General features: G+C 44.2%; 1 protein-coding gene across 1 annotated transcript; it reads left to right on the top strand.

The window, feature by feature from the left end:
- Window positions 1-31,749: 31,749 nt before the first annotated feature.
- Window positions 31,750-57,147, top strand: EXT1 (exostosin glycosyltransferase 1). Its single transcript, XM_009701635.1, has 11 exons — window positions 31,750-31,811; window positions 32,362-32,455; window positions 35,158-35,265; window positions 38,992-39,111; window positions 44,136-44,268; window positions 45,608-45,726; window positions 46,461-46,556; window positions 49,305-49,394; window positions 53,102-53,262; window positions 54,256-54,427; window positions 56,939-57,147. The coding sequence occupies exons 1-11, from the start codon at window positions 31,750-31,752 to the stop codon at window positions 57,122-57,124; spliced, it is 1,341 nt and encodes a 446-aa protein (XP_009699937.1). The 3' UTR covers window positions 57,125-57,147.
- The last annotated feature ends 1 nt before the right edge of the window (window position 57,148 follows it).

Genomic DNA, 57,148 nt, shown 5'->3' with positions numbered 1-57,148 from the left:
CAGGAAAGAGGAAAAGCAAAGCAGTTTGACACATGAGAACAAGAACATTTCTTATTGCCTAGGCTGCTCCCCGAGACTTTGAAATGCCCCTCTTTGTCGAGGAAGCATGCAAATGTTCTCATTATTTTCTGTAATTTGCATTATTAAAGAAAAGTTATTACCCAGGCTCAAACTTTCTTAGCGCACTGAGTCAAAGATACTGTTTTACTTGCTGACACTGCATCCTCAAATGGACCTAATGGCATACTGTTCAGGAGTATTTTATCTTTAAGGACCCTTAATTGCTTTAACATGCCATGCTGTAAACAGACTGAATCACGGATAAACAGCAGTCCTTTCCAGCTCTCTCATTAGGTAGGGTTAAAGGCGCTGGCTCAAATTAAGAGTTAATCCTTATTCTTAAATCAAGGGAACTAAGTCCTTACAAGGAAAAGAAAAAAGCCCCTTTAGTAGTTCCTAATCCTGATTTTTAGCCTGGGTACTTCCAGAGCAATCCCATCTCTGATTCTGGAAGCCTGTTTCTGGGTGTTTCTTTCTGTTGCCCTGATCTGTCCCTCTCTGTGTTAATCATGGACCCGTGTTGCTGCTTTGAGGCTTGCCATGCCTTTGCCTTTTTCTGACAGTCCATCCTTGCGCAGACCCGGCGTCTTTCTCTCTTTGAAGGGCTGGGGATGCCCTGATGGAGCAAGGCTGTCCTCTCCTCCAGCAGTGCTGGAAAACATGCTCTGCCTGAAGGAGCTGGAGCAACCGGGATGCTCTCCATGAAGAAGTGATGCTCTCGGTCACAGCGGGAGCACTGTGGCTGCTGAGGGCAAGGGGTGGGAGGCAATGGGGATCTGTGAGACTGATTCCCAAAACTGGCAGCAGTGCCTCAGATTTTAAAAACAAATCACTGTGAAATAACTGAAGGGTTTTCCATTGTGGTTTTCTTACCCAGGCTAAGGACAGTTAAAACGACGTGGGTTCAGGGTGAAAGGAAGCGGTGGCAGCGGGCATCCCACAGTGCTGCTCTGGCTGGCGGCCGGGGAGCCCCGCTGCGGGAAACGCGCCAGAGTGGCCCCGCTGCTCCTTTTTATTCCCGATAAGGAAGAGAAGGAATGAGTTGTTGATGTCTGAGAAAGGCAAAGGGCAGGGGAAAAAGCAATAAAGTGCTTGTCTGGGACACAGGCTGTAGCAGCGGGGAGGGAAGCTGTGGGAGATGGAAGGCTGGCACTGATTCCAGCCTTTTCTCCTGCACCAAGCTGCATTGAGGAGCACGTTTGACAGCAGAAGTACAGATGCTGATCCACCCTGGAGGTCAGTTTGCTTATGCATCTCTCATCACTGGCTTTCCATTTACACCAGTGAGCAGTTCAGCTCTCTGAAAGACTTTGCTAATATGAGGCGTTGCTCAGGTGCCCATGTGGCCATATCACATTGGCTTATCTTGCCCCAGGGTTTTGTCTCTGAGGATTTGAGTGCTGGTGAGGATGTTTCCTGTGGTCTAGCTCTCCTGCGTGTATACACACACATCGTAGGAGGCCTGCATGTGAGCTTTGACTACAGCCATAGGATGGCCACACAACGGGTTGGAGTGCTGTGATAACAAAAAGACAATTTGTCTAATCCAGATTGGCCTCTGCTCTGCTTGGAAAATGCCTTGCTTGCTTTTAGCCCCTCAAATACTCTCTGTAAAAAGCACTGAAGAGTGGATCCTCCTAATCTGCCTCAGTCATCAATACACCATGTCCTAGCTCACCAGCACCATTTTCACACAGCGATGATCCGCTTGCTGAAATCAGTATGAGGTTGCTCCTTGGTAGCCCTTGAGTGGGACAGCATAGCTGCTGGTGCCCCGGTTCCAAAGTCAGGTGAAGGTGGCCTCCAGGGGGTAAAAGGGCATTTCCCCAGGTTGTGGCAGAGCCGGGCTTCACAAGCTCGGGGTCTCTCGCTGAGCTCTTTGGCCCAAGAGGGTGCTTCTTTTGTGGCTTCACAGGCTTGCGCAGTGAAGGGCGGGGAGGGGATGCTGGGGGTTAGCTGGAATAAGGGCATTGCTTGGACATTTGACATCCTGCAGGACAGGCCAGGGTGGCATCACTAAGGGCATTGCTTGGACATTTGACACCCTGCAGGACAGGCCAGGGTGGCATCACATTTTACACCGAGTAATCCAGGAGTCTGGATGAGCATTTAAATATGTTGACTCAAGGGAGATGGCTGTGATCAGGCCACTTTGTCTTCTTGACTTGGAGTATTTTCTCCTCAAGGGCATTTAAAACAACGGAGTCGAGCCTTCAGATTCGTAGCTGCCACCTTATTATCCTATTAGTCAATTATGGCTGCTGAGGAGCAGGAGTAAGTGACAGTATGGCAGATTACAGCAATTTATTTGCAGTTCTCATAGTCTGGTACCGCATATCATCAGGCTGTTTAAATTTAATGATAGGGGTTTTGCATGTATTTTAGTGCAGTTAAAGTTGTAATCAAAATGTTTAGGAAAACCCCCACTGACCTGCATAAATACTCCCATCTTCAGCACTACTTTCATGCCCTGTTGTAATCTTTATTAGCAGAGCTGACTCACTAATTAGGGGAAGCAACCTGCCTTGGAAATAATAGATTTTTCTTTTTTTACCACTTTACAAAGCTTTGAGAATAGAAGTTGCCGGTGACTCTGTGTCTTGGCTCTGCTTCTGAGCTGTTCTCTCACCACCCACCTGATTGAAATTAAAACCTAGAAACAGGTACATGTTAGCCTGTTTTCCGTAAGCCTGGCATGGTATCTTCCACGTGGGGGAAAATAGTCGCCCACTGGGCTTTAGGCATCAGGCAGTGGTGGTGTTCTTGAGGAGGTGTCTGTGGTCAAACAGCACAGCCTCCAGCATGGTCCCAGCTCCCATCACATTTGGTCTTCAGATATCACTGTTGTAGAAGAATGGAGAAAGTACCAAGATTGTGTTTCATGGGTTTGTAGCTGATGAGGTGACAACTGTGAGGCCTCAAAGCAGGCTGAGGGATCCTCAGCAGCATCCACAGCCTTTCAGTGAAGGCTTTATAGGGCTTACGAGCTGGCTGCCAGTGACCACCTGCTCCCTCAGGACCCTCAGCTTGTGGTGGGATGTGGACCGAGATGCTTGGCTGCTGTTGGCTCAATGTGCAGCCGTTCAGTGGAGCATCCAAAAGCTCAGCAACTCTCCTGGCCAGGTTGCATAAAGACCTGGCTTCTGAAAAATTTAAGAGATTTTTCTCAAGGATTTGAGGTCTAACTGGGATATTCAGTCACTTCATCCTGCACTAAAGTAAAGGTGTAGTCGTCAAATCCATGAGCATGTTCAGCTGGCGTGCTCAGAGCCCAGGTGGGGGAGATGGATGAGGCTGCAGCTGCCTGCCACTGCGTGCTTTGATGCAAAGCAGCAAGCTAAGTGAAATAGGGATATGCAGGATGAAATGTAGGGATAAAGTGTTTCATGACATATGGGGAGCTCTACAAATAGCTGCTAAGCACTGAGTCCATAAACCATGTTGCTTACACAGAGCAGAATGGGTGGCCGGGAGACAAATGGCTCTGGGAAAAATACGTGAAGAACGTGCTTCTGGTATAGTGCCCTGAAACGGAGTGGAGGATGATGAGAAGGTTTGGGCTGAGGTTGTAGCCACAAGTGGACACACCTTTCTCCTCTTCTGCCCTTGAGGGGGGCTGGCCAGGCAGGATCTTCTTCACTTTTGTTTATCTCCTCTGCAGCTCAGGTTTTCGATTGAATTGGGGCAAGATTTTTTACTTGCCTTTCCATTCATCACCTGTATTTATTTTGTTACTATGTGTGAGATGCCTGGGTCCCACTGCAGCCCTTCAGCAGCAACACTTTGGGTTTTCTGCCCTGTTTTACCAAACCGCCATCAACTGCCCCCAAAGGGTGAACCTCACCAACCCCCTCCCACCTGCCTCTCTGCCCCGCATTCCAGCTTTCCCAGCGGGAAACCAGCCAAGACCCCACGACTCCCATTCATGGGAGCCTGATGCATGTCGGTCAGCAATCCCGGGGCTGTCGGCACAGGGGACCGCAAAGGGACTGCCTTCCCCGGGGACTTCTCTGAGTGGAGGAGTGGCGTCAGACTGGGATTTAGAAGTCGCTAATTAGTGAGTAATGGTATGTGAAACTGAGCTGGACTTCCAGAAATACACCAGTCCTGTGTACGAGTTAGGGAATGCTTTACAGGTGATGGGTGTTACTTTCTGTAAGGGCAGGAACAATTAAATAGATTTTCTTTGAGCTGTTAACCAACAGGCATGATACCATTTATTATATCCATATTGAGGATATGTCATGTAAAAATATAATTGATGAAAGTATTATCTTGCTTAATTGGGAAATCGAAAAAGCCACTTTCCTTTTGTTTACAGATTGTTAGCAGCAGTATCTCCTGTTTGGTCCATGATGATTTGCACATAAGTCACAGGCTTTGTGCATTATATTCAGCGTATAATTCTCTTAGAGGACTCTGGCTCCACAGTTTCAGAAATGACAACTTCTAGGGACATGCAATTGAAGCCTCACAGTATTTCATAAAGGCCCAGTACAACCAATGTCTAGGATAACTGAAAGATTAGGAGGAAAAGTAGCAAAAATATTTTTTCTATTTTATTAAGTAGATTAATTCCCTAAATCTTGTGTTGGACATCTTCATGGGAAGCAGTTTCACTTTGACTCTGTGTGACAGTGCCTTGCATAGTCAGGATAATTATTTTTCCAGTAGTCTTTGGCAGTAAGTTGCTCTCTTGTGATTTTGAGGATGTTCTTCCAGTAACAAGAAACTTATTTTTAATGGGAAAATATGGTTATGAAATCATGAAAAATATGGGAAGAGTCTGAGGCAGAGATAAAATTCAAACGGAAGAAAACAGGAAATGAAAGAAGGAGAATTAGCCCCATTTGGATTTTAAGCTCTTGCTTTTCTTTTAAACGTCAACTTGTTTTAAATCAAAAGCCTTTTTAAACAGAAATCCAGACTTTTTCCACCACTTAAAATATTAAAACCAAATATAATGACAATTTGATTTTCCATCAAAAAATGTTAAATCAAGTGTTTTCTCTAAAAACGTTGATTTCAGTGAGTGGGCAGTGCCTGCTGAAAAAAAATTAATTAGTGAAGGATTTTTTTTTTCCATAATCATCTTTATTGAAGACATTCTCCTCAGTTTAAAGCACTTTTTGTTTTGACTACGGAACACTTTTTTTAGTGAATGTAGGATGGATTTCCTTCTCATCAGCCCAGGGACGTTCATCTCTGTAACCACATCCAGAGCACGGCGGGAGAAGGTGAGTGGCCATGCCAGGCGTGGGCAGCGAGGATGGGACAGGGCACTGGGAGCTCTGGTGTCCTTCTGCCGGGCACAGCGCCACGGTAGAAATGCGCCCACTGCCCCGAGGGGTTCACCCAAAGTGAACCTGCACACATGGTTGGGTTTGGGTGCTTGTTTGGTGTGTTGAGAGGTGTTGCCATGGGCAGGGAGGGGAGTTGAAAAACAGTTGGTTTCATTTTGTCAGTGTGAAAACAGATTTTAAAGAAACTTCCAAGCAGAAGCTCACTGTCTGAAACATATGGACATTTTTCAAGCAGAGTAATTTATTAACCTCTATTCGAGTAAGCAGAAGCCTACTGAGATGCTGTTTTCAGGCTTGATACAAAATGAGGGAAAAGCGTATTTCTGAAAGAAAAATGAATCCTTTGCTGCTCCCTGTTGCACGTTTTTGCCCTGCCATGCTGAGTGGTTCAGGTGCCGCCATCGCAGAAGTGACGGGAAGAAGAGCCGTTCAGGCAGTGAGCCAAAACCTGCCCACGTGAAACCTGGGGATGTTTCTGGGCTGCGCCCCATCCCTTACAGCTGGTCAAAAGCACTTGGTTGACTTGAGGCTATGGTTGACTTGTGTCTCTGGTTGATGCACAGTCCCTAAAGGGACATGTCATTACATCTCCCTCGTGTTCGATCTCTGCTCCCTGCAGTGCAAGAACCAAATCCTGCTGTGTCGCCCTGATGCTTTGAGTGAGCACTCGTGGTTCAGCTGTTTTACAGGGGGACAGTGCTGTGCAGCGTGAGTCGTTGGCTAACGGGGTGCCAAACCAGGTAGATATTCATCCAGCCCCTAACAGGGCTTAGCTGAGGAGCGAGGCTTCCATTTGCACAACCTTCCGTCTCCCTTGCTTTCTATTTTCCAGCGACCTGCTTGAAATACAATTTTATTTTCTGGCAATACTTGAAAATCCATAGCATTATGAATGGTAATAGGCGATGGCTTAAAGCACAGGAAGTTCAAAAGTGGAGTTCATCAGCACGGTAGAATAAAGCCCAGGACTCTGAATACACAGAAAAACGTGCCAAATAACCCTTCAGAAATTGTCTGGTTTCAAAACTAGCCTGGGCTAGGATTTGCTTTGGTCCATCAGACACTTGTTACTTCTGCTCTTGAGTTGCCCGATGTCCTCATCTTTATAGAGAAAACTGCTCAAATCATTGGGAACAGCTTCAAATGATTGGTGACATGACAGAACTTCTTATTTACTCCTAGAATAACCATAAGCATTGCACGAATGCAATGACATGCCTCGTGTCTGCTGCTGGCTTTGCCTGGAGCCTGGAGCCAGACAGTTGGCTGGGTGCTTGTGAGGCGGCTTCCTGGGGTCGCAGTGGGACTGGTCTTCAGAGAATGCTGCTGGCGTGCAGCAGTGACTGCATGCTCCTATGTTAATCTGGAAGCTCTGGAGCCTAAATAATTAGCAACACTCAATCTGAAATTGGACAAGATGCGATGTCCTAGCTAGATGATGTCAGAAATTTATTACTGGTATCTGTTTGTTGTAAGGGTGATGTTAAATTCTTATTTAAAGGGTTTCAGGCTTTGTGTTTCCTTTCTGAGATGCAAGGGCAGTGTGGAAGCTCTGGCCGGGTTAGTGCCATGTCCTTCTCCAGCACTGCACTGGGACAAAGGGCTGCAGGAGATGCGTGGACCACGTGTCACCCGGGCAGACTTGTCCAAAAGATCTCCCTGCACCAGCTCAAGGTGACAATTTTGGCTGTTGTCTGTCCCATCTACCCCCCTAGTGACATGAAATGGCCATGGATGGGGGCACACAAGACTCCTGCTCGTGTGGGACTGCCCCATACCACTGCTCGTGGCTGTCGCAAGATTCCATGGTCTAGTTGACATGATGGTGTTAGGGCAAAGGTTGGACTCGGTGATCCCAGAGGTCTCTTCCAACCTAATCGATTCTGTGATTCTGTGATTCTATTGCAAGTGGTTCTCAGGATTAGGCCTTTAAATCCCATTGTGTTAAGCAAATTGGTGAATATCAGATGATATTCTGGTGTTCCCCGGCTGGGTGCGTGGAAGCAAGTCCCTCACACCTGGATTTGCATGGCGTTGGGAGGCATTGCACCTCAGTAATTATCACGGGAGCTCATCACCTCCCGACCTGGACCAAGGGCTGTTGCATCGTTCAACGCTCCTGCCTGCTGCTCAGCATCTTGCCAAGGAGGAAGAGACCTCAGACAGTCTTTCCATCACTAAAATTCTCCTTCCTGATATTCTTAGTTCTTTTTAATTGGTGCCAAGCAAAAAGGCAAGAAGTTGTTGTTCAGCCTTTTTCAGGCAATTTTTTTCTCTCCAACAGCATAAAATGTCACATGTGTCTCCAAAGAACCAGTCACAAGCAAAGCACAGTCGGCCGGGCACTGAAGAGCAACTCTTCGAGGGGGGAATTTTCTGCCTGTTGCTGTGTGGGAACGTGCAGGATGTGAATCTGAAGGGTTAAAGACGTGGTTTTGGGTGTGTTGGAAGGAATTAGGATGAGATTTTTCCCTCTGTGTGAAAGGGGCAACATGTGGCGGATGATGCAGAAGCTGCTTCTGGTGCAGACAGATAATTTCCTCCCAAAGATACGTACAGTGGATGTGCAAGGCCGGACTCAGGGGGATTCACAAAACATGCTTGCAAGAAACAAAAACCTCAGAGTTTCAGGCATCGGCCTGAGAACTGAAGCCAGGGCGCCGAGGCTCTGCTGGAACGTGACCTTGCAGTCTGTTCAAAAGCGATGTGAAAAAAAAAAAACAAACCCAAACAAAATCAAGCATCTGCTACCAAGGGACTGACGCAGAAAATCCTTCCGCTAGCTTCACAAAGCAGTGGAGCGGCTCCTGCCTTGTTTTTAATCTCAAAGACAAAAAAAGCCCTCCTCATCCCTTTCTCCACTCAAACCTCTGCAGCCTTGTCTTCCTCTGCTCTCCCCTTCTTGCAGTGCCAGAGGGACACGAGCATCCTCTCCTGTGTCCGGGGATGTCCGCAGCCCTGCTGTGGACTTTGGCTTGAAAGTATGATGCTTGTCTCAATGAAGCCAGCTCAAAAGAATTGGTGCTGGGACTTACTCTGTGTGAATGAAACTAACTGATAAGCAGTACATTGGGTAGTTTATTGTCCCAAAAGACATGAAATTATTCTGAGAGTAATCATAAGGCGCAAATGAGCTGTGGCTAATGAGGGTGCACCCTGACTGCTGGAGCGACCGAGCTGAGTGTGCCCCTCACCACCCCTGCACTGGCTTCAGCCATACATTTGTATTTCCAGGGACAACGGTCTTCATCCATTCCCCACTTCTGTCACCGTTACCCTGGTTCCAAGTATCATTACTGTAAAAACTTCCCACTGAGAAATTGAAACATGAAGACTTTCTAATCTCTTTAATATAAAATACCTAAAAATAGATGACGTGGGAACAGTTTTCCACTTGAAGAGCAAAATCCTGCAAAAATATTTTAATGCAAATTTGGGACCTAACTGTTTTTTCTCACTCACAGCCATGGTTTTGCCACAGTGTGAACAGCAAGTCTGTAACACTCGGGCTTCATCCACTTAGAACCTGGCATTTTCCTTCCCCTCCTTAGGGCTTTACTGAGAGAGCAGAGAATCAAACTAATGAATGCCATCCCAAAAGTCCCAGAGTTGATCCTCCCATTAATTCTACACCCTTCATTTCACCAGGAAATGTCAGCTGGTTCAGCTGGATGGCCCCAGGTTAGTACAATGAGTCAGAGTATCTATACTGGGCCAAGGTAAAGTGTCCTTAAATGAAAAAATGGCAGGAGAAATGCTATAGTTAAAATATGGTGTTTCAAAGTACTTGTTAGATCGGCATTCAAGAGTGTCCAGTATATGATCAAATTGTTTCAGAGTTGGCTAAAGGACACAGCAGTGTACCAATAGTGTTGTCAAAGGCCTTTTAAGCTTGTTGTTAGTGGCAGGGACTTACCCAGGCTATTCTGCCTAAACCACGGTGTCACTCCCATCTTCTTGTACATCTTCATGTACTCTGCACTGGTGAGGCTGCACCTCGAGTGCTGTGTTCAGTTTTGGGCCCCTCACGACAAGAAAGACATTGAGGTGCTGGACCGTGTCCAGAGAAGGGCAACAAAGGTGATGAAGGGTCTGGAGCACAAGTCTGATGGGGAGCAGCTGAGGGAGCTGTGGTTGTTTAGTCTGGAGAAGAGGAGGCTGAGGGGAGACCTGATCGCTCTCTACAACTACCTGAAAGGAGGTTGTAGCGAGGTGGGGGTCGGTCTCTTCTCCCAAGTAACAAGGGATAGGACAAGAGGAAATGGCCTCAAGTTGTGCCAGGGGAGGTTTAGATTGGATGTTAGGGAAAAATTCTTCACCAAAAGGGTTGTCAGGTACCAGAACAGGCTGCCCAGGGAAGTGGTGGAGTCACCATCCCCTGATGATGCTCACTAAGATGTGGTGCTTAGGGACATGGTTTAGTGGTGGGCTTGGCAGTGCTAGGTTAGCGGTTGGACTTGGTGATCTTAAAGGTCCTTTCCAACCTAAACAATTCTATGATTCTAAGATTCTTTCCTAGCAAATGGTGCAGTGCATCTGCTGTGCTTGGAGAGGATGAGGCTCCTCAGCCACGAATGGACCCAAGACCAGTTTGAGTTGGAGGGAGTAGGTTCGATCTGAGTGTGTGAGGGGGTTTGTGTATATGTATGTTGGTTCTCCCTACCTACCACTCTAGTTGGTACAAGGGGAGATCTTGTCCCTCCTAACACCTGCATGCTGTTAGCTTACTGGTAGGGCAAACAGGGCAGATAACGGGGTATCCTTAAAAGCCCATGCTTAAAAGCAAAGCATGCAAAAGCCATTCCAGTAGATTTGCAGAAGCATTTCTGTATGTCTGCAGTTTTGCATATAAGTATTGTAGAAATATCCAAAGTATCAGGCTGCTTGCTTGCTGGGAAAAATGTGTGGTAACCATTGTGTTTCTTCTATTCTGTGATTCCTGAGAAGCAGAGACTTTAGCTAGAAGGGGCTGATGATTAACACATTGTGGTGGTGCAGATTAACACTGTGCTAGCCCTTCAGTGTTAAATGTGTTGGTGGTCTCAGACCTTTATTTCCTGTTTTTCCATGGACAGATGTCCAAATTGTTCTTGATAGCCCTGATGGAGAGGCTGGGGTCATGGCTGGAGCATCAGCTCCCTGCAGCAAAGGTGTTAGCAGTCCTTTGCTTCTGCCACGTGCATTCGTTCATCCCCTTGGGTTTGGAGGTGGTGGCAAGCAGGGCTGTAGTACTGGGAGCCTGGACTGGTGTGAATGCCGCAGCGTTGTGCAGCCCTGCACTAGGATAGCGGGATGGGTTCCTCTGGATGCTTTATCGCGACTATTTGTTTTCAATCTGTCGATACTTCTAAGTGTGCTAAAGAGGAAGCTGTGCCTGCTTCCAAAAGGCCATCTCAAATCCCACACAGGACAGGCCCAGGAGAAAAGGAGGATATAGAGGCGAGGGCTTGGGAAATGCCTCTGCACTCTCAGCCTGGTGAAGCCCTCGTCTAGAGAGACTTAAGCAGTTTTCTGCGAGGAATTGCATACTCTTCTCAGGTGGGAAGTCCCATGCCGACGGGCACATCTTCCCCTCTGCTCGACATGGCGATGTTTTGCTGCTGCTCCACTGAAGCTGATGTAAAAGCCATGACATGCGTAGGGGGTTCCTCAATACCAGGGGTACCTGGAGCACCAGGGCCCCCCTCCTTCTTTTCCTATGAATAAGTAAAGACCTGCACTCTTTTGACCCCCCCTCAGTATGTCTGAATTCACTAAATAAACTGTAGGCAGCCCCAGACAATTCAATTATAGACTGTCACTTGGCTTTAAATCACGGCCGCATGATTATAGGCAATGCCCTTTGGTGGTGTGACAATTTCAGACTTTTCCCCACCTTATTTTCTTCTCTCAACAGCTAAAATGAAAATATTGAGCGAGTCTTAAATAAGCTAAAGCTTGTCGGGAAGATCTGAGAGCATATACTGCCATTTCAGAGGCGAGCCAAAAGCAGCATGCATATGAAATGATTTGTCAGTGGTAGACCCTGCTCGAGCAAGGTAAAAAGTGTCATCTGCTTTATATGAAAAATGTACAAGAAATTGTGCTCTGCTCCTGCCATCCTCTGTATTGGGACAGTAATTTACTGTGGTTGACATTAAAGCAGATGATACTGAGTATATTTTAATAGTTTAAACTGTCGCTAAAACAAGAGCTAGTTTTGATCAACCTTTTTCATGTTTCACAACCGTTACATCTTTGGTCAGTGGTGGATGCATCTGTACTTTGTTAATAACTAAACCAGAGAAGTGGTGTCTGATTGCACGATTTTGAAGTGGTACATTATTGCCAAGTATGTAAATATGTACAGCTTCTAGGACAAGAAAACTTCAAAGTGGGGGAAGTGAGGGGGAAGTTGTTATTCAAGTGTTTGAAGGTCTTTGACCACAGGCTGAGGATGGAAGAAGGGTCAGGAGCAGCATGAGTCAGAAGGATTCTCAGGTATTTAATCAAATCAATTAAATCAATTAATGAATTTAGTCTGATCGATTTTCCATAAAGGAACAAGATTGCACCCATATACATTGACAGCCACATTGACCCGCAAGGCAACCAACATGAACCCGATGCTCCCCCCACTCATCGAGCCACGGGTGTGTGACAGTCTGCACTCCATAGTTCGGTCAGCAGGAGCGCGATCGAGCAGGTTTTCAAGTCAAAGGCTAGAAATAATTGAGAGCGTTTATGAGGAGATTTTTGTGGTTTATTTGTGAAGTCGCAAGAGCTTCATTTTCAGACCTCAGTGGTTGTAGGTAGCTCTGTCAGTGACCACTGCAGGAAGCAAATAAATAGCTGCACTGCTTAATTCTTTGGTTTGGATATAAGCAAAAATAGATGAATTTGAAACCTTTTTAAAGGAGTAATCAGCCACATCAAGCCATGCGGATGGGTCCTCCTGACATAATAGGCTGTGATAGGAAACTCAAACAGTTCACCTCACTGCCAAAGCCGCCCCTTGTGCTCCTGGCCCTGTACCTGGGCGTTTGCTTTCTGCACACTTCACCTACAGCTGTAAAGGAAACAAATACAAAAAGGAGTTAAAACTGGTTTCAGATCCTGTCTCTGCTCCTTAGTCCCCCACAACTTCTTTTCTGTCCGTTCTCCTCCGTATCCCTCCTTCTCTGGCAGGCATGGGAGAGAGTCCCTCTGCTTCTCCCGCAGCTGTTCTCAGAGAGGGCTGTTCCCTTGCCAGCTGCTGTCTGTGGGCAGGTTCCTCTGGCCTCTGGCTGGGGTCCATACTGGTGCGTGAGGAAGATGTCACAGTCCCTAAGGGATGGTCATAAAATAGCTCTCCCAAGGTTTGGCTTCTCCCTCACCTCCGGTCCAAGGTACACCACGGACATGCAGAGTTGAAGCATCCCTCACTCATTTTATGTGGAATATAACGTAGCCGTGATAGTCACATTATCTATTGCTCATCCTTTCTCTGGTCTCCCAGAAGTTCCTGGCCTCAATTATATTTAGAGACAATTAGTTCCACATCTTAATTATAAACTGTGGCTTAAAAAAATTAAAATTTTGTAGCACTTTAAATCCATCTTCTTTTTATTGTGGATGTTCTTATTGTACTGCTAAAAACAAATAGGAGTGCCAAGTCTCCCTGCTTTGTATTGCTCGTTTTGCATTCCCCATCGGACTGGCTCTGGTCTCCTCCCTGAACTTAAACACTTGCTTTCTTTTGGGGAACTGTTTCTGCTCCCTCTCATTAGCCGTCTTTGGACTTGGACCAGATTCTCTTGTGGGAGCATTCGAGGCTGCCTGAGCAGTGCCATTCATATCCTGCCACTGAGCTCTAATGGTCCTTTCCTCCTCCTTCATCGCATTGCTTTCAAAATTTTTGTGCCCTTCTGACAGTTGCTCTACATCTAGCTATATACCTAGTCACCTGCAGAGTTGGTCACTTTGCAGGTCTTCCCCTCTTCCAGGTCAGTGCAGGCTCAAAGTAAACCCTTTAAAAATTAAATATAAGGAGGTGCTACCTCCTTAAGTACTTGCCTTAAATATTGCTGCTAAAAATAAGTTGAGACAAACATGAAAAGTGTAATTTTAAAATTGATTGTGCACCTAGAGAGGTAGGGGTTTCACTCTCCCCCAGCTTTACTGGTCTTCCCCCAGAATAGCTGGCTGGTCCTACTCCTTTTCTTCAATTCAGAAGAGTGCTGCCAGCACTCTCGATTCCCGCTGAGACCATCCCACTAGGCTGTCAAACCCCATGGGAGGTGCCGTGGCCCCCAGCCCCTCTCCCGGGGGCTCGGCGCTGCCGCTGATGGGTTCGGGCTGCTCGGGAGCCCGCGGCGGTGAGCAGCGCTGGAGTTACGGGGCCTGCTGCGAGCAGGTAGCCCTGGTGGCATGGAAACAGGCTTGGGTGCATTTCGACAGCCCGGGGTTTGCAGTGCCAAGAGATCTGGCTGCCGTTCCTAGCTCAGCCACGGCTCCGTTGTGTGACGTGAGGGAAGTCCCTTGTTTTTTAATGCATTACAGATATAGTGGGAGTGCCTTCCAGTATGGGAGCAGTCCCTGCTGCATACATACATCTAGAAGAACTGTAACTTGGTCTTAAATGACCATGGTGCAACTGGAATGTAATGAACCATAATAAAAATACTCAGTTGCTTGTCCAGCAAAGAAAACAGCTGTTTGGTATTAATGTCTTCAAGAAGTAATTCTGTGCCCAGTGTATACAGACAATTATTTTTGTTTGTGCTAACACTGTATAATAAAATAGTTGGAGAGTTAGTAACTAGGGAAGGGATTTTTTTGTGTTTGTTGTTGTTGGGTGGTTTTTACTGAGCACAACAGCGCATCTCCTCTGCTTCCGAGAAGGTCGAGTGGAGCTGCGACTGATCCCACACGATGTGAATGATGCAGTTTCTCCAGTAGCTGGCAGAATTGAAACCAGCTGTTGTATTTTGTACCCATACATGAGTTGGGGGGGAAAAAGCAAGCAGTTCAATGCAACAATCAAGAACAAGGCATCAGCCTTTTCCTTTAGACTCACTTTGCACAAGTGCCGTCAAATAGAACTTGCGATTTCCCAGCCAAGGGTGCTGCCTGCGGAGGGAGGTGGGAGGAGTGGAGCTGGCCAGGGACACGGATGTAATTCTCAGTAACAAATGAGCTCTGGCATCACTTGGGCTGAGAGAAGAGTTTTACCAGCACTGATGGTGGATTATTGAGTATTTAAATTCTGTTGCAAGTTAAACGGATGTGGAAACCTCTCAGGATACTCCTGTTTCCACACTAGGTGTAGTAGTTTGGTGTTGCAAGTGTATTAACCGCAGATTTACACCAAACATGCAAAACCAAATTAGAAACAGGGAAACACAAACACATTTTGTCATTAGGGGATATAAGTATGTGCTGACTGTAGTACAAATATAATTTTTATTCCATTTGTGTAACCTTTGGTATTTTAATGAAGTCCTGTTCCTGTGTACAGCGTATGGTTCACTGTCAGATAATTTAACACTAAGAAAATCTGTCTTGAATAAATTAGAATATATTTGCAAATTAATTGGTTAATTAGATTTTAGACATCTCTTGAGGACAGGAGAGAAACAGATGTGTGCAAAAGCCACACAGATAGTTTGGGGATGAGTATTTCTTGCAGGGTTTTATCACTCCGTTTTGTGAGAAACAGCCTTTCATGGGTGCCAAAGATTAAAAAACCCTCGGCTTTAAATGCAGAACATTAAACTCCAATTTCTGTGGTGCTGTTGATTTCGTTTTCTGGGGCATGGGCAGAGCCATTTGGACTGGTTAGCTGAATGACTACACTCAGAATAGGCGAGGTACCTCTTGAGCTGCTCTTTTTTCTGACAACTAAAAGTATCCGTGAAGCTGTCTGGAAGTCCTCTAAGCTAAACACTGGCAGATCAGCAGAGGGATGCCAGCTGGCATCGTGGTGAAGTCAGGCAACTCGTAAGAAGAAACAGATCTGAGATGGAGCCCAAGATTTAGAAGAATGGTCACCGAAGAAGGAAAACTGACAGGGCAGGTTTTTTTCTCAGCTACATCGGTGTAAATCCAGAGCAACTCCACTGAGATTCACACCAGAGTAACTGAGAGCAGAATCTGGCCAACATCATCCACCTGACCTCAGGAGGGGGCTCGGATGGGGAAAAGCTTGCTTACGTTCCTCTTACAAGCCTTTCGCACCTAATTTTCAGAGAGGCATGAATTCAATTTTGCTCAATTTGGGGACATGGTACAATCGTACAGTAATGATCAATTTGCTTTTACTGATTGGTAAAAGTAATTAGAGATTCTGCTACTAAAACCTGCACTTGTGTATTCGTTATTAACTTAGACTCCTTTAGAAACCAGATCCAATTAGATCTCGTTTGGAAATTGAGGGAATTCAAATTTTAAGGACTAGAGTTGCTCCAGAAGCTGAGTGAGAAAGGATTTTCAGCTTAAAAGCAGTGCAGCAGCTCCTTGCAATCCGGACTGATACTAAGAACAGCAGAGGTGATGTTACTTGCATTTGTTTTTCACCTCCGCCAAAACAGTCCCGCAGGCTAAGCCCAAGTCAGAAGATATTGATCAGTCCCTCTTGGAAGACAGCCAGTGATCACATTACTTTGCCTTTGCAGTTTTATCTCCGGGATCCCATTTTGGGTGTGAACCATTTGGCAAAAATCTCATCGTTAAAAGCAGTATTTGCAGTGTACAGTAAGACAAACAAGCGCCCATTTGTGTGCGTCATTGATCATTTTACAAACAGTCCTGGGGCTAAGCACAGAACTCACCCGGTACTAGCTGTTCGGGGTCATGATACCGACGTCAGAGGCAGAAGTGTTTTTCCTACTGGCGTAACCTCTGTTAGGCACCAAGACCCTCATGCTGCTGAGAAGAGCCTTCAAGTCATGTTCTTTCTTTGACCTTGATGTGTTTTTCTAAGCAGCGGACAGAGCAAAGTAAAAGCCTTGTTGCTGTCAATGTGTGAAAACTACAGCCAGATTTTTCAGACCCCGGAGGCTGAAGCTCAGGGGCTGAGGTTACAGAGGACGCCTGCCTCCCACTGCCCCATGTCCCCAGGCAGAAGGCACCAACACAGCCCACGGGGCCGCCTGGGCACAGGCACCGTGTGTCCTTGGCCTGAGACTGCTGACAGCAGACGCATCCCTTTGGGAAGAGAGCACAGCTTTTAGCGGGGCTGTTGCAGACCGGGATGTGCAAAAACCTGGCTGTGGTGACCTCGATGCACTAATTTCTGAGAGCATCTGGACTGACCCCCGAGGGCAGCGTGGCTCAGCAGTATGTGGGTGAGAACCTGGCGTGGCAGGATCCTGCCTGCAGGCTGTCGTCCTGTCCTTTGGGGACCCAGCCACCACCGGGTCCCAGCCAGCCCGCAGGGGTGTCTCTGCTGGGTACTTGGCCTTTCGGTCCCGGTTAACCCCCGAGCTCGGCTCTGCCTTCGCAGGCAGGGAGCTCCTGTTCCCACGCAGCATCTGGCTGTCTCCTGAGCCTGCTCCCTTCTGACCTCGACACTTCCTTCCTCTCCTATGCAGCAGGGGTTACCTCTGCTGCTTGGAAATTAAATTGGATGAGACAGGTACCAGCTTTTAGTGGGATCTGGTTTGTATTACTGGGGAAGCAGCAATGCACCCACCATTGCACCTGGGACCCTGTGGAGCAGCATATCCTCCTGTCCAGCCGAAATTGCCCTTCCCTCCATGTGTAGCATGTGCGGATTAGTTATGTTCCTGCAAATGAGCAAAAGCATAGGTGCATTAAGACCCAAGTCTAAGAGACTGCTGGTGTGCAGCTGTGATGAATGTAAAGAGCTACAAAGGATGTACACGGATTTCCCTGCAGCGTTCGTCTAAACACACAGTGATTTAGTAACCGTGTGCTGATGTCCTTGGGCAAAATGAATTTGGACATTTGTCAGGAGTTTAGGGGTTGAGGAGAGACCCAAAAATTACCAGCTACGGTAAAATTCACAGAGTAATGGGTTAACATCATCTACCATAACTTCTCTATGGAGCTTTTGTCAAATCTCTCATTCAGGCAGTGTTTGCTGAGGCTTTTGACATTTGTGGCAGCGCTGGGACAGACAGTAAGGTCATGTGTCACTTTAAAGGCTTAATTTTTTCCAAATTCCTTACAAAACTGGAGCTGAAGGCGCTCTCATGAATTTCTTGGGGAATCTGCTGAGGCAGCAATTACGTTATCCTTCAAAACTCCACGGAAAAGGTCACCGCAGAACCACACCGAACCTGTCAGGCCGAAAAGGGAGAAGGGGGCAAGAGATGCTGTGAGCCAGGCAGGGTCCGAGGCTGCTCATGGTGCCGGCTGAGCAGAGCTGGGAGACACTGGTGGGAACCGCAGCCAGCTCGAGATGCCAAGGTGTGGGCAAGGCACAAACCACACATCTCCTGGCCTGGTCGCGTTTCTGCTGAAGATGTGTTTACTCAGCAGAGCGAGAAAACCCAAAGCAGAGGAAGATATAAACCAAGAAAACTGTATGTGTGAGGTGTGACTGCAGCGCTCAGACCTTCCTCCCCTCTGAACGCAGACCAACCCAGGGGATGATAAAACAGGCAAGGAGCTGCCTTCAAATTTATTTCTCATTCTTTCTCTGTTTCTGCAAACCTCCCATACCAGAATATTAATGCGTGATGAGAAACTAGTTTTAAGCAGGACTGCTCACTGCAAAAGATAATAAACACAAATGTTGCCAACTAAATTATAGAGGACTTGGTATGTTTCATGGAAAAACTGGCTGCATTACTAGACAGAGATCATAAACCTTTGAAAGGTGGAGGGAGGAGAAAGCAAAATGTTCCGCAAAAGGAAAATGCGATTGTGGTAATGACTGCTAATCCCTAGGCTTCCAGTTTTATCCATTCATGTTTCCAGTATCTGCAGATGAACTCAGGAGGGTTTCAGTAATCCACTAAGAAAGATCATTTTAAAATTTCCACCTAGGCATAATCATTTGTTGGTTTGGGTTTATTTCCTCCTTTGTCCCGAATTTGTGGATGCCTCTATTAAGTTTACCAAAATGATAATCAAAGAGTGAACCTTTTCACTTGATACTTCGATCAGGATGATCATTCTTGTGGAAAAGTCTTATGAAGAGTCTTACAGGAATTAAATCAATTGAGATCTATAGAAATGTAATACTGATCCCTGTACAACAATACTTTTTAAACTGACCCGTTCATCAGATAAATAATTCTTGAATGTGTTGGTCTGAAATAGCAAAAATTCTGAAAGTTATTTGTTATCGAGTGTAGTCTGTTATTGTTTGGTCTTACAGAATTTACTGTAACTTTAGTAAAGCAATCTAAGTAGTGCCATGCATTACTTCCAGAAGATACTGTCCCTTTTCATGTCCCCATGCATTTCAGTACTAATCTAATTGGATGAAGTTTGCATGATGGAATATTGGAGGTAGAGGTTTTGTGCTTGGGATGATCAGAAAGCACCAGATACTAGTAGCTTTTACAGAAAATAGAAGGCCAGATGGACCAGGAGATTACTCCGTCTGATCTCCCGCGCACTGCAGCCCATTCTGTGTCACCCGCTTTACCCCTGCGCTGCATCCCCTAAACCGAGACGAGTTACAGCGTGTCCGCCGGCAAAGCACTCGCTTCCGATTTCGAGAGATCACTTGATGGAGGAGCCACCATCTCTCATGGCACTTTGGTTCAGTGGTTGAAATACCTTCGGTGCCAGGGTGTTACTACAGATTTCTGTTGATGTTTGTTTCACTTTTAACTTCCACCTCTTTATTCTTGTTGTGCCCTTTTTCAGCAGGTTGAAGAACCCTCAGTTCCTTTTCTTTTTCTCCCTGTAGAGCCACTTACATGCTGTAATCAAACCACTTTTTCCTCTTCTCTCTGATAAGCTGAACAAGCTGAGGTCTTTAAATCTCTCTCAAAAGGGTATTTACTACAGTCCCTTAAATAACTTTTCTGTCCCTTTCTCTGTCTTCAGTTACTCGACATCTTTCTAAAATGTGGGGGTATTAGCACTGGATGTTTTCTGGTGTCTGCCTCACCGACTCCAGGTACACAGGAACAATTTCTTCTCTGTGTGTACAATGTGGTTGATGCGTCTAAGGATTTGCTCTTCTGTAACAGCCTTGAGCTGCTTGTCCACGGTGACCCTCTAATCCTTTACAGAATTGCTCCTTTCTAAGGTAAAAAGTCTTGTTTCAGATGCCAAGCCTTACAGAGGATTTTGGTTTACTGTGTTTCATAGTCTCTTAAATAGTATGTAAAAGATGTCTGTGCTGCATGGGGATGCTCAAAAAAACCTGCTCCAGGTCTGCACCTTTTTAGCCTGCGATGTCGGCAGAAATTGCTGACGTGTCTGACACGTGATTTGAGGCACTGCTGTAGGAAAATGCCTGTATCACAGCCCATCTGGAGTCTGAGAGAGGGAGCTGGGGGAGAACAGCTGCTCAGAAGTTTGCAGAGAGAGCTCGTGGTCTCGTTCATACCCCTTGGAGACATGGCACACAAAAGCCGGACTCAGCTGGGAGCCGTGCAGCCTGTTCTCCCGCCGGTGCAAGGTGCTGCAGTTATGGTTTATAAGAGGTAGGAAGCTGAAGTTACCCTGATACAGACACCTCCTTTACGGATGTCTTTGTATTACCCTGTGCTTATTACTAGAAGGTTCCAAAAAAAAATTAAATATTTTAAAACTAATATCAAAATTAACACACATGTATGAAAAAGCAGTCCAGTTGCATGATGCAGTGCATCATTACATGGCCTCTCTTACAGTCAGCATCATTCCCCTCCATCTGTTGGCTATTAGCACTTGGCCAAAGAGCTGTTGTTCCTCCGACTAATCTGATCACTGCTGGCATCCCCTCATAAACCCTTTTGTCTGGACGGCCATGTTTTCCTTGGCAATCTGCAAAGCACACCAGATCACAGATCTCTTTCTCTGATCTGAGCACTTGCATGCCGATGCCTTTCCCTTTCCCTTTCTCCTTGCACCTGAATTGCTGGAGGAGGTATAAAAAGGCAGTGCGGGGCAGGCAGCAGGTGGAGAGCAAAGGGCTTTTTTGCCAGGCTGTGCCAGGCTGGTCCTGCACACTTCCCAGCAGGGCTGGAGGAGATGCTTGGCTGTATCCCACCAGGGCTGGGGCTAGTAGAGCTGCTCTCAGGTGTTAGTGTGGTGTAGGTGTGCTCCAGCTACTGACAGTGGAGCAGAATTACAAATACACTTGGGAGTTCCCAGCGCTGCAACCCCACAGTTCATTCGACGTGTTTCAGCACCTGTCAGATCACAGGAGAAGGTGCCATCATACACCTAACCTGACCTGTACTTCTCATTAGGGTTCTGGCCATGTAACCTGCAAGCTTGAGATTTCCTTGCTGAGGTATAACATTTCTCATGGTTAAAACTTTATTTGGAGTGGAGACTCCTCCCTCCAAAAGAGAGAGTCCTTTCAAGCCTGTACAACCTAATAAATAATTCCTAGACAACTGAATTTGTTGGTTTCTTTAAAGAAACATAATTATTTTAAAATGACAGACTGGTCCCTTTGTTGATAAATGTTTTATATCCTTGCTGCTATGCCTGAATAGTTTGTGTAAATAATATATTAGCTCGCAAACAGACGTAGCACGTTCAGGCAGACACTGCCCAGTGGGGCAAGAATGCTAAAAAAGCAAAACAGATGATTCCGTGTGGTGCTGAGTGCTGGGAGCAGGAGTGGGCATCAATAGAGACCGAGAAACACCGTCTGCATCTCTTAGGGTTGATCCCAACATAGCTCAGATGCCTGACACTGTGGTGATGCATTAGGGCTACAGATGCAAGCAGTCAGGCATTCACCATCTGCAGGTATGTGGTTTCCCTGGGACTCTCAGGAGCAAAATGAAAAGCGGCACTCAGAATTGCGATATGGTCTGGTTTAGATAGTGTTTGGCACTTACATTTGCAAACTGGTTTTCAAAAGACTCACTTTGCAAGCTCGAGAAGAGCTCTCCTTCAAAACAAGGTTTTCAGTTTGCTTTGGTTGGTTATTCCTCTAACTTTGTTCTCAAAATGGGCCTTGATTTTTGAAAAAGTAATTTTGCAAAAATCATGTGAGGTTCTTTGTGTGCCAGGGCAGGGGCAGACAGGAGAAGAAGGGTATGCACATGCATCAGTAGTTCCCAGATGAAAGTCCTTTGTAAATAGTGCGGAAGCGTGGACATGTAAGCATGCATCAATGCAAACGTGCTTGTGGGGTTTTTGAGACAGCAATTTTGTATGCTCAGACTGGGACCTAAAAGTCCCATGTGCCACCATAGGCAATCGTAGAATCATAAAAAGGTTTGGGTTGGAAGGGACCTTCGAAGATTTTCGAGTCCAAGCCCCTTGCTGTGGGCAGGGACACCTTCCACTAGACCAGATTGCTCACAGCCCCAACCAACCTGGCCTTGAACACTTCCAGGGATGGGGCATCCGCAACTTCTCCGGGCAACCTGTTCCAGTGCCTCACCACCCTCAACATAAAAAATTTCTTCCTTATATCCAATATAAACCTACCCTTTTTCAGTTTGAAACCATTACTCCTTGTCCTATTGAAAGTGGGTGAGACTCTTTCCAGCCCTACTGAATGGAGTATAGCCACGCTGATCTGGTGTACCATCAACTGAAGACCACTGGAGTTGTCTAAACAACCCTATAAAAGATAAAATCCACCTAACAAAAACCAGCTGCAATTCTAAACTTACACTTAATGGCGTGTCTCGGGTTTTCCTCTGGCTCAGGAGGAGAGGAGAGGAGAGTCCTGCTCCGAAGAGGATGTGATGATGCAGAGATGCAGAAGAGCCATGCTCTTGTTCTAGCTGCCTTTTTTGCCGAGGAGAGCAAATACTAGAAAATTTTGGTTTTACCGTAGTCAGCAGAAGTGAATGAGCACAGAGAACGAGCTGATCTGCAGAGTGACAGATCCCGTTTTACCTGGCAGCTCTGAAGCACAGTCCTAGTTCTCAAACTACACATGGGGCGACCTGATTTAGCTTCATGTTAACAAAACTGAGGACAGGAATGGGAGGCATCACTGAAAAACAATTATCAGTGCATTTTTATATTTCTCCCTGCTATCTCCTCTTTTCTCTCTCATAGAAAATGGAAAATAATACTCACTGTTTACTGCAACAGGGAAAAGATTTGCGGAGTTCCCTGCCCTTCCGGAGTTCATAACATTTCAGACTCCTGCACTGCTTTATTGCAGAAGGTAGTCCCTGTTCAGAAGATCAGCACCCACTGTCAGTCAGTGGAAACCCACCCTGGACTGTAACACTGCTGGGATTTGACCCTAAAGTTCAGTGCTACAAAATCAAAATACACAGAATTAGGGTTCTTTTTTTTTTTCCTCCCTACTGTGTGTCCTACTCCTATTTTTGAGGTAGCTTTGTCTCATTTATAGAAAGGAGAAAGAAAATACTTTGGGATCCTGAGATGAAGGCAAATACAAGAACTAATAAACAACCAAAATGTTGAAGAATCTAGATATGTTGTGGTGTTACCACTCCTGGGGACTAAACTGCAGCTGACTTCTTATGAGTAAAAATAAATCACTTCTCTGTTTCATTCAAAGTTGTTCCATGGATTTGCTGAACTAATTTTTCCTCCAAGCATGGTCACATTTTGGGTCAGCATGCCTAGACAACATGAGGCTCTGCCAGCAGTGCCTGTGTGAAGTCCCTCTATTTTTATTTTTTTTTTTGGAAACAAATCCAGTCATTCATAGAAATGAACTCCTGCATAATTAGAGCCAGTATTGCACATCATCTTTGCTTTCCATTTTTAGATGTTGTGTCTGGAGGACTATAACTTTTAAAGATGCCAACAAGCCACTTAGGAGCTTGATAGCCGTAATGGGAAAATCTGTGGAGCTGAATAGAAAATGATAAGCTTCATAAGGACTATTCTAAATTGTTTGGTAAAGAGCTCAGACAGACATTCAAAGCAAGAATAGAAATGATAACCCCTTCTGATTCAATATTCAGGGGTTGGTACTTTCTCTGCTATCCTGCCGAAGTCCCAGTCCTACAGGCAGCTTAAGGAGGACAACAGTGATCTTTATGCCTGAGTCCTCTGGACTCTGCTGGGTCCCATTATTGGACAGTGGCATAAACGGGTGCAGAGCACTGATTTTATTCATATTTTACCACCCAGGGCTTGTAATCAACCATTTCTCTTTCTAGGTTCAAACATTCAGTAGCCTAGATACCGAAGCATGAAACTCTAGAAAACTGATCCTCTTCAGCATTTTTTAACCTTACATTTTCAATAAAGAGCTATTTAGAAATAATTAAGAAAGATTTGGAGACCTCATTTTTTGTGACAGGCAGGAGGGAATCATCAGCTCAGAGCCGTCAGGTGTTGACAGGTGAGGGATCTCACAATAAGTCTTTTATTTCTCTGCACTCTGAGGCTTTCAGGTATGTCCTGTAATCTCAAAATTAGAGTGGGTGGCAGACGAGCTAAAATTTGTTTCTTTGTTCAGAAAATGCAATTTTCTTTGTTTGGGTCTTTAATCCAAACTGATGCTTTAATAACGAAATTCCAGTAGTGTGGTGTTGTTTTTTTTAAGTTAGAGAATAAATCAATAAAAAAACCTGGCTTTGCAGCAGGAAATTACCCCAAAGATGTTCACAGCTGGACTGTCACAGCATGTGAGATTGGTTAATGGGACCAGATGGGTCTGTTTAGAACAAGTGTTTGACACTGCTTCACTACTAGGAGAAGGCTAAGACCCAACAGAGTCACTCTGTGAAGGACAGAGTATAATATCTCCAATTTTAAAAATTAGAAACATAGAATCACAGAATCGTTTGGTTGGAAGGGACCTTAAAGACCATCTAGTTCCAACCCGCTGCCATGGGCAGGGACACCTTCCACCAGAGCAAGTTACTCAAAGCCCCATCCAACCTGGCCTTGAACACTTCCAGGAATGGGGCATCCACAGCTTCTCTGGGCAACCTGTTCCAGTGCCTCACCACCCTCACTGTAAAAAAATTCTTCCTTATATCTCTTCTATATCTACCCTCTTTTATTTAGAAGTGTTACCCTTGTTCTGTCACTACCAGCCCCGGTAAAAAGTCTCTTTCTATCTTTCTTATAAACCACCTGTAGGTATGGAAAGGCTGCTCTAAGGTCTCCCCGGAGCCTTCTCTTCTCCAGGCTGAACAACTCCAATTCCCTCAGCCTTTCCTCATAGGAGAGGTGCTCCATCCCTCTGATCATCTTTGTGGTCCTCCTCTGGACTTGGTCCAACAGGTCCATGTCCTTCCTGTGTTGGGGGCCCCAGAGCTGAAGGCAGTACTGCAGGAGGAGGGTCTCAGCAGGGTGGAGTAGAGGGGCAGAATCCCCTCCCTCGATCTGCTGATCACAATTCTTTTGATGTAGGCCAGGATATTAGTTCTCTGTTGAAACGCCAAAGCACACTGTCAAGAGTTAGATATTACTTTCAACTTATTCCTGCATTTTTCTATCCAGAGTACTGGGGAACAAGGCTGAGTAGATGAAGCCAAAGTTCAGGCTGCGTGGCGGTTTCCCCATCAGTGAAATGGAGATGCTGCTTTGTTGTCCTGCTGGCAGTCTGAGGTTCTTTATATTAAAATATTCAAAAAGGAGTTTGTGATCTCCAGAAAATGACAAGGTACAGTTACCATAATGATGCAAACCGTTGGCGTAATTTATTATTAGAAGACTCATGTTAGAAAGAGCCTGCCTGAACCACTGTATCATCTTAACAGGTTGGTCTTATCTTTACCTTGTAAGGGTCCAGCAACTTGATGGGCAGTTAGTGCCAGACGGGCACGTTTCAGGCAAAGAGGATTCATGGATGTTTATGTCACTGCAGAGGGGGTGGCAGGGGAGATGGACCCACGTAAAATCTTACCCTGTGGCTGTATGTGTGTCTGTTCTTGTGCGCGCATCCACGTGCGCTAGCATCAACATCGTCAGTGCTTTCCCACTGCCTTAGAGGGTATTGAATTCACAATATGTGGTGCTGCATTTACATTCCTCGGAAGATACAAGCGAACAGTGCATTTACTTCCTCATGAACTTTTCTTATTTGTGCATGGAGTGAGTTTTCTTGCTGCCAGCACAGCGAGGTGCTGCTGTGAAACAGGAGCTTTTAGAAGACTTCAAAGCCTAGGAACCAGCGTTTGGTTTTAGAAGCAGCACTACACGATGCTGTTAGCAGGTTGCTGGTAAATGGGGCATAAAGCTGCCTAGAGAGGCACCTCAGCAAGGTTTGCCTCGGACACACTACTTACGAACCCTCTCTGGCGCACTTGTTAAATAAGCAGTTATCTTCAAACATCACATGATGTTGGTGAGACCACATTTGCTACTGTATAAGACTACTTATTCTAGATGGTGTAACCGCCACACCGGGAGCCAGTTGGATAGTATTTGGCAGTCCGAATGTTGTGTGTGCTTTGCATGCAGCATATAGATTTACAGGACATTCTGTGTAAATATTTAGACAAAAATCATTAGCACATTTTTGTTTGTTAGAATGTACATTGACTTTAATGGCTTGTGTATCTAAATGTTTCTGTGCATAATATCAAAGTGAACTGAATCCAACTGTGATGTCACTGAAGACTTTAAAGATGATTTAAATTTCAATGGTTACTGTTCATCTTAACTGTAATGAAGTTCCTTTAGCAGTACATTAAAGTGAAAACTCTACTTCCCTGTTTTTCTTTGTTAGTCCAACCTTCTGAACTAAAAGAAGATGCTGGCATGGAAAGGAGAAGACAGTTGTACCTTGACATTAGTCGCTGAATGTTTGCAGAGTTGCATTTCTATTGCCAGGCCTAGAAGAATCATACTGGATTTTCATTTAGCAGCATTTTCAGGCTGGGCCCATGCTCATACCGGTACTTGGCCATTACCTATGTGCCGAAATCACTGTTCACGCACGCTGCTGCTGTACTTACACCATAGCATCCCTTGGAGTCCTGCAGCCTGGGCAGCATGGTGGTGGCGGCTGCGGTAATGAACCAGCCTGAAAGAAATACTCCAATGGCTGCCTTTCAGCACTTGGCAAGAAAATCCTTTTTATGTTAGTTTCAAGGTCGTCAGATATCATTATAGCCAAGTATTAAAAATTTCAAAGAAAGGAGGCAGTGTGTTTGATTTATAGAATAATTATCTAGCTTTCGCTCTAACTTGGCTTTGGCAATGGTTTTGCAAGCACTCGAAAATTAAATCCATTTTTTATGGCACTACAAGGTATTATCTCACAGCAAATGATAATTAAACACCTGTGAAATCAATTAGCCCTTTAAGCAGGGAAAAAAAAAAGTTTTCCAATTATGTTTTTGCACCTCCAAACTTTCTAATTCCAAAACCAGCACTTGCAGAGAGGGAGATGAACTGCCAGCCAGTATCCTGTTAACCAGCATTAAGATCACCCCAAAGCATTGTGCAACCGTAAATCCGAAAGCAAGCAGTTCGCGGTGACGGCACCCTTCCAAGTAGGATGCGTTAGCCTTTCAAGCTCAGTCTTGGGCAGCTATCTATCTGATGCACAGCTGAGCTGTCAGCTTTTCTACAAAGACAGTTACTCACTTGGTGTTTTCAATGCCAAGTTTTACTTGATAGTTTATTTAAAAGCCAACATACCTTAATGGAAACCAAGCAACGAGATACTTCATGTGACAGAGTGGGTTTCTTTTCAGGCTCTCCAGCCAGTAGTTCAGAGCCATCTGCATTAAGCATTCACACACGGAAAACTGGCCAAGTGGTTAATAGCTGAAATTGAATATACTGGAAAACTCAGAAACACTCCACCATTTAGCCCTGCGTTGTAGGTGTTTAATATCTGTCTTTGTTGTAGCACTTGAACTGATGCAAAGACTTTTGGAAGATGCAGTACGCGTTCATGTGCTTGCGGTTTCAGGGAAGGAGCCCTGGACATAGTTGGTTAAGTGCCATCGCAGTTTTTGGCTCAGGAAAGAAAAAAACTACTCTAGTCCCATCTGACATCTACAGCGGTATGTGCTGATACTCCCTGCCAAAGATGATCTCCAGCACCTTACAAAAGATGGATTATGTGTGGCACTGTTAAAATATGTACTGCTGGTTAAACTCATTGTATTTGGTTTGAGTTAAACCCGTTGTATTTGATTTGGGTTCTGCTCCTGTGTTTCCATCTGAATTTTGATAGCCATAACATATGGCTGGTTTTCGGTGAGTGCTGTATGACCGGAGAGGAGGGAAGCAGGTGAGGATGCTGGAGTTAGCATTCCCATGGTCTGTTGAGCTGCTGGAGGAGCCACCAGTCGTCTGTATCTCAGGTTTTCCATCTAGGAAATGGGAATGGTGATGGTATCCTGTATCAGCGTTCGGAGGATTAGATAAGAAAATACCTACACTGCTTTGTGATTCCTATGTGACAGGTGACATATAGCTGAATAAAGTATGATAATCGTTACATCTGGGTAGCTGGACATATCTACTGGTCTAAAGAGCCTATGTCCTTTTAGGCCTCTCTTCAATCAATGCTGGTGACGATGTGGAATTGGAAAAAAATAGTTTATGTTAAAATTGGTAGTGAAAATGTTTCCCAGGCTAGTTTGTAGTCTCTTAAGTGTAGTGACATGGGGAAATGTATAAGCTGTGCGAAGGAATGTATGGCATGGCTGATTAGTCACTGCAGAGCCTCTGCAGCCTGCCCAAGCTCCTTGGGATAATGGTGAACCAGGAATCCCAGGCAGCCCTCTAATCCACGTGCTGATTGACAAGGTCGGCACATCAGAAGAAAAAAAAAGGGGGGAGGGGGAATGGGAGAAGATAGAAGTAATGTGTTGGATCAAGAAGTTAAGATGGTAAGAGCATTTGGCTGAGCAGCATTTCTCCTTCAGATAATTGCCCGCATGGCATTGCAGTGTTTACACCTGCGTGATAGATGGGGCCAAACATGTTTTCTCAGCAATGGGTGGTAGCAGGGAGGGGATATTTCAATTAAAGTGTGAATAAATTAGAATTGATTACAAATAGAGCTATTTGTTTATGCTGCCTAAAAAGGTATTAGCTGTGAACAAGGTGCACTTAATCATTACGGAAGGAAGCCTGAAAGTTAATAAAACACACTGGTGATCCTTGCAGAGGGATGCCAGCTTTGGGTTAAATCTGGAGCTATTTTAGTTTTAAAGCCCCAACTGTCATTTTAAAGGCATATGCATTTTGGATTTTAATATGTTTGAATGATGCAGCTGAGGCCCAGGCCAAGCCGACCCTAAAATTGGCAGTAAAATGTTACCTCGGTGCAAGCATGCAGAATGAAAGAATACAGGAATATGAGCAATAAGCATGTGCCTTCTCTCTCGGGCAGTCTTCTAACATGGAAACCAGGAGCTTTGTGGAAACGAAGACCCTCCGAGCAAAGCAAAGGACTCCTCTCAAAGCTTTCCTGCAGTAAATGCTTGGGAAGATTAACTGCCAGCAGGAAAGGAAAGGAAGGCGCCAGAGGGAGCATGACACCAAAGCAGCACAAGTAAGGAAGAAGTGCCCGGCCGGCTGCCCCTGCAGTGCCCTGCGGTGCTGGTCTTTGCTCTGATTCCTCAGCTACAAGTGGACCCTGAAAAACCTCCTTAGCTGGGTAAAACCAGAGCATCTCGATAGGCAGGTAATGCAGAGCTGTCCCGACAAGGCAGCTCTGGGTTGGCAGAAACCACAGCGATGCAAGCTGTAAGACCGTAACAAATCTCCCTGCCATCTTCAGACAATACCAGCTAATGGAAATAAGTAGTTCTGAAAACAGATATAACCCCCATTGCTGGGGAGAAGAAGAAAAGGCTCTGGAAGAACCTCTTCTAAACACTGGACTGTTTTCTCTGTAGCTTAAGGTCCCTCCTCCAGTTGCAAGCAGGGTTATAATACTTCATTGCCTCCCTGAGGTCTTGTTGAGATCAGTCAGTGAAAATGGTGGGGAAATCAACCCTGTCATTGATGCGATACTGGTATTTGCAGTAGATGCCAGATCGGTGCTAAATGTACAAGTGTTCCGCTCTAGCTAAGAGGGTGTTTCTGGATGTCTGTGCCAACTCTGATTTCTCTCCTGGACAAGTGAAGGAGAAATTTCAAGTCCAGCAAAGATTTAACTCAGATACCTACCTTTAATCATAGGGATTATCTCACTGGCTTCACTGAAAGCATTTCAAGTCAGAGTTAAGGGAAGTGCAGAGATGCTTTCAGGTGAGACGTGTATGCTTCCTATATGGAAAAAAAATGCCAGTCATACGTAAGCAATTTTCCTTCCCCAACAAAACACCAGCAAAGCCCAATCCTCCTTCTGCATGCATGGTTCTTACGGGGCTGAATGGGAAGGAGTATGAAACTGAGGGTTGCCCTGATGCCTTCAGCCCCTGCCATGGCCTGCAGGCTGGAGCTTCCCTTACCAGGTGACGTTTTTGTGGCCAAGGTCTCCTCTGAATGCTGCCTGGCACTCTGAGAAAAACATGAAATGATCTCTGCTGCAAACTAGACTCTGAAGTACTATTTGGTACATGTAAACCATTTCCTCCACAAGCGATGCTTCAAATTACAAAGCTATGCTTGCAGCTTGACAGAGATGTTTATGTATTTGTGGTTCGCTACATGTGGTGTGTGAAAGGCATTTCCAAACTTGTATTTAAATGTACTGGCTATCTTCTATCTTTCAGCTAAGGCAGGGTGCCCCCATTGCTTTGCGTGCTTCCCATGAACTAGTAGGAGTAAAATTAGCATCTTGTGTTTAAGGATTTCAAATAGATGCTTGATCCTGGAGTGGTCGCTGAGGGGGATTAAACTGGAAATCAGTCCCTTAACACTACGCTCAAAGATCGTGTCAAGTCACCCTAAAACATTTGGGTTGAAATTGCAGAGAAATTTGTTCATGAGAAGAATCCCTGGTGCAATTCATTCGCTGCTGCAGCTCTCGATAGATACTGCTTTACTCTGGGTCTGCTCCTGTTGTATTTGCAGTTTCTCCCTGAAGTGAGTGGAAATTTTGTGCCCATACATCAAGGTTAGGATGAGCCTTCCTGTGTACGTATGATGTAGATAAATTGCTTGATGACCATGAACCGTGCTATTCCAGAGCTCAGCAATAAATCACACGTTAGGCTTTAAAACGCACAAATGGGAGCAAGACGATAACTGGTTTTCAGGTGGGAAATGGTCAACAAAATCCTTTTTTTTTTCTGTGGTAAATCTATCCTAATATAAGCAAATTAAATATAAAAGAAAACGTGCTCAATATAAGATGTTGCTGGCCTATAGAGAACTCGCTTGTGCTGGCCTTGTTCGCTCCTTTTCTTTGTGTTCTGGTTCTGCCATCGACGTTTTGTGGATATTGTTGCATTCTGGGGTATTAACTGGATTTTACAATTTTAGCTAGCTAATGATGGGGGACTTCTGACTGGCGTGTTCTAGCCCTACGGGGTATTCTATTTTTGGTATTTATTAACATTTTCTGTCATACAATATATAGTGAAAGCAATGAGCCTCAGACCTCAGTATGTGAAAAAGGAATGCTTAAAAATGGCAACTTTTTTTTTGGTAATCTAGTTTCCTGATTTTTTCCTGCCATGTGCAGTGTCACTGCTGGCTGGTGAGCTGTGACATGACTGCCAATCAATATCCCACATGGAGAAAAAGAAATGCTGTCACTTACATGGAATATGTATATACGTATTTTAACCAAAGTTGAGCTAAGATTTAAAAAAAATGTACTTTGAAGTCTGTTTTGTAGTTTTAATTAATGCAACGAGGGTTTTTATTTTACTCTCAGTGGAGATAATCTTAATCCATTCACAGTGACCTTTTCTTGTGCAAATTAGCTATACACGCTTGTTTAAGCAAATGGGCCTTTGCAAGATGTCTCTTCCTAAAGACGGAGCTTATAATTGAAAATTGGCTTACTCCATCTGTCTGGCCTGTGTGAGAATACAAACGTGGATCCGGACTTTTTTATATATAAAATATAATCATAGACATATGTATATACATACACATATACATGTGTGCAAAAAAATTGCTCTACCTGCAGGCTACGGTTAAATTAGATTATTAGCATTAGAAAATTTCAGTGCCACAAGTTACTGTCAAAATAACATCTGTCTGCAGAGTCCAGGACAGTGGAGAACGGAGGGTGTTTAATCTGGATCCTTTTGTCTCAGATGAGGTCGATGCCATTCGCAGTTCCATGGGTTTGCCAGAAATACAATTAGCTAATAACAGGCTGGAAACTGTTAGGATTTGATGTGTGGTTTTGGTGAGTGGTTTTGAGGTGATTGATGGAATCGGAAAAAAACCCAGGAGTGTCTATAAGCACTTAAAGTTTTAATTCGGAGGAGCAAGGGTCATTGCAACTATGTGGTTAATTGCCAAAATTTGGCAGTTTACCCCTCTCACCACACTTGACAATAACACGAAGTGAGTCATTGTAAACGCTCCCCCCGCCCCATCCCATCCCTTTTTAGTGCCTGCATGATAAGGGAAGATTTCTTTGGTACAGTTTGAATATTTTTTGCTTTGTACAAACCTCTTGCGCAGAAATGAACGCAGTTGTGCATGACTTTGACTAAATCTGAATAGAAATCAAGGTCACTGAAGCACTGCAACAGTGCTTTGGGTATCAAAATACTTAATGTAAGTTTGTTGTTTGAACTGATGCGTCTAGAACTCCTGTTTATAAAGAAATGGCCAATTATTGCAAAGGCAAGATTATTTCCTTCCTTCTCAGTTTTGTTACCACTCTCCCCAGCTCTCTCCCATGGTGGTTGCTCCTGAGGATAAACAACAAGGAGCCAGGGAGATGGCTGACGCGTGTGCACGGGGGGAGCCGGTTAAGCTGGTGGTGAGCGGTCGTGGTCAGGGATGATATTATCCAGATGTTTCTCAACAGCTGTTTGCATTTTCACGCCCAGTTACTCTAGGACTCACCGCTAATTGAATTTTCTCTTTTCTTCCCTGTTCTTGTTAGGTATGATTACCGTGAAATGCTGCACAATGCCACTTTCTGTCTGGTTCCCCGTGGCCGCAGGCTTGGCTCTTTCAGGTTTCTGGAAGCCTTGCAGGTAAGAGCATCAGCTACACTGGTTGCAATTCACGTGCAATAGCAAGGAGGTGGGGAGCGGGGAAATGTGTTTCATTTCCCTAGTGGACAGTAATCCACTTTGCAAAAGCCTCTATTCGTACTTCTGGAGCAATTGGCAGTTTCTTCCCAGGAGGGGCTGAGCACTGAGCTTGTCTGAAGGTTGAATTGCGTTACCTCCAGGAAAAGGGTTTCCCCGGATGTGATGAGGTGGAGAGGTTGCACCGGTTTAAAGCAGTATTTTATCAAGCTGTGAGACTTCCCATGGGTGACACTGGCCTCTACAAGTAAACCCCAGGGCAGTAAAAATAGCTTTTTGTTTTCACATAGCCAAAACAGACCTGCTTAGGGATTGCCTGTCTTGAGATGGTGCTTGCAGAACATGCAGAAGGTGGCCTGGAGGTTGTAAAGCTCCAGATGGAAGCTTCACATGAAGGTGGATATAGGCTGATCTCAAGGAGCTCACAGTGTATCTGGGACAGCACCTGAGTCCCCTTCACCTTTTAAAAACATTTTGGTTAATGGTCTTCCTTTTTTGCTGTTGGCCAGCAGCAGAAGGCTATGCAAAGGGGCTCCTGAGTCGCTGTGGCAACATGGCTTGGCAGCACAGTGATCAAGCCTGACACTGACCTACTCCTACTGCTGCCAGCATGACCTTTTTTTTTGGCAAGCATCAGTTCAACTCTGGGGTCCTGGATGTTTAGTCAGCCATGCAGAGCGTCCCGGGAGGTGCTGCAGCTCCTCTCTAGGACTGGCATCTGGATTTCCATGGGGGCTGGAGTGGAGGGAAGGGGAGACTTGAGGCACTTCTTGGTGTCAGTGAGATTACAGGGTCCTGCCTCCAGGTGTCCTTTAGCCATTTGGGAAGTGTCCCAACACTGGCAGTAAAGCTGTTAATGAATAGCATCACATCAGTTTCTGTCATCAACCACAAAATGTCCCAGCCACTATTAAAGAGTATCGCTTACCGCAATGCAGAGCAGGATTCAGTACCTAAGTGTAGGTGTATAATGTCATTTTAGAAACCCAGGGCTACCCTTCTGGCTTTCTGCTGCTTCTCCAGAAGATCCCCAGTGTCATGTCTTCTAGCCTTTGATGGGTTTCTTGGATCCCCTAGAGCATCCCAAATGTACTGGACACTTAGGTTTAACCACTGAGCCCCATACCTACTGTCACATTTGAGATCCAGGTTCTGGACTGTCACTTACCTCAGGAGAAGATTAATAGCCTGCAAAACGCTGTTCCCTCTCCAGCCTCTTCGGAGGAAGAAGTGGGACTGGCTTATTCGGGATGGCAAGTCACTTCAGATCCTCCTGAAGAGCACTGCTCAGCTCTTCTGTCACCTGGGCTGCAAGTCATGCAGCTTCTGTTAGATACATCATCTCAGGAGAAGAAAGCAGGGAGTGTACCTCACTGTACAGCACTTGAAGACTCCAGGTCAATGATGATAAAATGCAGGCGCTGGGGATTTTCCTAGCAGGCTAGCAACAGTATTCACCGATTATGATGAATTCCCAATTTCTGTCTGGCTCCAGGGCATGTTGAAAGATATAATCTACATTAGTGGAATGTTTTAAACATGAAAACACATTGCTAAGTGTTTTCTGGTTGGCTTTTTTCATGTGCTAATGAAATTTCCTTACAGAAGATCACAGTTCTTTACACATCATAAGCACTGCTGTAATGCAGAGAGTTGACCAGTCAAAGATCCTGTGTGTAATACGTTACCAAGGAAGGTAAAGCCATCTGAAAGGTTCCCCTTTATATCATCTTTTGGGAGGTATGGGGAGGTCTGAACCCTAGTCTGGCCCAAATTCAGAGTGCTTAAGCTTGTCTTGATCCAAAAGAAACGGAACCAGTGCACAGGCTTGATGCAGATCCTCTGGTAATAGGTTCTTTCATCACATGAGGAGGTTTTTGGTTTGGGTCTTATGTTGTGATCCAGCTGACATGTAGTGGTGATCATTTGTGTACAGAAATTTGTTTACAGAAATACTGCCTTATTTACTGACTATTCATAAACTTTCTGTCTGTGCAGAGGAACTTGCACAACTCCTAAAAGATTAAATAATTTAGAGAGATCATACTGGTATGAAATAGATACTAAATGTGTATGCTTTTTGTTTAAGACAGAAAGCAATTCTTATTTTTGTGGAGAGGTGATGACAGATGAGTTGTGTTTGTGCAGTTGCCTCTCTTTGAAGAGTTGATATCAAACAGGATAGGGAATTCACTCCTCCTTTGTGGAAAAAGTGCTCTGGAATTAAATATGATCTATGATTTCTGTAGGGTTGTCTTGCAACATATAAAAATTGAGGGAGTTAGCTCCCTGCTGAATGGGTCACAAAGCAGTGAGGGAGGCCATCATTTTGTATTAAATTCTCCGATGTTACATCTACAGCATTTTAACAGTTCTACCCTCCTCTGACAGCGTAAGCACCGGATTTCAAATGCCACTCTCCATGCAAACCCCACCTTTCGGTGAATATGAATAAGCACAAAATGAAAAACCATAAACATTTGGGCTGCCCTCCTGTGGCCTCTAGCTTCTGGTATTCTTTGCCATGTTGCCTCTCCTTCTGAGCTTGTGCAGAAAACAAAAGTCATGGTGTTGGTGCAAACCTGAAAGCTTGCCCTAATCATTGGGTACCCACTAACGACTGCAATGCCTCTGTGTGCGTGCAGGCTGCCTGCGTCCCAGTTATGCTCAGCAATGGATGGGAGTTGCCATTCTCGGAAGTGATTGATTGGAACCAAGCTGCCGTCATAGGCGATGAGAGATTGTTATTACAGGTAAGAAAAAGACAGCGGCCTTCAGTGGATCAGTTGATTATTGCTGCCGCCATCTAAATGGACGGGGAAGATGAATCCAAAAGGTCAGGGCTGTAAAAGAATTTTTATCATGAAGGGATTGTCTGTGTCACACCAGCTATGAACTCACTTAATTTGACATCATTCATTTTTTGACCTGAAAGTCATTGCAGCCACCAGGCCACATTCTTCAATGCAGGAGACTTTTTATTTTTCCTAAGAGCATGAAATCTCTTCTGGTGTGGAGCACCTGGATGCCTCTGAGGCAGAGTGGTCTTGGACTGGGTGCTGTGATGAGAGAGAAAACATTTGAGAGCAGGTTCTGCTCTAGTCCTTCAGAAATAGTTTATGCTCGGGGTCCCACCAGTGCAGTGTGCCTGGCTGGCAGGTACTGAAGGGATTCCTCAGGAAAGCAGGTATTTTCTCAGGCAGGAGTTACCACCTAACAGTTTTGTGGGAAGCAGAATCTGTCCCTTTTCTGATGTCTGGACCATGTGACATTGCTTTCTGAAGCAGTGTTCGTGTCACTTATTGTTCATCTCCTTGAGACTGTGGAACAAGAGCAGACTGAGAAGTTAGAAATTCCCTGCCACCTTCAGCACCTACTTCGGTTTTAAATTGACTAGTTGTTTTTTTTTTCTGTTTCCCTACTGGGTTTTATAGTCTAAATACATTCTGTAAAGTATGAGAAGTTGATGTTTGGAAAAGTTCTTGAAAAATTGTTTTCCCCAAAGTAGCATTTGATAAAATACCATTGCCCAGCATGAAGCTGAGATCCACAAGATCTGGAACAGCCACTAAGTAACCACTAAGAGGGGGGGTTTTAATGGTTGAATTTAACTCATTTCAAAAGTGGCAAGCTGTTGTCATCCATGGAGAGAGACCTTCAAAGGTACAGGTGTTTTGTCACCCCAAAAATGAATTACCTTTGAAAATCTTGTTAGATGCCTATTTACTTGTCTGAATAAGTAGGTATTTGTGAAGAGCTGGCCTAGCAAGCCTTGCAAAGTGCTGCCTATTCTCCTTAATGCGATACAAGCTCCAAATATAAAAGGACTATTTGATTTTTACTTCTGTGGACAGCACATTTTTCTGAGCAAAATTATTTCTCTCCTTAAATAATAATAATTTGTTGATCTTCGTGCTTTCCGGTAACGTACCATTCGTTCTCTTCACAGCTGCTTCCATACTGAACAGCTACTGTACCATTATTAACAGTGTTTTTAAAGAGCTGGCAGAGGGCCTGAATGTCTGCTCTGGGAAATGTTTTTGTTATGTTACAGTTTTTCATTTCCTGTTTGAGAACAGCTCGGATGTTTTTATTTGCATATTCCCCTCATCATAGCGCAGGGAGAGCTTAATCCAGCCTTTCTGCATTTATTTGTGCAGGGTGTTTTTTCCCTTCCCCCTACTTATTACTGAAATGACCTTTTATTAAGACGTCATCCCATTCTAATAATTTCAGTGTAATCCTGCCAGATTAGTATTAATACAACATTTTCCCCACCTGTCTTTCTGGACAAGTAGATTACTAACTAATAGGCAAATGCAGTTAAAATGGGAGCTCTGATTTTTCTTTCCAGCTGTTGTAATGGAGCAGGCACCAAGGCTGTTTTTTTTTTAACCTTGGCACTGTGTTTGCAGGCACTCGCGAGCATGGTGTGGTCTGTAAAGTCATAACTTCTTGCAGTAACCTTCACAGTCAGAGCAGCCTTCCCTTTCAAAAGACGTAGTTGGGAATGAGTATTGATTTTATTTGTTGCTAACACACGTACGCACAGCCACACAAGGTTGCACATAATGCAATGAAATGTTTACGTTTATAAAAAAAATGCCGTATCACCACTGTGAAGTGACTTTCATCTTGTGTTTGCTGCTGATAATGATCCTGGGTGTGATTAATACACATCAGTGTACAGCCAGTACAAGTAATGTTCATTATCCCTCCACTTACTGGAACTCATTGGAAAAGTAATGAAAAGAAAGAATATTCAACCCAAAAGATTAAATTTGGTGCAGTTATTTACCGCATCGCATCATGAATAGTGACATGTACTAATACATGTTTTTAACTTCTTTCTTTCATACTAGTTTTGCAGGGAATATTTTACCTAAAGATCTATACTTTACTTAAAGGGCCTATGGTGAAGGAACTTAAAGTACCATCTTTGACAGTCTGACCATTTTCTTCTGTTCCACCTTGCTGTAGTTCTAACTCCTTCATAGGCTCAAATTCTGTGTTACAGCTAGCAGTGTCTCTAAGGTGAAGGTCTAAGAGACAAAGGGCTTAGAGAGTAGAAATTGTCCCATCTGACACTGCACCCTGTGAAGCAATGGTCCTTTTGGATGCAGTGTCGAGACCGGGATGCAAACTATGCAGTAAAGAATTTACTGATCCTTGTGGAAATTTTTTACATATAAATTGTTGAAACCTCAAATTTTCTTCAGGAAAATGTTTCATATGAAATCATTTGATTCAGGAGCATGTGGAAGCAAATAACGATCACTGCCACTTCTCAGAATATTTTAGGAATAAGGAAAGTGTGTTCTGGTCAGGAAAGGGCAGGATGTGGTGGAGTGCGGGTAAACTTCAGCTGGGATGCGCAAAAAGCAACACACAGCTCAGATATATGCTTTTACAACTAACAACTTAGGTAAAAGATTTATGAAAAATGAGTATCTGAGAATGAGGTGGCCTAATTTGAAATCACAAAAAAATAGGCGCAAAAGCACAACTCTTCATTCCTAGAAAAAAATGAACACAAATCAGCAACGTATCCTAGATGCCTTTCTGGTGATGTGAGTAGCCCTTGGAATTGAAGCAAATTGCAGTTAAATGCCCTTGATAGTGTCAGTTTGCATTGTCAAAGTGGTGTACTGGAGGCGTTGGTCAATGTCCTAAGTTAAAAGATGACACGTATGTACCTTAGTTTCCCTCCAGTGTGGAAGAGGGACATGGGAATGGGAAAGACACAGAAGTGAAGCCCTCCCCTTCTGATCCAGTGAGCAGTTGTGGTTTTTAATGGCAAAGCATTGCAGCAGGACAATTTGGGGTTTATTTGTAAGGCAACTTATACTAGAATTAATGTGTTGATTTAATGGAAAGGGGAAAAAAGCAGCAGTGTTTTTCCTTGTAAATAACAGGTGTTGTGTGAGATGTTATTCTTTCCATCCACAATAATTAGTAAAATGCAATTTGATCCACAGGCTCCCAAAAAGTGGAGTCTTACTTAAGATGTTGCTATGTTTTCCTTAGAGCACTTAGTGTTGCCATGCTGCAGCAATTGCAGATCCCTTTAATATAGTTTGAGAGTGGGGATTATTGTTGGACTCTCAAGACCTGCAGGTACTAGTTTATTAAAATACTGGTCCATGAAAAGCTTTGTGCATGACGGATGTATGGAGGAGCTCCTTCTGTGCCATGCCGCAGTGCTGGGAAGAAGGAGCTTTTGTTACCATAAAACAACCAAAAACTAAAAGAGAGCAGATTAAAAAAAATTCATATATTCAGTACCAAAGGTTATAAAGGGTTGTGTCTAATTCATTTTACATCAAGGCTTTAACTGTTGACACACGCATCTCTGTCGGACAGGAGCGCTGAAGCTGTGCAGCTTGCTAATAGAGGAGAGGGCTTGTCAGCAGCATATTAATTTGATGAGATTGCATTGTTTTCTGAAGCTTCTGACTATATTACATCTTGTATTACAGATTCCTTCTACAATCAGGTCTATCCATCAGGATAAAATCCTAGCACTTAGACAGCAGACACAGTTCTTGTGGGAGGCTTATTTTTCTTCAGTTGAGAAGATTGTATTGACTACACTAGAGGTGAGTAAAAATTGTCTGGGACCTTGCTGAGCAGCGAGGTTTCTGTACCTGTCCACCTGCTCCTGTCCTCAGCCAGCATTGGACCTTCATTTTCATGACACGCAATTGGTCACTGGGAAAAAAGCTTGGCATCTTGTAAGTTTTCTTCCCTAAGGAAATACTTTCTTCATTATTGGAATCCACATTACAAAACTGACACAGTGAAAAATGGGAGCTACCCAACACATGGAAACGTTGTCATGTGTGATGTTGCCTTCACAAGACTTTATGGCTTATGAATCACTATCCTTGTCATTGGTAGTGAATGTGTTTCTTTAAGAAACCTTTCTGGAATTTATTTTGGAAAAAATACTGTGGTAGAGCTCCTCCTTGACCGTTCCTTAACATTTTCATGCTTTGTGATGGGGCTATTGGTCTGACTCAAGGAAAAGGAGGGGCTTGTAAATCTCTGTATCTTATCTTCACACACAGGATAAGGGAAAGGCCTGATCATCCTTATAAAATATTAATAAATAATCATAATTAGACTGCTATTAAACAGGGAGACATGATCTCAAATGTGGAGAGAATCCTTTCTGAATTCAGAGACAGAGGAGAGATGAAAGGCTCTTTAGAAGTAGGGCCCAGGCTACTATTTCAAAAGCAGGTTTCTCTTCTAATTGTTTTGCAATTTTGCACATAAATTTTTGACACACTTTTGCCACTGGAAGTGGCTCACTTTGTAGTTGCAAATGCATTCGTCTTATGCTAATGCTTCTGTAATTGCATCAGTCTTTGTGCACAGTTGTAAAGCTCCACATTTCCCGCTGTGCCTGCTTTCCCCTGAAAACTGCAAATGAGTGCTGCTGCCTGGAGTACAGGTTGCCCATGGCTGATCTACCTCCAGCTGCTGCAAGACAGTCCCTTAGGTTTTTCTGTGCTAGTGAAGAAAACCAGCCAGGGAGCATTTTCAGAGCCCCTGGCATAGCTATCCTCGCAACGCTCTCCTCACCCTCAGAAGAGCATTTCTTCATCTGTGCTGCCTGTTGGGAACTTCTCTGCACCCTCAAACTCCCCATAAGCACTGATGAGGTACTGGTAATTATCACAACCCATGCCGGGATCAGACTCACAAAGCTGGAAAACCGTGTGCCATTGCTCACAGTCTAATTTACCCTTAGAGAAGTACTCCTAGGGACAATCAGGCTGCCTCATGTATCATCTGCCCCTTCCCTGCATGCACCCCGTTATCATTAGGGATTGCTAAAAGGAGAGGGGCGCACGGCTCTCCTCGCTGCCCCTTTCCTGCCTGTGCTGGGGCTGGTCTCAAGGGGATGTGACCTGCAGCCCCCACAGCCTTGGTGTCCATCACATCAAGCTCCAGCGCTCACAGATGTGAGCTTGCAGATGTGCCTTCAGTGCTGCTTTGGGTAGTGTTGGCCCATGTGGCCGCAGGTGCGTGGGAGACAGCAAAACCCATATTAAAGCTGAAGCAGCTGGGCAACCAGCAAGCTGGAGTTTCCGCTCGGAGGGAAAAAACTAAAGTGAAAACAAAAATCTTACTGGAAGGTTTAATTTAATAAAACCAAGTAATGTATGCCTGGTGTTGAAGTTATGTTCTGGGTTTTTTCATTTGTTTGCAAGGGTGGTTTTGGTTTGAGGTGGTTTTTGTTTATTTTTTAATTCAGGACTCTCAGAAATTTTTGAGACAGCTAAGAGGGATTCTGTTCTTATGAACAGATGCTCATTTCACATTTCAACTTGCCTAAGTAAAGTCCTGAGTTCACTTTCCTTAGGAAAGGAATAAAACAGTTGAGAGTGATTTTTGATGTCCAAAATCTGCAAGCAGTATATCCTCTTCTTAAAATCTGATGCCTGGAAGTAAATTCCTAGCAGGATTATTTTTTTTCTGGTGGATGTTTTCCATCTTCTGTTGTGACAGTGCTGTCAGAGTGCTCTGATGATGCTAGATATCACAATAATCACTTCCCTGCTAACTGCAGTGCCGATACATGTCCACGTATGAGTATATGAGTACCAAAAAAGTCTTCACAAACTCAGACGTCTGCAAGGATATGACAGCTCTCCTCTGCCCTTTATGCTGGACACCTCTGAAAACATTAAGTCACATTTTAAGGTCCTTGAACTTCTCATGGCATTTGGTGGCCTAAACCAAACACCTCATAGCCCAAAATAAGAGGTTTGAATCATTTAGTCAGCAACCCCATATTGCAGGCACGGAGGAACTGCCTCATGCCGTGGACGTGGTATGGGTTAGGAAATGATGTTCATGAGTGTCTGCCGCAGGCTGGTGAGTGGGAGCAATGACAGCACAGCAGGAGACTGCTGCAACCACCATCCGCTTGCATGCTCCAGTGTATCTGCACTTTTTCAGCTTGGTCTTCTCTGAAAACAAATCCAAAACATCCCTAAATCCCTGTGCAGCATGCTCAGTCCTTCACAAAGTACAGACAAGAAATGTTTGATGCTTGGCTGGGGCACGTTGAGAAGCAGCAATGATTAAGGCAATATGTGAACTTTTTGAAGAGCGAGGTTGAGACAAAAATATTGGACTATTAATGAATTCCAAAAAGAAAAGGGAGATCTCACCAGAGATCCTAACCCTTTCCTTCTCTTATTAAACTTCCTGTCATGCTTCATCATTGGAGAGACCATGTAGCTGCTGTCTCTGCAATATGTGCAACGCTATACACTCTGCATTTTAATTGATTGGTCCTCCACGTTACCTGTTTTTAAACTTTTCTGTTCTTTCTGCCAAGTTGTCTTTTCTCCTATCTATCACGACAGACAGCTAGGTTTCTTATGTAGACCAGAAGTGTGATAAATTAATCTTCCGTTTGTTAACTGTGATAAATCACCAAGGCCAACTCCCCAGCCTGGTGTGGAACTGCGCTGGTGAGATTTGTGTGCCTGACATGCACTGAAGGCTCTGTGTGCTGCGTGGCACCGGGGGACTGCTCCACGTTAGAGCTGCGCTCTCTCTGGGTGCACTGAGGCAGCGTTGAATGCAAGCCATGTGTTTCCCCTGCAGCCTTGTTGGCTACCAGCGTGGTGGAAAACTCCACCGTCTGTGAAAACCTCCTGACCGTGTAAATTTGCAGACTTCTTATCTGATTACGCCCCAGTTCTGAGAAAGCAGGAGGAAGGAGCTGTAATATTTAAGCTTTGTGGTAAACACTCAAATATGTGCTTTCTAGGTTCTGTCTTTGTTTAGTGGCATAACTTGCAGATGGAGAAACATCAGTCATCATCTTTTTTTTTTCCTCTCCCTACTACCGTGCAGGAGATCTGACAACTGATACACCTAACTTTCTGAACAGAAATATTCATATACACTCTTGTCACTGATGGAAATACAGTCTTATGTCTGTTATTCTGAGACAAAAAAAAATTTAAATTAACTTACTCATGTGAGTGAATTACTGCATATTAGCTATGGTAATTGACTGTAGGCAAAATTCAGACAAGCATGCAAACACCTAACATTTGCCCCAGTTTAGCAGTACATACATTGCCACCAGCAGTGGATTGACTAGCAGAATGTAACTGCTGTTTTAATGTTTTTTTGTCATGGCAATCAAAAATTCCAGGAAAACTGCTGCTTGTGGCAACACTTATTCGTGTTCTGTATTGACCAAATGTCCCTGAACTCAGCTGCTTACAGATTTTAGCTTGTTTAGACTCCAGCAGCTGCTTTTGTTCAGCTTGTGTTGGGTCTTTTTGCTTGCTTTTGGTTTCCCTGTGCTGTGGATATATAACTTCTTTAGTTCCATAGATTTTAAGGCCAGAATGAATGATGAGGGATCAGATTTAGTCCAACTTCAGAGCCGGAGAGTTTCACCCAGGTACTCCTATGTTAAGGCCAGAGATGTTAGGTCAGGAGAACCAGCGTGTTCTTGGCACTTGAGCCCTGTGCGGTGCATAAACTGCCAGTTACATGAAATCTCCTTAGGAGACTGCAGAAGACAAGCTGCAGAAGAAAGCAAGGCAATCCTGCTTAGCTGACTTAGGGGATAATTCTTTCTTCACCACCCCCTGGCCCTTTGCAATGTCCCATCTCCAGACCTGCCAACCTCTGATGCTCTGTGGGAAGGCAAATCTGTGAGAATATGTGGCCCAAGAGCAGATTGCACTTAGAAAGTTGCATCTTATTTGCAGGCTGAATTTGTCTGGTTACAGCTTCCCACCACAGAATCTTGTTATGCCTTTGCAGCAGGTTTGAAAAAGCTCCTATCTGTGTAAGAACCACTATGGTTCCTGCATGCAGGCGTCTGATGTGAAGTAACTGTAGTTGCTTTTATAAATACATATTAATTGTACAGCCTTGTATCTTTTTTTTGTGGCTTGTGGTATTCTAGCTGATAAGAGTAGATGACCTAGCAATCTGTTCTGATCTTAAAAATCCAGAAATCTATGTTTGTGGCCTTCTACAGAGACAGACAGTAGTTGCCAAAAGATCTTTTTCTGTTTCATCCAACAAGGAACTGTTGTAGAACTGAGACGTGGAATCAGTGATGTATCTGAATGCTAATATCCCTTTATAATTAAACAAAAAAGAATAATTAGTGCAGCCTGATTTGCTGAAAGTCTTTGTGGTTTTGAACGCTCTCATTATCTCAAAATAATACCTAGCTTTGTAATGCCATCCTCAAATAATTATCTTCTCTGAATTCTGGATAGTAAAACTGACAATGAACTAATATCTGGCTTAAAACTGCTAAGATACTCTAATAGACAAAATATTTGACTTGAAATACAAAATGCAATGAATTGCAAGGTCCCCATGTCCAGAGACACTGACAAGGTGCTCTGAAAGCTATTGCACAAAGCCTGAGCTGCTGAAGTGGTGTCAAAGTGTGCAGGTTCTCTGTCATTTTAAGAGAGGTTAAGCAGGAGTGTCTAGTAATTTGCGTGCCTCAGCTTTTTGCAAAATGGGTGAGGATTCCAGTCAGCTGGAGTCTCTGGAGTTTCTACCTGTGACTATTACAGTCTATCTAAAAATCCTCACCTCTCTTGTTTTCCAGATTATTCAGGACAGAATATTTAAGCACATATCACGTAACAGCTTAATATGGAACAAACATCCCGGAGGGTTATTTGTACTGCCACAGTATTCCTCATATCTGGGAGATTTTCCTTACTACTATGCTAATCTCGGTGAGTGAATCTTTGCTATAATCTAGTGGTATTCGGAATTTCTAGTGGAAATTTGGAGTTTGATCTTTGAGTAGCATGTGCCAAGTGACTTACTCATTTCTAGTTAATGATGCCTTTCGTTTATCCTGTCTCAATCTTCCCTGCCCACTGTAGACTGGAATGTCTCTGACTCATCAACATGCATCTTGTGCCTCTTGCTTGCAAAGATTGTTTTAAAAAAAATCTATGTCCCTTCATACTTTTCAGTTGCCAGTAATTAATGCCTGAGTTGCTGACCCATTCATGGCCCAAGGGGACATAAGAGGAATAGCTTTTTGCTTGCTTTATTTATTTGTGCTTGGCAAATTGGAAAAGTGGTAATTTACCCATGACACTTGTTATTGGAGTGCATAGTTGGTATGGATTTATTCTCCATACTATGTGTCTTCATATGGTTCCCACTAGGAGGAATGAATGGAGCTTAGGTTCGTGGCTTTTTCCCCAAAGCAGAGCTTAAACAATGAGTTCTGCAAGGGAATGTGCCTGCAGGCTGAAGTGATCCTGCTTACCAGACTGCTGCTACGTCTGGCTCAGCCTGTGCCATCCCACTTGTGTGGATCTGTACTGCTCACCTGCTAAAAATTCACAGTTACCATGTTAAAAAGGGAGAAGAAGGTTTCTGTGGGAATTTTGATGAAAAACGACTATGACCCCACACAGATGAATTTAGATGAGACTGAGAGCAGTAATGAAGGGTAGACGCCAGAAGGATCTGTTATTTCAGGCAGAAAAGGAAATCATAGTGAGACAAAAATACCAGAATGGAAGGCAAGGATGCAAGCAGAATTATCAGCTCAGGAGGTAATTGAAGATGCATGTGGATGGAGCTCGACCCAGAAAGAGCAAAAATCTGACAGAGGCTTTAATGGAACTGAGGAAACTGAACAAGCTTCTGGAAGCTGTGGAGATGATCTGTAGAAAACATCACGCATCCGGAGCCAGGCAACAAAATAGAGCCCATGTCAAGACAGACACTTGATTGAACAAACTGGGTGTCAATATTATCTGTGGGACAAACTGGATGAAAGAAAGAGATTACAGGATGTCTGTAGAAATAGTGAGTAAGAAAAGGCAGTAATTGTGTTGGAGTCAGGGATTTCAGAGGCTGTGGGAGTTAAAGGGAAGTGTGATCTCCTCTGAAGCATCTGGTATCCTAGTATCTGAGATGAAAAGAGATGGCCTAAAAAAACATGGCAAGGTTTGCATTAAGTGCAGATTATTTTTCCATCTCCATAGTCCTTTAATCTGTACTAACTGGGGCAATTTTGTCTTTACTGAACACATAATCTCTTCACTTCAGGTCTGAAGCCTCTTTCCACATTCACTGCCGTTATCCATGCAGTAACTCCCCTGGTTTCCCAATCTCAGCCTGTGCTGAAACTCCTGGTTGCTGTAGCCAAGTCCCAGTACTGTGCACAGGTAAGCAGTGCTGTTTGATTGTCAGTCAGAGTGGAGAAAAAACTGCTCTCCCAGGAGTGAAGAGCCTACTGACTCCAGATCTACGCAGTCCTGTTTCAACCCTCTGTTTCAATTCTGATGTTTCTTTTCTCTGAGATTTCTACTGTCTGTGACCTGCATGCATGGGAAACAAAAATACTGAGTATAGTGGGAGTGGAATAGAGATGGTAATTAAACCCCTTTGTTTCATGAGGCAGGTAGAATAATGGCTGCACTTTAAAGATCAGAATTGTGTGTGCTGCAAACTGCAAAAGGATGTGCGTGCCTCAAGGGCTCCTACGTGATCTTCCTTCCTCCCGCTGTGGCTCGTAGTCTGAGCAGTGCCACGATTCTGGTTTCTCTAAAAGAAACCCTGGGGAGTTCAGTAGGAGCACCCTCTTGCAGTGGAGTGTCACAAGTGGTTTAGCCTTTAATGAGAGCCAAAGTAAACCAGTGACATCCGTATGACCTGGCTGAGAGAGAGACTTCCTGAGTTCCTGTCCAGCCTATATTTGCCTGAGAGGACGTATATTGTAAATAGTCAGGCTGGGTGAAATTACTGTAGGAAGTGTTATTTTTATACAGATTTGTATCGTTGTTGTTGATTTTGAAACTCCTAACTTGAATTTAACATTTCTGTTCTGAGATCTGAGTCCTTGGAGTTTGGACTGCATTGCCACAAAGGTCTCTGATCATTGTCCAATATTTTCTTTCAGATTATTGTTTTATGGAATTGTGATAAACCTCTCCCAGCCAAACACCGCTGGCCTGCCACTTCTGTGCCTGTCATAGTCATTGAAGGAGAGAGCAAGGTAGGTGGAGAGAAGCATGGTAAAAGATTGCCTCTATTCTCCAGTGGGACCAGAATTTATTTTTCCAGCTGTTTGGTGAAAGCTTTGTAGATCCCAACGGTGTGACAGCTGCTTTCTATTCCTTGGCCTTTTATACCAGCTTGGTCACAGATTCAAGTTTCATTTGTGAAATCATCAGCATGGCAATCAATGCCATGAATCTGAGATTCACAGGTGGGACCCGGTTTTGAAATGTGGCCCCAAGAGCAGGTAGTGCTGACTCCGTCTTTGGAGATTTCTGTCTCTCTGCAGGTGCATGAAAGTAGTGATGCAGCTGGATTCATTGAGTCTGAGCAGTCAGATGCAAGACTTGAGGCTCAGCTGTGGACTCAAAAGCAGAGGAAGAGATGAGAGGCCTTCTCATGGCCTTGTAGGGTACTGCTGCCAGTGATGGGATGGGATCCCACCACCAAAAAAAATGAAGGGACAAGGGACACTTCTGTGGGAACAAAACCACAATGTCGTCTTGCTGTGCAACACACTTGTTTGTTTGCACTTCCACAAAGTCAAAACAGACACCACCTGGATGAGAAAAGAGGGGGTTTTTTAAATCCACACTGAAGTGGATGATTCCTTTCCAAATGCAGGCTTGAGAGAAGCAAGACTTCTTGCTTCTAATCTCTAACTGAGACTGATTTGGGCTGATCCCCTCTGCAGTTTCTGTCAGCTGGCTCTTGAGCTCTGTGTTTGCAAAGAGAACTTTTAGTTGTTTTGGCTGTGCGGTCCTTTTGACTGTACTAATCCAATTTATAGTCCTGTCTTTGGTCTTTTCCCCTAGTCACCTTAACAAGGGGAAAGCGAGAGCCCTGCGAGGTTGGCAGCTAATGGCTTTTGCCTTAGCTAGCCATGTAAACAGTATCAGGAGAGTTGCTGCAGGGCCAAGAAAGGCTGTAGTGATTTCTGAGCCTTTTGAACATTGTGCATTTTTTTTCTTTCTTTTTGGAAAACTTGCAGAGGTGAGATAGAGGAGAAAATCTCTGACCAGTTCTACAGTGTTTGTAGAAGTTGGCCCTAGGCAGTGTTTATACTACAAATGAGTCTCCTGAGTACACAAAGGTGTGTTTATAGTGGACAGTCTCTTCTCTCTAATATCCCAACGTGTGCCAAATGGCTTCTTGCACAGAAAAGCTGTTTGTTTGGACAAAGCTTGCAGAAGCAGAGCAGTGCAATTCAAAGGTTGCACAAAGGAACTGCTTTTCATCTTCAGACTTAACTGAAGTGTACTGGCAGGCACAGTTACTCTGTGCAGGTGATCACAGAGGTCTGCTTCTACCTAACCTTTACTCTCCCCCATGAAATCAAGATATATTATCACACTCATTTTAGAAAAGGGATCTTTAGCTACAAAAACAAATACATGGGTAGTCCTAACTGTTGTATTATTTGACTATTTTACGTGGTCTGTAAAAGAGCTGGAGTAAGAACGCGGGTCTCCTGCCGACCGCTTGCTCTGCTTTGCCTTAGCGTAAGCAAAGCAAAACCATCAACCCTGCCAGATCACCTCTTCCTCACAGCTGCTGCCTCCCCGGACCGAAGCTAGCATAGTGATGAAGGGATGCTCTCCAGACAGACACCTTGAACAGCCCGATTATGGAGGCAGAGCTTTCTCTGAATCAAGGCATAGATTCCAAGGACTTGCTTCCAAACAGGTTGCAAGGGACACAGAACTGACCATGCCCATTATGAGGGACGTGTAAAACTTCTCCATGTCCCTGTTTCCATGCAGTCATTTCCTCTCACTGGGCCTGATTTTTGCAGTGTTTTCTTGGCATAATAAATTGGAAAAGAAGTCTATTAACTAGCCAGGCTATTTTTCCTAGCAAATGAGGGAAACAAATAGTGTTGTGTCCTTGTTGCTATTCATCAGTTCTCAAAAGGTGCTAATTAGCCTGCTAAAGAAACCATATGGATTCTCATTTCTTGCTGTTATCTTTTTGATCCCGCTTTGGCATCTATTTCCTATTACTTTGCGAACTGTCCTGCCATAGTTTTTAAAAACTTATTCTGCATATAGATTTTATATATATATAGTTATGTCACTTAAGAATGTGACTTTTAAAAAAGCTGCAGTACCAATATAATCCTTGATGCAGGTGAAGCTCAACTGATACACATGTTTTTTAGCATATTCTCCTTTTTTGATGGAGAATGTTGCGCCATTTGCCATCAGCTCCCTGTGGATACAACAGCAATGCACAGAGTTGGAGCTGTACCACATTACAGGGGAGCCGTCCTGGTAGCATAACATCCTTCACGCACAGCGTGGACTGCTTGACTTCCCAGCTGCGTGAGCTTATGAATGCTGCAAAGTCCTTCTCAGCGTTCATTATCTTTGATCCTCACACGCTGTAGGAGGGCAGAGGGACAGTCCTAGCTACCAGGGAAAATGTCCTCCCTAAAGAAGCTGTGGGTACATGTAGTTCTCAGTACAGACCATTGCAGTTTGTCACAAAAGGAAAGCAGCCTGTTCCAAAGAGGGAAGTGTGTTTAGAAATTACTCCTCAGGTGGAAGGTGTGGGATGACTGCTGGGTGACGAAAATTACAGTCTTCCGCTCTTGAGTTGAAGAGTTCTTCCCATCAGACAGAGATATGCGATGTACCTCAGACAAGAGGAAATAAGAATGAGGAATGAAATTGAGTATTTCCCTTGGAAATGAGTCCTTCAAGTGATTTTTTTTTCCTCCCCTTCCTGCCTTGGATACCCACAGGTTATGAGCAGTCGCTTCCTACCCTACGACAACATAGTGACAGATGCAGTGCTAAGCCTGGATGAGGACACCGTGCTTTCAACCACTGAGGTAAGGGTCTCTGTCATCCTGGGGGTCTGCTGGGCTCCTCAGCTCAGCCTGAGCACAGCAGATAGGCTCTTCTCTTGGCTTTGCCAGTGAGCAAATGTTACAAGATTTCCTGCTATGCTCCTCAGATTTAACGTGTTGCACTTGCTTCAGCAACCCTGCCACTGCGTGCCTTCAGAGGAGCTTTTCACCCTGGTTAATTGGCTCATCATTAGCATATGGTTCTTCCGTTCGTTATTATTTTAGTAGCATAGCTGCAGGCGGGTGTAGGCAGCCAAGAGCAGTCAGCATTAATACTCTGTTCTCACTTTTCTGATTGGGGTAGCTTTTTTCCCCCCATGTTTTCAGTAGGGTGTAGGTGGGGAAGGAAGCGGTGTCAGCAACGGGACTGCTGTCACTCCAAAAGACGACATTGCCACCCTAATGCAGGATTTCACTGAGGAAAGCTCTCTCATCTTTGTGTTGCCCCATAAAATTAGAGATCTTTGCTAGTTTAGGTGTTGGAGTGTTTGTGCCAAGAGCAAGATAGCGCTAAGAAAAGAAAAATACTGTAGAAAACCAATTTTTACAACTGGGATGAGTATTGATTTCTGGAACCTCTTCCTGAGAACCACAGGGGAAACTGATGACAGCTTATATAGAGTGCAATATTTGGGAAATACATTATTAATGATGGCCAGGGAATAGCGTGAAAAACTCGATTTTCTTTTGTTTTCCTTTTTTTCCCCCCATGTTCATGGCCATTCCCTTCTCCCCACTTCACCTTTATAAAAATGCTTTTTTGTCACTGATGGGGATCTTTCACTGATGCTGCTACTGCTTATATGTCAGTGAAGAAATGCCTAATATTAGTCACCAGTCGCTGCTATATTCCCTAAGATGTCACTGAATTTGTTCCAAATGGATGAGATTGCAACCGCCCTTCTCCTCAGTACGGATTTGTTGTGCTGTGGTTAGACTGCTCCAGAAGGAGCCACGGTGGCCCTCCTCTGCTACACAGATGGAAGAAGTAGTTGGCATTGAACCTATTTGATACCAAGATTACACCTTGGTAGTTTCTGCTAGATGAGGAAGAATACGGCTGCTGCCAAAGCGCTTGTGTGCAAAGCCTTTCACAGCCAAAAAAATCGAAAACCATTAAAAGGCATTTGTCCTAGGGCTGGAGTTCCTAAGCAGGTTGTTGCGCAGGATGAAGGGTCCTGTCTCAACTGTCCTGGGGCCATGGTAAGACCTCTCAGAGACTTCACTGCCCTGAGGTGATATTTACAGCAATCCAGCCTGTGGATCCGTGAGGATTTAGGGCTTTGTTTTGTTTTGACTGTTTAGTCATCATCCCAACTTTGGAGTCATTCAGGCTTCTGGAACGCACATGAAATAAATAGTGTTTCTCATTCAGCTTGGCCTTGTTTTACCCTAAATATTCTAAAGTGCAAATATTTGTTGTTGTGTGAGACAACATACACATTTCTTTGTGGCTTCTTCCCTTCTGTGACCAGCTTGCAACCAATATTGCATGTTTGCACCGTGGGTATTGGCTCTACAAGCCCCATGGCCCCTGTGCTGCAGAGAGAACCAGCTGGCCAGCTCTTGCTAGCACCTGCCTTGCAGCTTTGGCGTGGCTCTGCCGGGGTGCCAGGGTCAGCAGCTCTCTTTGGTGGCTCTCTGTGAAGAACTGGGACCTTTCTGTTGCTTCACTTCCCCCATCACACGGCTCACGCAAAGAAACAGCGTGTTGGAACACTGAGAAGAAAGGTGTGGTGTTAAACTTCCCTTGAAACTAGCTGCTCATGGGTGGTTGTTGTGGCAAAACTTCAGGGCCCAGAAAAGGCAATTTAGAAACATGATCAAACACGATCACATTCGTGTTGAGAGGACCAGTCACCAGGCACATCCTCCGCACTGTCCAGCTGTAACGTAGTAAAGGTTTTCTGTTTGCAACAGAACGGTGCGCAATTGCTCTTGTGAGAGGAGCTGTTTCACATGCGCAGAGGGGTGTTTGCACGGGAAGTAATTAGAAATCAGCACGGGTCAGAAGTGATACGAGGGTTTAAGAGACTGGCAGTCTGGTTGGTGATCAGCTGAGTTGTAGTGCTGCTGGAAATTGTATAGGATGAGGACTGGTGTTTTTTTAATAAAGGGAGTTTTCTCTTAGGGCAGTTGCTTTAGTGCGTCTTCCTGGTACAAGGAGAGATACTTGAAAGCACCAGTGAGGGCACTGAGTGCAGCTGCTTTATTATTTATTTAAGTTCGAGATTCTCAGACTTCTCTAAAGAAAACAGATGTCACGTTTTATGGGAAAGGCCTTTACAGGGAAAAAAACCCTTTAGTTCTTTCATGTGGTGTTGATTTGGATGAGATCAGAACTATCACAACGGTAACTGGTTTGCGCACATTGTCTTTCTAGTTGGCCTCAGATTCCTTGAAACAACTTTAAAGAAAATAACCCATCCCTAACTTTGTGTTCCAGTACATGTGTGACTCTTCTGTTTCATAAAAACACTTGTAAATGCGAGAAGTCTGACAGTAATCACACAAAATGTGACTATTCTCAGAGCAGCTATTCTTTATCTGACCTCTACACTCTTGACTTTGGCTGGTTCTTGAAAGGTTTCTCAGGCATTTTTGAGCAAAGTTTTAGGTCCCTCTGGTACTGGAGAGAACTTGGTGTGCAGTGCGGAAACAAAGCCCTCGTTTTCTTGGGTTTGACCAGGACAATTAGAATTGTCTTTAACTTTTTTAAAAATTTCAGGCTAGCTTGAGCTCCAAAATCTAAGTTGAAGTGGAGGGACTGCCAACCAACTTTACAGTGATAAAAATCTTTTCATATGTATTTTTACCAAACTCCTTTCAAATGTAGTGCTGACGAGCCTTCTGCAAACTACCCCAATCATCCCTTTCCTAGTATCACCAAGATTTGTTTGGTAGGATCCTGGGGTAGCAATGTCCTGTCACCTTCTCAATTCTCAGAGATTTGAGTTATTAAAATAGTTACAGCAAGACAATAAAATAAGAAAACCACTATTGGCAGCATTTGACATCTTGTGGCTCATACAGTATCAAGGATTATTCTTAAAGTATAGGCTCCTAAAGCCATTTAACTACATGGAAAACTTATCTTCCTCTTTATTAAGCTACATGTTTAAACCTCTTGGTCATATAGACAGTCTTAAAAGTATGACCTGAGTGATCATCAAAGGCTCAAAACAGATGGAAAATATAAAAGGACTCCACATTGATTGCCTGTTTTAATCTCACTGAGCCACCCTTATGATTTAAGGTGTTTGACTCCTGATTTTCCAAGCTTTGTGTTAAGAGTACTGAAACGGTAGGTGAGATGCACAGAGATGTGCAAAAGGTTCAGTCTACCACATAGCTATTACCACTCTATATTGCGTCTAAGTATAAATACATGCACCTACACCCATTCTTTCTGTAAGTTGAAAAGATTTGATATGTAAAGGGCAAGCTTGAAAATGTTAATGTAATGCTGTGATGCTCTAGACTCCCTTTAACAGGAACCATTAAAATGTGCATAATTATAGGGCAAAATGTCAAGCAGTCAGTTTAATTTACTGATGAATACATAGAATTCATGTTTTGCAACAGTTCCAAGATTTTGAATTATGAATTAGTGGCAAGGTAATATTTTGTTTTGTTGACATTTGTTGAAACAGTTTCTGTATTCATTTGGCCTGTGCCTTTGTCCGCAGGTGGATTTTGCCTTTACAGTTTGGCAGAGTTTTCCAGAGAGGATTGTAGGATACCCTGCTCGCAGTCACTTCTGGGACAACACTAAGGAGAGGTGGGGGTATACCTCCAAATGGACTAATGACTATTCCATGGTATTGACAGGAGCTGCTATTTACCACAAGTAAGAACCCAGAGCATCTGCTGTCCTCCTTCTGTATAAAACAAAATAGTAAAGAGAGGTGGGTGGGTGGGTGTGTGTGTGAAGAACATTCTTCCGGGGAGGGGAAAAAATGGAAAGATAATAAATGGGTCTACTTTTTATGGGGTAATAATTTAAGTTCTTGGTTTAGCTCTGAGGATCTGGTAATCATTATTGCGCTTGTTGGGTCTCTTTGAAGTCACTTGTATTTTGAGGCAGTCGGACTGCTCTTTTTAACATCAGGAATTACACACTTCAAAGAGTTCCCGAATTCATTAAGCTGCTCGGCTGAATGGCCTGTAGCATAGCAGAAAGGAGGTTACTTCCAGACCAGCTCTGGGTATGTGTTGGCTGCAGCTGCAGACTTGCAAAGTCTTCTGGCTACTCTGGAAGTACAGTGGACATGTCACAGATCGGCATATTGCAGCACGTTGGAGAAAACGTCTGTTGTTAGGACTTCAGCAGACCAAAGACCTCTCTAGATTTTAAGAGAAAGTCAGCAAATTCTGAAGTACCTAATCCACATCTCCCCAAAGGAGAAGACAGGCTATAGGGGATGATATAGGCCCAAAGAACAACAATAAGGACAATAGCAGGCCAGTTATACAGAGTTCTCTCTGACTGAACAGTTTTGAAAGAAGAGGTGGAGGATGAATTCATCAGTGTTGTCTGTCATTATAGCAATGTGGTGCTCTGTTTCTTACTTCTCCATTATCTTGATATTAGGTCTGCATTATTTCTTTCAACCCAGTTACTAAAAGGGCGTGTGATTTGTTTCTCCATTGGCACTATTTACTGTCTTGGGGAGATACTGTTTTGTTCTCCCTTCGTGTTGGAGGATGAAGTCAAGAAAGGAAGTGGTATATCCAGAGTTGAGTACAACACTTGTGTCTCAACTGAGAGAGAAATTTCCTGGAGTTTGTAATCACTGAAAGCCCAGTGACTTCTCTTAATAATGCTATTGTTGGTTTCCAGATATTATCACTACCTGTACACTCATTACCTGCCTGCCAGCCTAAAGAATATGGTGGACCAACTGGCCAATTGTGAGGACATTCTAATGAATTTTTTGGTGTCAGCTGTGACAAAATTGCCTCCAATCAAAGTAACACAGAAAAAACAGTATAAGGAGACCATGATGGGACAGGTATGTATCCACAGCATGTTTTAGCAGTTGAGATGTATTGATGATATAACGGTTTGACTTCTAGGTTAGGCTTACAGAGTGATGCAATTCTGTCAATTTTTTTGCAGTTTTTAGTTTAGCAGAACTAAATGGACTTTAGATATGCTTATTATAATGAAGGAAAAGGAGCTACTGTGGATGACAGCTTCTCTTCATAGTTTTTTCACACGGTGTTGTTCACAGTGATCCCAAACTCATCGAACTGATGATTGTGGTGACCAAATTTCAGTTAAACTCTAGTTTTCTAATTAAATATTCTAGACCTAAGACCTAGTCATGGAATGCTAGAAGCAGAAGTAAACTGGAAAGGCGTTTTCTATTTTTCATTGTTATTAATGAATATAATGTACCAGGCCATCCTTGCGCTATTTTAAAGTATATAGTGTGATTCAAGCACTGTCATCAGACTGTCACAACAGAGATAATTTGTGATATTTAAGCATTTTTTTCCCACAAGGAACTTTTTGTCCCATGGTGACACCATCACTCACTAGCAGCCATGAAATGCTTGCTTTAGATCCTCTTCCAGCTGCTGGATAAGCACTCTGTCCCTGAAGAAGTGGATATACCTTCTAGCAACAGGGATACATGGTAATCCTGCCCTGTCTGACAAAGCGATGCGGGGAATAGTCCTAAAAAACTTCCCATCTGTGCTGCCTCGGTGTCTGTGATCCTCACTACAAACAGTACCATGATTATTAGGGGGCAGGAGAAAGAAGAAAGAATTTTCCCCTCACATTTTCTCCTATTAGCATTACTTGGATCTTTGACTGGGGAGTGGCCATGCCAGTTTGTAGATTCCCTTACCTGTATGCCACTGCATCTTCATCTGAGGTATAGGTAGCATTCAGCAATTCTGACTCATCTGGGTACCCAGGAGACCTTCTGTGAACGAGAAGGTGCCATCCAGAAAGTACCTATTGCTTCCAGTTTGAGCTTCACATCTCCACAGGGCCGTGCTTTGGCTGTTTGGCAAAGTCTGAACATTCATTTTTCTTCCTATAGCATGGGTGACTTGAGTCAGCCATGAACTATAACTCTCCTAAAGACAAGTTGTTCCTGCAGCTTTGGGAAATGTAATGGACCATGTTCGTAATTCCTTGAAAGGCAAATAAAAAATTAACGTAACCTCAGTGTTGTGACAGAGATTAATAGTCGAATGGAAATTCAGTGTTAATGGCCAGAATGTCTGCTATAATCCTCCAGCGACAAGCTTTTGCTTGCTCTTTAGTGGCTCGGTATAATCAAAAGTCTGTAATCAATGCACGTTATAACCTACCACTTGAGCTAAACTGGACAGACCTTGGACAAAGATCAAGTCTGATACCACATTCATTTGGCAAGTCCCTGACTTTATCAGTTTCTTCATGTTTTAATTAACATACTTCAAGTTTATGAATTCGTATTTGTTTTTAAAGTATAGTGGAAACATAAGGGCTATAGAGGCATGCATGAGAAGAGGCACAAAAAAAAACTTAGGTTCTCAGCATTCATACTTTATCTTAAATAATAGTTTTATTATGTTTATAAATGTAGTTTAGGTACAGATAGAGAATAATAACTACTTCAAAGCTGTTAGGGCCTTATTTTTCCAGAGGTGCTGAGTTTCAATGGGCTTTCACAGGAATTACAGCTGCTTTGAACTCTGGAAAATCAGACCACAGTATTTTGCATGTATGCATGCAAAGACCATGATCTTTTCCTCGGATCAGAGTTTAACATGATGTAATGTGGAACTTCAGTTAATTTTCCCTGTCTGTAAGATGGTACTGTCACATGCACTGGCCTCGGCCCGTGGGATTCCTGGGAGCACCCTGCTTTTCCCTGCAGGACGTCTACATGCATGAGTAATGCCAAGCACATAAGGACTTCTGCTGAGCTCAGTTACAAGCTGGTTGAAATTACTTGTGTATAAATTTCTGCAGATCTGGACTGCAAAAGTGCATTTTTAACCTGACAAACCATAATAATTGCAGTGTGTTTTCCTCCTACGGCTGAAGGCCGTGGGCAGCAGCTGGCCTGTGCTTGGATGTACACCTTTAGTGGAAAGTGGTGGCCTTCTTGTCTTTCCTAGTGGTTTTTAAGGACTTATTCTATCTCTGAAATAGCTTGAGAGTTTGAAGAGAAAAAAAGAGTGAGGGACGGGGTGAAGTAGTGTGCTGGCAGGCTTTGGGAAGCCTGCTCGCAGGTGTCATGCTCCAGGTCAGGCTGGCTCATGGCCGCGCTCAGGTCACCCCACTGCACTGCCCTCAGCGCTGTTTTGAAAGTCAGGGGTGGACGGCTCCCGCTGCGGGCAGGGTGTCCTTCCCCTCCTTTGAAAGCCCTCGCCGAGCAGATTTCAGCTACCTCAGAGCCACGCACTCTCAAGCCCCAGTTTTGCAGCCGGGCACCAGCCCGGCTGCGGCACCCCCCCTTTCCTGACATTTTGTTGTGTTGTGGCCGACGTCTGATTCTGCTTTCCTCTCCACACAGACATCCCGGGCCTCGCGCTGGGCCGACCCCGACCACTTTGCCCAGCGGCAGAGCTGCATGAACACTTTCGCCAGCTGGTTTGGCTATATGCCGCTGATCCACTCTCAGATGAGGCTCGACCCTGTCCTCTTTAAAGACCAGGTCTCCATCCTGAGGAAGAAGTACCGAGACATTGAACGACTCTGAGAAGCGCTGTTGAGGGGGCCAAGT

Source organism: Cariama cristata, unplaced genomic scaffold (genome assembly GCF_000690535.1).
Source record: "Cariama cristata isolate BGI_N322 unplaced genomic scaffold, ASM69053v1 scaffold14736, whole genome shotgun sequence".
In the NCBI taxonomy this organism is placed as follows: Eukaryota; Metazoa; Chordata; class Aves; order Cariamiformes; family Cariamidae; genus Cariama; species Cariama cristata.
The sequence above is the reverse complement of the archived record's forward strand: the minus strand, read 5'-3'. Positions and strand labels throughout refer to the sequence as shown.

Excerpts from the sequence above, each read along its gene's own strand:
- EXT1 (XM_009701635.1), top strand. The coding sequence starts at position 31,750 with ATGTGGTTAATTGCCAAAATTTGGCAGTTTACCCCTCTCACCACACTT. Across the intron at positions 32,456-35,157 it reads GGTTTCTGGAAGCCTTGCAG|GCTGCCTGCGTCCCAGTTAT; the intron begins GTAAGAGCATCA and ends GTGTGCGTGCAG. Across the intron at positions 45,727-46,460 it reads AGTCCCAGTACTGTGCACAG|ATTATTGTTTTATGGAATTG; the intron begins GTAAGCAGTGCT and ends ATTTTCTTTCAG.